Here is a 72,089-nt window from a genome sequence, read left to right on the forward strand (position 1 = left end):
ACCTTCTTTCCAAAAGCAGGTAGGATTCATGTCAAACATCTCTCTTACAGACCACACAACGGTCTACACTCGCTGTGACCAGCTCTTGCTGTAGGACTTCACCCCATGACCTCAAAGCAAAAGTTGGACTAAATCAAACATAATGACAGGGCAAAGATTCTGTTACACAAACTAAGGGTATAAAGAGAACTGACGAGGGCTTGAAAACAAATTCTGTTTGTTTGAATGTTCACATGTTTAACATAGATATGTAAATAAATAAAAACACTGCACATGATTTGTTTGGCAAAAACCAGTATAGCAAATATGTATATTACTGGCAAAACGAAGGCTGAAGTATACTTTCTACATTTCTAACCATGTGGGTATGAAATAAACATTAAAACGGTTTCCTAGTATGTATGTATGTCTTTATTTATATGGCGCCATCCAAATACATAGCGCTTTACAATACACGTGACATAATATTGTAACTCAATGGCTAGAAGCGCTCCAGACTTAAAACAGTAGGAAAAGAAGTCCCTGCCCCGAAGAGCTTGCAATCTAAGAGGTAAGTGGGGAGAATTTACAGAGAAATTCTTTGCGCCCTGCGGGCTTACATCACCAATTCATCCTCTGAACCTAAAATTGCTACAATATACAGAGTATATTAACTATGTTTCTCTATCAATTTCCACTCAGTTGATGTGTGGAAGGATGTGTTGGAAGGAAGGATGAAAAGGCTATTTTTTTGGAGTATTTTTTAATTTTATTATTATTATTTTCAATAATAAACCTGGAGTTTCACTGTTTTATTTACAAACGTAAATGTTGCATTCTGTTTATGTTTAGCTTCTGAGAATTCTTTGGTCTTTTTGGAGCATTTCCTAGTATTAGGTAAACGTTATAAAATAAGGCCATATGTTTAGCTGATTTAGGATTACGTGACACCGGGCAGAGCGCCACTACTTCTAAGGCAGCAAAAAGGTCACCCTGCTGAATGTCAGTAACCAAACCAGTGTCAGGACTGACTTATATTTATTTCATGCACTGTACATCTACACATCGATACCCAGCAATAGAATCATTCTTCACAAATTGGATGTAAGGTTTAGGTGGATGGTAGAGGCAATTAGTGTAGAATCTGCAATTAGTGAAGCTCTCCGATGTTCTCTTCTGTTTGGAGGTCGTTACCATGTAACACATCTGTGTCCCTTTGTTTGTTGCATGCCGTTTCTCCTCACCACCCGCGGGCCCCGTTCTCTCTCCCCTCCCCTCTGCGGGGACGCCGGGAGCACCCATAGGAGAGCACGCCGCTTCTCCTCACCATCCGCGGGCCCCGTTCTCTCTCCCCTCCCCTCTGCGGGCACGCCGGGAGCGCCCATAGGAGCGCACGCCGCTTCTCCTCACCATCTGCGGGCCCCGTTCTCTCTCCCCTCAGCGGGGACCGCCGGGGAGGGGTGGAGAGGGGGGAGGGGTGGAGAGGGGGGACGGGTGGAGAGGGGGGGAACACGCGCAGGGGATCACGTCCTCTGGCGTTGTTTACATGCCGCCTCTATGGTGCACGTGGTGACGTCATGAGGACAGCGCAGGCGCAGGAGTGTTCAGGCCGCAGCCCCAGGACGCGACGGAACCGAATCAGTCAACAAGAGGGGTGGAGATCCAGGGGCCACAGGCCAGCAGCTATCCAGGGGCCACAGGCCAGGGTGCATCAGGTATCCAGGGGCCACAGCCCAGCAGGTATCCAGGGGCCACAGGCGAGGGTGCATCAGATCCAGGGGCCACAAGGCAGGGTGCATCAGGTATTCAGTCCGCGGGGGGGGGGGAGGGAGCCAGGAGAGAGGGGGGGCAAGCCCACACATACACACACTGACTGACACACACACACACACACTTCCCCCCTCAGTCAGCTCAGCTGCCAAACACACGGGGGGAACGGAGCTGTGAACAGGGGGGGGGGGAAAGAAGCGTTGAAGGGGGGGGGGAATCGGATTCACACACCCCCACCCAAGATTCACACACAACCCCACCCATCATTCACACACCCACATATACCCACCCACCCAAGATTCACACACCCTCACCACCCAAGATTCACACCCACCCACCCAAGATTCCCACACACCCACCCAAGATTCCCACACACCCAAGATTCCCACACACCCACCCAAGATTCCCACACACCCACACACCCAAGATTCCCACACACAAGATTCCCACACACAAAGATTCACACACCCCCACCCACCCAACATTCACACACCACCATAAACAAAAACCCACCCAAACAAAAAATTTTACTACTGTATCAACAACAATAAACCACAACTCCCGTCAATGTACTGCACTGCTATTAATTTACAATCTGCCCCTTTCTTCAACGCACCCTTATATGTGCTGTCTTATACACTATTATCAACAATTTACCTGCACATCTTTCATGTAACTGGAAAACTAAAGCCAATTTTTTTATAAACAACAACACTTACAAGTTACATACAATTTGCTCATTTTTGCTATGGTACATGTTCTTTGAACTGTTTGTTTACAAACAACCATTTTATAACTATTACATCATATTGACATTTCATTCAACACTTATGTTACACATTATTTTAGCCCATTTACACACAATTGTTAGGTATTCACATCCCGGGCAACGAATCAAATCAATAAAGGGGATGGACAATCTAACTCATGAGGAGAGGCTAGCTAAATTAGATTTATTTACATTAGAAAAGAGGCGAGTAAGAAGGGATATGATAACTATGTACATATATATTTGGGGACAGGACAAGGAGCTTTCAAAAGAACTATTCATCCCACGGGCAGTACAAAGGACTCGGGCCATCCCTTAAGGTTGGAGGAAAGGAAATTTCACCAGCATCAAAGGAAAGGGTTCTTTATAGTAAGGGCAGTTAAAATGTGGAATTCATTACCCATGGAGACTGTAATGGCAGATACAATAGATTTGTTCAAAAAAAGGTTGGACATCTTTTTAGAAAGGAAAGGTATACAGGGATATACCAAATAAGTATACACGGGAAGGATGTTGATCCAGGGATTAATCCGATTGCTAATTCTTGGAGTCAGGAAGGAATTAATTTTTCCCTTAATGGGGTTTTATGTTTGCCTTCCTCTGGATCAATAAGTATAGATATAGGATAAAGTATCTGTTGTCTAAATTTAGCATAGGTTGAACTTGATGGACGGAAGTCTTTTTTCAACCTCATCTACTATGTAACTATGTAACTATGTAACCTCATCTACTATGTATCTATGTAAGTAAGCTCAAGTGTATGCTTTCTTATCTAAACGCTTAGGTGGAAAAGGGAGAAACTCCACACGGTGGACGATGAACCCCTCAAATGAAAGGAAAAAGCATGACAGAGAAAAAATAAGGAAAGATCATTAGTTAAAAGAGTGACCAGCCTGAGCATAAAGTGCCTAGCAATGGTTATCTCCATGACCTTGGAGAGAAGCTTATGGTGCAAGACCCTGCTCTGTACCCAACATTTCTCCTGCACCCTTCGACATGTAAGGAATTGGTGGCTCTACACATAGAGGCAGAGTCGTATTTAGGAGCCAAAGCTTCCGACAACTTACCAATTTAATTTTGCACCTTAAAACCCTATCCAATGTAAAAATGTGTGGTTCAAACTATTATTATTATTATTTTGATATACGTCTGGTTTTACATTAGATGTTTAAACATAGTTTGCATTCCTGAGTAGTTGACTCCTAGATCTACTAGCTTGGACTTTATTTGTTGTTCTGACTTCTCTGGTCCAAAGCATCAGGACCTCTAGACATATTCTCCTTGTACAATATGTGCAAATGGCTATCGAACAAAAGTTCATACTTGTAGTTCCAACAACATCCTATTGCAGGTGTAATACTGTGTCATTGGTGTAATGTATCTGTGCCTTGTTTTGAATAACAGAAATGTACTGTAAGATGAGCTCCGCCTGCGGGAATGGATGGATTTTTTTTCCTGACCCACTGATCCTGGAATGGTGTTTACTGTCACCAGGCAGCTGGCTTCATGACTCTGGCATTTGAGTGTTCCGGGCGTGCTCTGACAGCTTCCATCCAGCTCTCCTCTTGCTGGCAGAGTGTGTCGTCACAAACGCTGCAGCTGTCTTCGGGTTGAGGGAGGAAGACTTTTTTGGGGTGCCAGCCAGTCTGACCACTTACAATAGGAGACATTCAGGATTCCCCGTGGCCCTTAGAATAATGGAGATGATTTCTGAGACAATACGATGCCATCTAATGGTGTGATGTGAATATAGCTTCTGGTCAGTTGTTATCATTAGTATTCGTGCATGCTTTTGAACTATGCACTTGGAATGCATATTAAGCCTTTGTCTGTCACTGCTACTTTTGCAATTGCTCCTGCATATGACCAGAACAACAAACACGTAGGCTAGTAATGGTGGTAAATCTTTGATCTGAAACCAGTGTTCCTGAAAATACACTTACTGTAGGATGAGCTGGCATATAATCGCATACAGTATACCTTATGTATATAATACATTTCTAACTACAAATTAATTGTCAGAATTCTTTTTTGTTACAGCTGTTTGTTGGGTAAGAATAAACAATAACTGCCTACAGTATATTCTAAGAAATTTTGTCAGTACTAATCAATAATACCTAATGCAGTGTTTCCCAACTCCAGTTCTCAGTGAACCCCAATAGGTCAGGTCTTAGGGATATCCCTGCTCCAGCACGGGTGGCTCAGTCAAAATGACTGAGCCGCTGATTGACCCACCTGTGCTGGAGCAGGGATATCCTTAAGACCTGACCTGAGGACTGGAGTTGGGAAATACTGACCTAATGTAATACATAATATCATATTCATAATATTACTTTAAATCCATGGCGAGACGTACATCTCAGCTGACAGTACCGTATTAAGAAAAACATTTGATTTCTGCTTTAGAGACAGATTTTTGAGGCTTTGGAATGCCATTGTTTTTATTGAGAAATCTCCCATTCCCTAGGCCCTCTCTGTCATGTGTCGGCTAGGAATTTCCTGGGGTCATCTTAACCCCACTTTATTATCAAACCATCATTTTGCTCTGTTTATTTGTGAAAAAAACCTTCCATACTAGAAGTAATCTCGTTAAAAACAATGAATAGGTAGCAAGATAAACATTAATAATGTTATTATGCTTTTTATAATGTGCCAAGATGTTCTGCAGTGCCCTAGAATGTTTGTTGTAATGATGTATGTTAGAACAATATGCTAGGTTGTAACTTACTTGCAAGTAATTTTCAGAAATCACCACATTACTCACATGCAGTAGTAACTCCACCCAAACACTATTGTAGCTGGTTTCTGGCTATAGTACATGAGCATCAGGTTAATGTCACCCCACCTGTCTGAATCTAAGGCATGGGTTCTCAACTCCAATTCAATTTTCATGTCCGGTATACCCTTGCTGGTCCTGCAGGACAAGGGTGATCAGCTCCAGTCCTCAAGACCCCTCAACAGGTCAGATTTTAAGGATAGCCCAGATTTGGCTCAGGTGGTTCAATCAGTGGCTCAGTCTTTGACTGTGCAAAATATAGTCTTTGACTGAGCCACCTGTACTGAAGCTGTGATATCCTTAAAACCTGACCTGTTGGGGAGTCTTGATGACTGGAGTTGAGAACCCCTGTTCTGTGGTATTCACTGCCATAGATGAACACACATTGGTACCATAAATTGGCATTTTAAAAAGTAGACATTGCAGCTCATCATCAATTGACAGAGTAGATTTCTCATCATTGTCACAAGAAACAATCAACATATTTCTTTATAGAAAAAGAAAAAATCAAAGAAGAGGTAAAAAAAAGTTGTGTGGGCCGAGCACTCGCCTTGTAAGTGAAACTTCTTTGTGTTTTGTCACAGAAATTGTATTTGTGATGGTGATGTTTTTAATTCAATGAAAGAGATAATTTATTTTTGTGTGGAAATTTTCATACTATAATAAATATAGCATGTTCTTGTATAGCCCTGCTAGTTTTACAGAGACATTTTACAGGCACAGGTCCCTGCCCCGTGGAGCTTACAATCTATGTTTTTGGTGCCTGAGGCACAGGGAGATAAAGTGACTTGCCCAAAGTCTAAAGGAGCCGACACTGGGAATTGTACCAGGTCACCCTGCGTTACTCACTGAGCCGCTCCTTCTCCTACTATCTACTGCTATCACTTGGAATACTTTATATAATTGACTTTTGATAACTAAAGTAAGATACATATATGTTGGATTGTAAAGTATCTAAATGCCGTTACACTCAAAAGTCTTTAATTCAATGTAAATCATTAAAATCAAAACACAATTTCACTGAAAAAACGCAAAGAAGTTTGACTTAGAACGCACATCCTGTTTTTTTTTTTATATATAATCATTACAGTTACTGTGTTATATTAATCTATATACAATTCGTGTGTTATATGTTTGCACACCTTGCATCTTTTCCGCTATCATTATGATAAATGATAGCTTTGTAAAAAAAAATTGTATATTTATACTCCCTGGGAATTCCTCTAATAACAATGCTCTTTTTGTTTGTGTATGTGTGCACAGATCTCAGCCGCTGGTGTTTTCGGGTCCCCACCTCTGCACATGAGCCGCCGGCGTTTCCAGCCTCTGCGCATGCGAAGATAGCTGCTTCTGCGCATGCAATGGGGGTTGCCTCTGCACATGCCCAAGCGATGACGGCCACCTCTGCGCATATGTACTTGGGGACGGCCACTTCTGCGCGTGCGCACAGCCTATTTTGCGCATGCACACTCGGCAACGGCTGCTTCTGCGCATGCGCGACTAGCACCAATCAATTACGCCACTTCCGTTACGAATTTTCGTCCCCATCAAGGAGTTTTGTCCCATCACAATTCACTAGGTGCCACCAAAGAAGATTCACTTCAAAAGTAAGTAGAGCTTTGCAACAAGCAGTGGCCATGTTTGCTTTGATGAGCGGTTCAATTAGAAACTACTTTGAGAAATGTGTCAAATGTAGCCATTATTCATGTATTTACTGTTCAGAATCAATTGGCTGGCCATTTAAAGTTACCCACAAAAATACAGTACACCACTAGAATACAGTACACAACTAGAATACAGTACACAACTAAAAAGTGATGTCATTAGCTTGGAGGCTAAAGTAATCTGCCACTGCTCTTCTTGACTTGGTTGCAGACCTTTAAAATACCACAAATAATACCATGGGTGAAGCATAAGATTAATTTCCATTCCACCTGGTAGAACAGCAGCAGGCTGTGGATTAGGTTGTTAGCCTTGGTGTGGGTCTAATATTCTGAAAGCAAAATACACATGTGCCCAAACAATTGTCCCATTGTTTAAGTTATGAACGCAGTGGTCTTGTTAGCCAACGGTCCTAAATGTTATTTTTTCTTTTCTGGTATGTAGCCTGCGTGCCACGCAGAGAAATGTTGCAGAAGAGAAAGACCGTAAACCTGTTCAATTAATGCAAATTATCAGAGACAGCTGTTGGACCGCTTGAATACCAGTGTCTCCACAAAAACGAAATATCTTAAGCAAAAGAAGACAGGCACGCTCTAACCTTGGAACGGATACAGGACTCTACCCTTTATTTTACAAAGCAAAGTCTTTGTGTCCTATTAATCATTAGAAAAACATTGGATAAAGCCACACTTAGCCCATGAAGGGACACATGACACTAAGCTTTATTTTTTTTTTATATAGAAATCTCAATGGTTACATGAGCGAATTCCATAATCCTTAAGAACACCTGTTCCCATAACTGCAAATACACTTTTAGTACACTAAATCTGGCTCTTCCAGCCCTCTGAGATTACTTCAAAGACAGAACATTGGACACTGCAAAAGATAAATAGGATCCGAGTGAAACTTTGAAGAACCGTTTTGTCGTCCTTATCCCCCATCTTGGTCATGGGTCTGAAACACATTGCAGAGTAATACAGTGCCGGTCCTCTTGGCATAGAAACACCTGATAATGAGAGAGTCATATATCATTCATCATATCATTCATTTGTAAAAAATACCACTTGGGGGTACAATTGCATAATCTCAGACATATCTGCAAGGGGAACCCTGTCTTTCCCCATTATCTCTTAGCAAACAATGCTTCCACTGCCGCCAGAGAATTCTGGGTATTGACTTGCAAATGAGCACTCATTGTGTCAGTCTTTGCTTCCTTTTAGAACTTTATTTACATGTCTGCTTTTTTATAGGCTAGCTACACCCTTTTCAAAATACTGTATACAACAATAAGTTGTGCAATTACACAAAAGGAAATGCAAAAATATAAGCATTTACACCTTGGATGCACCGTGCAATTTACATGACACTGAAATTGCGTGGATAAGCAATTATAATCTTTGTCAACTCCTTATCCTAGAACCATCCAACAGTGGAAATGAGTTCTCCCCATCCAGTCTCTTTTTAACCAATATTTTGGAGAGCAGCACAGAGAAAGATGATCAACTCCAGAAGAATCAGGAGCCAGAGGGATTGATAATACACCTTCATGAGTTTCAGTCTCTTTGATACTTCCAGTGTTATAAACGACACCGCAGACCCAAAAGGAAGGCCTCCGGACTCCTATGAGTGAAATAATCAGAACTCAATCCTTTTATTTCTTGAAAAGAGCATACATTTCTCAGTCGAATTCCCATTGCTTTCCATCATAAGCCTTTTATAGTAGTGGTCCAAAAGTCACAAGATATGGGATGGGTACTTGGGACAACATTTTAAGTAGCATAAAGATTCTTCAATTTCATCTCTGGCCCTACTCTAAAGATAAGAACATAGTGAAAATAATACTGAATGATGATAAGGAGAGAATACTTTCTAAAAAAAAACAACAAACCAACATAAAATAGACCTTTTTAGAACATGTTTGTGAAAGTGGCTATACTGTACCTTTATACAATTAAATAAAGTTGTTTTTAAATTGATTAATACCCTTGTGTCATAATAATACAATTTGTAGTGAGAATGGTGACTCATTCATTTGTCCAGGTCACGGTCACCGTTCCATGAGTGTGCATATATAAGTGAAAGCTGATTGACAGTGAAGGCAGGTGCTACTCACACTGGTTTACATTCAGGCCAGAATGTCCACCTGTTTTCTGATCCAATAACTCTATGACCTGGTGACCAACTTCTTGTTCCCTTAAGGCATCCCAGTTAACTGGGGCCCAAACAAATGTGCTGTCAAACCACAAGCTTCCTAAATTGCTTACCCTCCCATTCTACAAAACCTTGATGTATTTGCAGATTGATGAATTTCCCATTCTGGCCAACTCTCCCTTTTTGTCACTAAGACTTCTTCATACTTAACTGAAAGCGTTCTTCAACCCAACGGAAGTTAATGGAACTTTAAGGGATTTCACTTTCCTTCTGCATCCCCTTAATAGGAAATGTCAACATACCGGCCATGCTTCAGATCTCACAGTATAATGCTAAGGGATTGCACTTTCCTTCTGCGTCCTGCTAATAAGACATTTCTCATGCCGGCCATGTTTCAGTTTTAGCACATTTTTCTTAAACCACATTGCTTCAGATATGTGGTTGAGACATTGAAGTTTGTAAATTAACATGACACTGGAGAAGGGAACTTAAATTAAAATGCAAATGATTCCACACATCTTTTAACCCAAGTAATCATCTTCACTAAGCATTGAAGACACCTTAAAACAGCAGTTCAAGCAATTTCCTATGTGTGTGTTTTTTTTTAAATAAATACATTCTGTACTATGAGAAAGTACTTGTAGCATTTTAAAAAAACAAACATTTGAAAGACATTAATGTAACAAGCATTTTTATTCCTATAGCAACCATTTACAAAATCACATCCCCTTCCCCTTCTGAAACAGCAACACCTTTTTGAGCCCTGCACTCTCTCTAGCAGTGAACCAATTGAATCTAGGGCCTGCCTGGTCACATGATCTTCCTCACAGAACTTTTGCTGTCAGGGCGGCAGAAGAGGACACAAGATGTATTTACTGAACCCCAAGCCGAATCTTCGCCGATCGATCACATCAGAACAGATCGATCAGCAGCTTAGCTAATCACTTGTCAGTATGTAGATTGTAGTGATGCACATATTGAATGCAAAAATATATATATTTTTTTTAAACGACAGCTTGAACTGCAGCTTTAAGATGCAAATGGGCTTCTGGTATTTTTTAATCTGTTAGGTGCATTCTCTGTGTTAAAAGGAACTTTAACATATTAAATCAACTAAATGCCTTCTAATTGCATTGCTAAATTTGACGACCGCTTTATTTAAGATTAAAAATGAATTAAAAGGTTCTAGGGTAGCTGAATATACATTTATAGAAATCAGCACAATTATTCCAAAACACAAGAAAGGCTTCTGCTACACACTATTTTCTAAAATATTAAATTTCTAAATGATTTACATACATTTAGAACTTGCCCTCATCCCAAGAAACCAGTACAGTATTGGGAGTTAATAGACCTATCAAACTGATTATACAGTTTATTGCGCCCTGCTACATTTAATGAAAGAGATTTTACTTTGAAGCAATTATCTTCCTGGCTGGTTGACATAATTCAATTAAAAAAACAAAACAATCTAACACTGAATGTACTTTGGTCCCAGCAATGATATCCTGTTCTTTAATTACAAAGTATCACGTTGCACTCCGCAATCCTCAGTCCGTTCTAATTCAAGAGTCTTCTGGAAATATGACCAGTGCAAGTGTGAAGAGCTGGATTCCATTTGCAATGTGCTCGCCTGTTTCTGTGTGATAACATCCATGTGCTGGTGCACTGCACCACATCATTCAATGCAACCTCTGCTGCAATGGGAGCCAGCCATGACTTTGAATAGGGTTGCTAGATTATTCAAGCAGCAAATAGGTTAAATACAGTCTGGAAATTATTTTGTGTCGATGCCTTCTTAGTACTCCTTGTGTTTACCATGACGGATAACTTGAAACAAATGTTTCCTTTCGATGAGCGTAGCATAAACATGGTGTGATATTCCTGGAATATGTGACACTATTACCCTCAGTCATGTATAGAAGGGCAACAGGAAAGTAAATGGCTTGTTAGCCACAATTTATAGCATATGCGTAGCTCAGTGATAAGAGCACCACATGTTAAGTGATTGAACCTGGTTTGAATCTCTGCTGGTGAACTGAAACAACTCACGTGATCTCCGCCTCCCCCCAAAACCCAATTGTAAGCTACTTGGGGTAGGGATTCATTGTACCTACATGTATTGTCAGCCCTACCGAAGACCTTTAAACATTAAGGATGGGCAAGTTCGCAAGGGCCAAACTCCCTACTTTCCAGATTTTACATTTCACTCGAACGCCAAGTCACGTTATGGTTCAAATTTTCATATTTAAGCCTCATTCGAGCCAACCCCCATAAAAGCCTCGTTCTGTTTTGTTTTGGTGGGGAGGGGGTTGTGTTTTATTTGAATAAAATTGTAGAACTTTTTTTTTTTAAATGGCAAATTTCTGAAAAAATATTCCAAGTTTGCAAACATTAAATCAAAATTATAGTTCCCCCATTATTTCTTTTAAAAACACAAATCAAATTTTGGCAAACACAAAAGCATGAATTTTTTTTAGCACCAAAACATAAAAAGTCAAAGTGCTCGCCCTAATTATACTGCATAAAAATGATGTGCTTTGTCTGTGTTTCTTACATGATGCCCTCCAATACACACCCTGTTCAGTTGTCAATTAAATCAAGTTAAGCAGGATTAGGTTTTAAAATGCATTACTGCATCTATAATAATAAGAGTCTGTATGTCCCTCTATAATGTCCCTCTGTAATGTCCCTCTATAATGTCCCTCTGTAATGTCCATCGGTCAGGGCCATAGCTCCAGGGCCATGAAACGTAGACACTGGAAGCTTTGCAGACACACTAAGGGGACCCTATGGGGGTGCAGCTCGTGTTCTTTTTTTATTTAAACAAATTAATTCTATGTGTGATTAAAATGTATCTGACAAGCAAGTCAGTCAGTGGGTGTTGTACCATGTAGGCTATGTATCTGGCATGTGACATCATAATGCACACAACCTGGTGGCAGATAAGGAGAGTCAGAAAGCTATAAAGTTTGCATAGAATGCAGACAAAGAGAGAAAAAGAGGAAGTTAGTTGACGTGAGGAGAAAGCAAGAATGCTGGAGAAGGAGAGGCAGAAAGAATTGAGGACATCATAAGGTGTTAAAGGAAAGTGATGGGAGGGAGAGATTTAGAGAGAGAGGGGAGGAGAGATGTAGGGGTGAGGTAGAGGGAGAGAAGGGGAGTCGGGGGGAGAGAGGGGAGAGGAGAGTAGGGGAATTAGGGGGGTGGAGGGAAGAGATGCAGAAGGAGGGAGACTCGTGCGATGCCGGGAACTTAAGCTAGTATTTAAATAAGATGAGAATCAATTTATATATGCACCCGCTGCTCATTGTTGTGAACTGGCCTACTGTATTTTGTCACTGTCAATGTAGGTTATCTCCTCCTTACTCCACTCTTACTGGGGAAACTGAAAGTGAGAAGGAAACAGGAAACCAGCCTCGATTGAGGGTAACAGCACAACTGGCTCATGCAAGAGAAGAGGAAGAGAGCATCTAAGCTCTGCTGAAACAATCCAGGGGCATATGTTACACACAAAGGGGCCTATTGTCGGAGCTCCGAAGTTGTAAGTGCCAAACCGTACAGTTTGGCATGTTAAGAAGTGAAATGTGAGAAAAACCCTATTCTCTATTGCAAATCACCATCTTCTAAACCGCTTCTATAAACCGTGACAAACCGCCCAGTTTAACAGCCAAACCGCCCGGATTGTGCGTGCTTTAGATGCGGAATAACCTGAGCTGGTGCTAACTCCGTCCCCAGTCTGACTTGTGGGTTTTGCTCCCTCAGCCAAACCCATATTTCAGGCTGTGGATGAAACTCGCAATACCAATATAAAAAAAAAAAAAAACATTTTTAGAAGCGGCTTGCATAACGGAGCTAATAGAATTTCAGTTTTTGTAAAGAAAAATGTTGGAGGCTTTTTTGACAAACTAATCGAATTGGCAGATCCAGAGTGAAACCGCTTCTAAAAAAAACCTTTTAGACACGGATTGGACATGCGAGAAGGGCTTACGGAATAGCAAAGCGCGCCAATCCGATTCTAAAGGTTACTTTAGAAGTGATTTGTCACACTTCGGCGCTACGAGAACAGGCCTCAAAGTACCCAATGTATTCCGAAAAATTACTTATTCATTTTTCATAGTTGAAAGTTCTAATAGCCATGTTGACCATGGAGAAGTGTAGATTGGTTTTAGTTTTAATACCTTTTAATATACCAACACAAGAGTTATTCTACTACTCTCTTCAGAGATTTCTTACACACTATTCAGAAAAGTAGAAGCCCAAGATGCAGACAGTATGGAGTTAGCTATCCAAGACCAGGCCTGGCTCAACTGTTTTTTTTTTAGTTTCTTGCAGTCTTTTGGAAACTCTATATAAAGACTGTTTTCCGTGTAACATTTTCTGAACGCATGCAAGCATTAACAAGGATTAGACTAAAACAATTACTCTGCAAACAGATCCAGCTGCATAATACAGGTACGGTTTCATGTGCTATATTAAAACAAAACCAGTTAGATATGTACTGAGGGTTGTGTCACAAATATGCGGTATATAGTCACTGTTGAGTTTTATTCACTTGATAAAATTCATTCCTACCATTGGATCTGCTGTCAAAAACATGACTCCAACATTGATGCATTAAATGGAGTGGGACCTCGGGTGCCTTATGACAGGGGTGTGCTAACTTTTCCCCCTGCAAATCCCTGCCTGATCTCCTCCCCTGCTCGCGCCCACCACCTTACTTTGTCTTCAACAAGGTAAGGGAAGTTACAGAGGCCTCACGCGATCCCCCGGCATTTCATTTAAATGCCTCGGGGTAGAGCGCAGGGCCTCTGCAACCACCACGCCCCCTCTTGAAAATCTTGCTCCCCCTCCCCCGTTTGCACACCCCTGTCTTATGGAACAGCATGGCTTAGTAAATATTGGCCTAAATAGGTGGAGAATTGGGTCCACTGTCTCTCCCTCAGATACACTGCAGCCTCTGAAGGCTATGTATGAAATTGCAATCTCTGAAATGTATGTGTATTTAGATGAATACTATGTATGAATGCATTGCAATATTTAAGTGATTACCTATTCTGTCACCAAGAACCTACATCAAAGCTTGATTTGTATCACACCTGGAGGTTTATTTGCTGCATAATCGATTGGAAAAATGACAGAAAAAAGTTTATATGACGTTTTATTATGTAGAGATTTATTAAGTTGTTCACAATAAAAAAAAATTTTATTGAGGAATAAGACTAGATTGATCCATTGTTTTTCACTTAGGTGGTGAAAATGAATAATCTATATTTTTATGATTAGCAGCTGAGGTATTTCTCTATATTAATGAAGAACAGATATTGGAACTGCAGTGTTTTTCAGGACTGAACCATTCATAAACTGATATGCAGGGCATATAAACTGATATGCAGGGCAACGTACAGTTTATACGGGGCCCCGATTGTTAACCACCCCTGGTTTGTTGATCGGGAGGAGAGGGGGCATTGTTCAGAAGGATTAGATGGGGAGGGGGGAGTTAAGGAGCCCTCATTAACTGCAGGCAAGGCCCCAGCAGAACAGGAGAGCTCAGTCGGGTGGTGGAGGAGGGCCCTGCTTGACGATAAGTGAAGATGTGCCCGACTTCCCAGACCGGCTGGGCCCAGGACAGTTGCAGTAGCTATACCCCTGTAGGCAGCCCTGATAATTTGTACCGAGAACAGGCTCCAGTTAGTTAAATTATGCCATGTGATCATTAAGTAGATTCCTGACTGCACAAGTGGATGCTAACCCCTGGACCAACCACCCTGTAGCTTCAGAGCATGGCCTCCTCTTGTTCTAGCACCTCACCTTCTCTGAAATATGCTTCCCTCCCGTACTTTGTTGAAACTCTTAATGTATTTGAAAGCTTCGATCTCCCCTCCCCCCCCCCTCTTCCAAGCTATACATATTAAGGTCCTCCAGTCTTCCCTGAAGGTGTATGATGTAGACCATGCACCATTTCAGTAGCTCTTCTTTGTACCATCTCTAATGTATTTATGTCCTTTAGAAGATATGGTCTCCAGAACTAAACACAGTACTCAAGTTGAGAACTCACCAATGATATATAAAGCAGCATCACTACCACTCACTTTTTGCTATGACTGCCTCTCCATACAGTATATCATACACACTGTTCTCCATTGCATCGTTACATTGCTTGCCTACTTTTGTCATCTGTAATATTGACTTCTAGGTCCCTTTCCTTTATAGTATTTCACATTATAGTGCCAATAATCCTGTATGCTGCCTTAGCATTTTTGTGACCCAAGTACATTATTTGTAAAATCTGGTTGCCACACACGTGACCATTTCACTAATATAGCTAAATCATGAATCATTGTGTTTACCCTCCTGGAGTGTTCACTCATATCTTTGTGTCCCTGACCTGCGAAAGGCATCCTTTCCTTACCCGACCATTTGTAATGTCACTAATAAAGATATAAAGAGAACTGGTCCCAGTACAGGCCCCTGTGGTACATCACTGGTCACCTTCTCCTACTTAGAATATACAGTACTCCATTTACGAGAACTCTCTGTGCCAAATCCTTCAACCAATGTCTTATCTATTCAGCCGTGACCATTCAGCAAACAGCTGGGTACTCTGAAAAAACATTTATCCAATGCATTATAAAATCGCCATAGGAATCCAGGGTTTCGGTCCTACAATAAGACCTTCATCAAGACATATTTTGTGTCGTATCCATTCAGCCACTTTAGAATCCAATCCCAAGCATTGCAACTTCTTTCAGTCGTCAATGTGGGACAGTGTCAGGGGTCTTACTAAAATGTAGATACAGTAAGCAACATCTACCGCTCCACCCTGATTTATTACCCAAGTAACCCTGTCCAAAAAATAAAAAAAGTTTATTTGACATGATCTTTCCCCAGGAAATCTATGCTGCGTGGGATCTTTTAGGGAAGTTGCTGTACTTTAAATATTCAACAATTCTTCATTCAACAGCATTTCCATTCATTTCCCCATCACTAACATTGGACTCACTGCCCTGTAGTTACCTGCCTCTTCTGTACTTCCGCGAGACACCAGACTATTGAATCTCGTAAAGCCGCATTAACTTAAACAGTGGAAGAGTTAGTCCTGTGAGTGCGGAAGAGGCCTGGAATACACTCTCAGTAACTAACTGTTGTGTTGCTGTCTCAGTCATTTATTTATTAAAAGTCAAAAGATTTGACACTTTGCTTCCAATATTGATGGCAGCTGGAACTCATTGTAATGCTCTGCACTAAGGTGCTGGCTCCTTTGGCGCTGGAGTTATTTAAAAACTGGAAATTATGTTTTTAGTCTGACAAAGAGCACGTCCAAGCAATAAAACATTCATACGTAATTTTAATGTAGCTTTTGGTTTTACTGGTGTGTCTAAAAGTGCCAGGTGGTAATTGTCCTGGGTTAACGCTAGTAAGCAGAACATACTGCAGATCCATGTCTGGGGGGGTGAAATGGAACCTAAGTTTGGTATATAGATGTGAATAATCAAAAGTAATAATTTTCAACAAGGGCTCCTAGGAACCCTTGGTTTCCCCGGGCATCCCTAAAGGGTTCCCTGTAATTTTCAGGTCATTTTAGAATTGTTCCAAATGGAGAGGAATTTACAATGCATCTGATCTCAGACGCACTATTAGAGAGGCTTAGGGGTTCCTCACAATGCATCTTATCTAAGATGCACTATTAAAGGGGGTTCGGGTTCCTTACAATGCATCTGATCCCAGACGTGCTATTAGGGAGGGTTGGGGTTCCTTAAAATGCATCTGATCCCAGACGTGCTATTAGAGAGGGTTGGGGTTCCTTACAATGCGTCTGATCTCAGATGCGCTGTTAGAGAGGGTTGGGGTTTCTCAGAATTTTACATATGGTTCCTTAACCAAAAAAGGTTGGAAACCACTGGTGTAGACACAAAGGGCCTCATGCAGTAAGCTTTCATAAGTCACTTATCGACCACTTATCGCCCAAAATGCCTACTCCGATTCAGTAAGTGTTGATAAGTGGGTGATAAATGCCTGAATTGCCAAAAAAACTTTTGAACTAAATCAAATAGCCGACTGAGCGACGATAAGCCACTTATCAACGTTTTTCGGAATGTCATCAACACGCAAGATTCTAGTAGCCGCGAGTAGGTTATCGCCGAATGGCGATTTTTTCCCCCAAATCTAAACGCCAGAAAAAGTTGACGGATGGGGAGAAGTGTCGATGAGGCAGCGATACGGCACTTAGAATTTTTGGGGGCATTTTTCTGGCTTCAGATTGATGCCAGGGGTCTCCGGAGCTGATACCCACTAATACCAGCACCGGAGACCCCCGGCATGAATGCGATAAAGGAAAAATGCATTTACAGCCCACTTCATTAACTTAGCGGCTAACCGCTAAGGCAATGAAGGGGTTAACCACCCGTGTCAGGCTTATTGTGGGTAGCGGGGTGGGTGAAGGAGGTATTTGGCCCTTGGTGGGTGTTTAGGCCTTGCGGGTGGACTTAACCCCTTCATTATCTTAGCGGTTAATACCGCTACCGTAATGAAGAGGTTAACCCTCCCGCTACCCACCCGCAAGTCTTAAACACCCATCCTTGGGGCTAATACACCCTTCACCCACCCCGCTACCAACAATACACACACAGCCCCAATACCCACATCCTAGGCCACAATAAACATAGCATATTTAATAAACACCAATACACCACCCACCCCCGTGTAAATACCCCCGCCCCCCATAATGTAAAATCATGATTTATTTTTTTAACATGCAGGATTCATAACCAGACCCAACAGGTGTCCGCAGGCCCCACAGTGCACCAGAGGAGGGTGCCCGCAGGTGTCTGGGTGCCTCTGGGTGGTCCCTGCTAAGCACCATGGGCCTCCAGGTGGTCCCTGCGGGTCACTGTGGGCCACAATAGGATCCACAGGTGGGCCAATGGGTGTCTGGGGGTCCCCGGGTCATCCCCACAGGTGTCTGAGGCCCTTGGTTGGTTCCCATGGGGGTCTGGGGGCCCTCGGGTGGTCCCTGTGGGTCTACAGGGCCCCCACAGCTGTGGGGCCCCCGGTTCTTCCCCACAGGTGTCCCTTGTGGGTCTGCAGGTGGTACCCGTGGGTGTCCAGGGGTCATCAGGTGGTCTCCAAATAAAACATGGCCTTCATTTCAATCAATTCCCCCCTCCCCCCCATACCAAACACATACGGTACAGTAATGGGCAAAATAACTATTATCCAGATATGTATAATAGATTATTTACCCATTATTAAACACAACATTAACCAGCATAAATAAAGTAACTAAATACAGTTTTACTTACCACAGCAATATGATGGGCGTCCTCGTCAGGATACAGCAGGTCCCTGTCCTCCGTTGCCAGAAAGCATACAAACATAATAAATACAATCTAATGGCCCCTAAAGCAAATTAGATTGGGGAATTGGTTCCCACGATCTGATTGGCTTAAATACCATGGGACGCCAGCCATCTTGGATTTAGTGACATCATCTTAAAGGAAAATGAAGCACAGCCATTATGATTGGCTGGCATCATTCCCTTTAAATGATGTCATACATTTTTTTTAAGTTGGCACATGGGGGGGGGGATTGATTGAAATGTTTTATTTGGTGACACACAGGGTTGGTACCTTAGGTCTGCGGGGACCTATGGAGACTACCTGAGGACCCCCGGATGCCACGGGTACCACCTGCGGACCCACGAGGGAAACCAGCAAATCCCAGCAGAATCCAATCCTCTGGATCTCAATCACTACAGATGCCTGCAGAACATGTGCTAAAGGCAAACAAGTAAAAGTAAAACGCCTAGTAAAAATAGAAAGGCTTTACTGTAACAGATATAACAGATATCACACTATACTCCATAATGACTAGAGATACAATTACCACCCGCCTCGCACGGCTGTAACCCCATACTATGTCCCAGCACCCAAAAGTCCCACAACCAACCCCCATGGTTTGTGAGACAGTGCTGTTCACTAATTTGAGATGTCAGATGGTGCACTTATGAGGGTGAAGGTGCCTGCCGGGTGTGTCCACACCCGGGCGCACAGATGATCTTTATTTGGGATACCTTTTCTGGAGGACGATCCCATGTCGCGTACGCCTCTGTAAGGGATGACTCCCACACGGAGTGATCCACCACTGAACAGTCTCTGGCTCTCGTACTACAGAGGATGATTCACCTTTAAACAACAGTAGCCAGGATTTCACCCTTCCTGGCTGGACCCTCACTTTAGCTGCTCTACAGGACCCTGTCCCTATCCTAGGGGGCGTCCCTGTAGCAGCCAGAAGCTGAGTGTGAATAGGGTCTAGCTGGGGCCTAAGTGGAAACTTCTGGCCTAGTACAGAGGCTACTTGCCTGTCTGCACATATACACCCTCCCCTCTCTGTGTCCCAGCTCATACTGACTAGCATGATCCCTGTCTGCAGTATCTATATCCTGTCAGCAGGGGTCTAGCAACTCTATTGGCTGCTGTGAGTCACCTGTGCTCCAGCCCCTGGGACTGCTGGGAGTTGTAGTTCCCCATGTCCCTCTTTAGCATTGGGGCCGCGTGCGTGATCTACACTGTGCATGTGCAAACTTGTAATGGCTGTCGCTACTCTCAACTAAGCGTGCACAACTGTGGGCAGTCCCTGCACTATGGAGCGCCTCTTCTGCCAGTTCTCCAACACTGTAATGGCCGTCGCATCGCATCTGCGCATGCGCGAGTATGACCTAGATGGTGGCGCCCTGCAACTGATGCCGCTGGGAGGTCCCGGCGATGCGTTTGCCCCCGTTACTCCCCAGCACAGCACGGGGCTCCACACAACAAACTGCAAGTAAGGGGGACCACGGGGTACCCTGCTACAGTTATAAACAATATATTCCAGCCTTCTAACCATCAACAACCAAGTAATATCACTAAGGGGTATATTACTCTGACAAACCCCACTGACATTGCAAATGCATTCAATGATTATTTTATGGGGTGTGCCACTAACTTATTAGCGAAATGCAGCCCAAACCCCAAACATGAATCTCATCCTGGGAGTACCCATATAGCCCCACCCCCTCCCAACACTGCCCACAATTTTCAATTTGGCCCAGTATCCGAAGAGGAGATTACACAAGCGCTTCTCAAATTAAAACTAAGCAGCCAATGTGCACCTGACATACTACAATCTAAGTTCTTAAGATGTGGTGCCCCAGCCACCACCAAACCAATTGCTTCCATAGTCAACTCTATCCTGTCTGCAGGCCATATCCCTAAGACCTGGAAAGCTGCCAGAGTTGTCCCAATCTTCAAAAGTGGGGACAAAAACACTGTCTCAAACTACAGGCCAATCTCTCTTCTCCCAATTCTATCCAAAGTCATGGAACAATGTGTCCACTCCCAATTAAGCGATTACTACACCAAGACAAATTTCCCTAGCCAATTCCAATCTGGCTTCCGCCCCAAACACTCTACCGTAACTACCCTGCTAAAAGTTTGCACTGAAAACCAGTGTGGAATTGAACGGGGTCAACTCACTGGTTCAATATTCCTAGATTTTGCAAAGACTTTTGATACCGTTGATCATGCTATCCTGCTTAACAAACTCCAGAGCTCTGGAATAGGGAAGCATGCTTTAAACTGGTTTCAGTCCTACCTATCAGGTAGATCCCAACGTGTCCAGCTCAGGCTCTAACTCCAACCCCCTCGATATCACCTGTGGTGTCCCGCAAGGCTCTGTTCTGGGGCCTCTACTCTTCTCAGTGGTCTTCAAAGAACTTCAATACACATGTATGCAGATGACACAATCCTGTATGCACACAGCCATAGCCTCTCTGACCTTGAACACATACTTCAGTCTGACTTTTTGAGACTCAAATCTGGATTTCCCAAAACAAACTGTTTTTAAACACTGACAAGATAGTAACAATGGTATTTGGGACCAAGACTAAATTTTCAAAGCTTCCAGTGACTGAGCTCCAGATCAGAACCAATGCTAACACCCCCTAACTCCTGTTACTAGTTTAAAATACGTGGGCATATGGTTTGACTTCCACTTAACATTCGGGATGCACATTGATACCCTGACATCCAAAACCTTTGCCAAACTACGTGTACTTTACAGGAACAAATCCTCCCTAAGTCTGCTGGTCAGAAAGCGTATCGCACAGCAGATGCTAATGCCAATTATCGACTATGGAGACATAGTACAGACGAGACAACGAGTATTCTAAGGCTTGCCTTAAACTAGCCCGGTTACATGCTGGGTACATGCTGGGTGTAACCTGGCTAGTTTAAGGCAAGTTTAAAGCATTTCTGCATTTACTAATGACCCATCGGATTAACACAGCAGGGGTCCCTGGCAGTCCCATTCAGTTTGAATGGGACTGCCAGGGACCCCCGCTGTTAATCTGATGGGCCATTAGTCAATGCAGAAATGCCTTAAACTTGCCTTAAACACGATCCTGCATGTACCCAGCATGTACCTGGGTCTTTTAGCGATTGCCACTGGTTTGTGTTAGAATAACCGTCTGCACTACAGTATATGGCTCGGCACCCCAAACCCACTTTAGCAAACTTGACACACTCTACAATTCAATAAGCCATTTTGTTCTGCAATGCAACTACAACACATCACTGCGAAATGCTCAAAGAACTAGATTGGTCATCACGAGTCTAGGTGCAAAGTTCACCTTTCCTGTCTTGCCTTCAAATACTTTCTGGGCAAACTTCCCATCTATCTGAACAAGCTTCTCACCCCTAATACATGCAGCACTTATCATCTGAGATCAGACTCCAAAAGACTGTTCATGGTCCCAAGGTTCAATAAAGTATCCGGCCGCTCCTCCTTCTCTTACCGTGCACCCCAAAACTGGAACAACCTACCGGAGACTCTCACAGCCGCCACCAGTCTAAGTTATTTCAAATCTAAGGCTGTCTCACATTTTAATCTGGTCTGTAACTGTTACATACGCCTATAATATACATCTTCTCTAACTGTGCACGCAATGTCTTGTATATAATGTATACCCTGTTCACTTATGTAACTGTATTTGTAACCATGTATTATTTGTCTTAGCTCTATGCTCAGGACATACTTGAAAACGAGAGGTAACACTCAATGTATTACTTCCTGGTAAAACATTTTATAAATAAATAAATTGTTTTCTAAGGATGGCCAATGTTTTCTGATATGGAGTGCAAGTTTCTACTTGTTCTATCAGGTGCAATTTCTTATTCCTTCAGTCTAGGAGACCATCACACTGTTTCATGGATTCATAGCGGGAACTATGGAACAAAACGTAATGCCCTAAATTTTTGTACTTATGTAATAATAAAGATGATCGCGCTTTACTCTACTTTATCCATTCATATATTTATATTGATATTAACGGAAGGATGCAAATTGGATAGCAAAAATGATCTTAATAAATGTGCATTAAAGTTACTTATTCTTAAATATATATTCATTAAAAGTTATATTTTAATATTCGGAATTTTCTGTAGAGTGCAATTGAAGGATACTGCTCTTTTTTTAAATAGTTTTTTTAATTGGGTTCATAAACATTAAACAACAACATTACAACATTACAATACAGAAAAAAACAATAAGAAACACCGAAAAATATACTTTTACATAAAATAGTTTTTAGTATTGCTCATCATACTTATGATTTCAAAATTCAACACATTAACACAAATAATAATAAAAAGAAAAAGCAGATCATAGCATTTTCAAAGATTAACATCAAAGCTCTCACCACACATCTCCTAACAGAATCTGGCATAAGATTCCCCATCAACAATATACAATCATATTTCCTCAAGGGCGAAATTATCTGTGTCCCATCGCAGCAATCAGTCTGAGGAGACCCCAAGAGGTATGCTCAAATGTCTGTATGATTGAATCTCTATCTTGTTGTGACATAGTATCAATAAACTTTCCCCATTTTTTAAAACAATTCTCAGTTCTTAATTCTTTATTTGTCTCAGCTTCTAATTTGTCCATCAATTTATTCAGATAATCGTTTAAAATATCTAAAGTGCCCTAGACAGTGCGGAGGATCGGCAGACCTGTTACATATGCTGTGGTCCTGCCCGCGGATCTCCCCAATATGGGAAGAAATCAGAAATTGGATCCAGACGATTTTTGACCTCACAATACCCCCAGATCCATGGCTGTTCCTCTTGAATAGACCATTAACGGGCCTAACCAAAGCAAATAATAAATTAATTGCACATTTTGCAATAGCAACACAGTGCAAGATTGCAGCATTATAGAAACGCCCTGATATCCCAAGCATCCCAAAGATTTGGAATCGCATGTGTTTTATATGCCAGATGGAAAAGTTGACGTGTTTAGTTAACGACACTGGCACCAATGTTATAAAAGTCTGGGCGCCTTGGTTGGCACAGACAGACATCCCCGGGGTTGAGAGAAACACAATCTGGCTATAATAGTTATAGGTGCGTTCTCTTTTGGAGATGATAGCTCAATTTCTATCATATGAACAGACCCATAGTCCACAGTGCTTCAGAATCGACCGGTTCGGGATGTAGGGGGATCAGAGGAGATCGTTCTCTACAGGCATCCCCCCCACCCCTTCCCTACCTTTCCTCCCCCTCAGCCCCTTCCCTACCTTTCCTCCCCCCCCTTTTTTTTTCATTATTATTTTTTATTATTGTTATTATTACTATATTATGGATTGCATTGTTGTCCACTCCGTTCACCCTGATTCGCCCGGCCGAGTAGAGCTCGAAAAGCCGCGCGATTTCATTATGACTGTTTCATTTGCTAAAAGTTATTATCATTTTCACGATAGTTTATATTTTATGTTGTATCATATACTTGTAACACTCAATAAAATGTAAGTTATGAAAAAAAAATATATATATCTAAAGTGGGGGGGGGGTTTCAGGCTTTATTCATTTCACCATCACCATCACAGACATTCTCTGCCAGCCTTGGGACATTGTTCCTCACATTGACCTCTTTCCAAGTTTCCATATTTCCAGACAGCAAGGCTAAGGGCTCTTTTATTGTAGCTACCCCAAATAACTTCTTGTATATACTGCAGAACTTTATCCCAAAAATCAGAAATAACCAGACAATCCCACAAACAGTGTTTTAAATCTGCTCTTTCCTGGGAGCACTTCTGGCACTTATTTTTATATTTCTCTGTCCCTTTATAATTGATATCGAAAGCATAATAAGCCCTATACAATATCTTATATCGCATCTCTCTCCACTCCTCAGAAAGTATAATTTTCCTAACCTGTTAACCCTTTGAGTAACAGATCAACTCCTTCAATTCCAGGGAAATCTTTTTCTCACCTAGTGAACATTTTTCTTAGATCCTTCCCATTGTCCTTGTCCCTAATCCAATCATATAAATCTGAGATACAATATTTGGTACTATAATCACCTTTAAAAAAAAACATCAAAAATATCTATTCCCAATAGATCTGATTGATAGCTTTCCATACTCTTGCAATAATGCCTTACTTGTATATAATGGAAGTGATGTGTCTGGGGCAGTCACATTTGTTCTTTCAGTTCCTGGAACGTCAAGAACCTACCATTGCTCACATCTAGCAACTGGCCCAGAGTTCTAATCCTCTCGTCTCTCCATATCTGAAAAGAAGCCTGCATCTTTCCCGGGGGAAACCTTACATTCCTTTGATACTGCTCATTTAACACACATTTATTAACTTAAATATTTGTAAAAAAGAAAATATTTTATTAAATCAATTAGCTCAGATACTATCTTATTGTTATATATACTCTATACTGTATATGGCTTTTTATTTCCAAATGGGTATAGCCCATTTGAGTAATTTTTTTATATTCTCCTCCCCTCCTCTATAAAGTAATCTTAACATTACACTCACTTTGTACCATGTTATATTTTGGAGAAAATGAAAAATTATATCTGGCAGAAAAACATTTAACAGTTCACGGGTTTTAAAGGTTGGAATTACACAGATCCTTCTCACAGGAAGGATTCCCAGGAAAAGGCATTGTTGCATATGCGCTTGGGCACAAATTCAAACACAGTTTGGAACTAGAATTTATTCATAAAATATAGCTGAGTTTATAAAATCTTCTATGAACAATCCATTTTGCCATTTCTGAACCTAGATTTGTGCTTGGTATATTTGTACAAGTTGCCAAACAGAGATCTCTGGGAATCACATACATAAAATAAGATATCTTTTAAATTCAGATTCAATGTATTTTATTTTTCTAAATGAGGTAGATCCTTTCCTGGAATATCCTCTTTGCCCTTCATCAATCTTGCACTCTCTTACAGATGGAAAATATTAGCTCTGGTTTACAAAACACAGCCCAGTTTCCTGTAACACAGCACAGGTTGGACAAATCTGTCATTTAAGCAGTGTGTCTATTCTGTTGCCAATTTTGTAATCTACAAGCAATGTGATCCAAAACAAGGAATGTCATGTTAGCAGCCAAGCTTGGAAAATCCCTGTTTAGTACAATTGCTGCCAAAATGTTCTTACTTGTGGCAGACAAACTAATGTGTAAGGTTACATTCTACTTAATCTCTTCTCACTTTATTTTACAGCAAATTAATAGCTATGGCCATTGGATATATATATATATATATATATATATATATATATATATATATATATATATATATATATATATATGTAGCCCTGTTTCCTAGCGAACACAGGCCACGACCATATGCTGTATTACCTGTAGGCTCACAGGGTCTGAGCCTCTGCCACGGAGAGCCTGGGGTACACCCAATACCTATAACTTGGTGCAGCGCCTCCACCTGCGACAGCTTCCGCCCGAGGGGAAGTGGGTCTTCGCAGGACTTATGTACATAACACACACACACAGCGATATCCCTTATCCAATTAACTTTACTTGCAGTAACCGTATGTTATACCAACAGGTGTCCCTCCCTAGAGGAGACACTATACTCGCGTCTCGCCAAACGCTCACCCTCCCGTTTCCCTTCACCGGGTGATCCCACCCCGTGTCCAGTACCCCTTGGGAATAGTTCTCCCACCCTCAAGTGAGTCAATGAATGTGTATGAGTGTGACTGCGCAGCCACTGTGTCCTGAGTGAAGGATGGTACCGTTGGTGCACTTTAGAATTACCTGCCGGGCACTCCAGTACCCGGTGCGGCTACAATCTTCACAAAGGATCAACGAGGTGTAGATGACGTCACCCGTAGGTGTCTAGGGTGATCCCACCCAGACACGCAGCGGCACGATAGCGGGGTCTGCGCCCAGACCTCCCGCCAACTTAGAACTGTCCCAGTGGTGATAATGTGGCAATAAGGGAACCGGAACCTAACTATGGCCAGTCCCTAGCTCCGTTTGTCTCTACGGGGACTCAGGGCCTACCTGGGCCTGGGGCATGCGGCCTAGGTAGGGGGCAGCCTGCCTCCCCACACCGAAGCTCCTTCTCCTCTCCAACCAACTCTGCCCTCACGTGCGCGCAACCACTTCCTTTTCCTCCTGGCCTCGCACCTCATTGGTCCAGGTGCATCACGGGGACCCGCGGGGGCTGCTGGGACCCATCGTGCTCTACCTCCTTTGCGGGCTTTTCCTCACCCTCTCTCAGCGCATACGCAACCTCTGCTAGGCTAAGTCTGCGCTGACGCCAACCACAACATGGCGGCTCCCTTATGCGGAACCTCCGTTATCGGAGTGTTCCCTAACTGCAGCATACCCACCCATAACAACCAAAAGGGTGGAAAAGGGGTATAGGCTACATATATATATATATATATATATATATGGCCAAAAAAGGAATACAGTAGCGCCACTTATAAACTAGTGAACAATATAAAACCTTATACAATTTACCAATATTCAAAAATAAAACAATCCTATAGTATATAATGACTAACTGAAAACACTCTATCACAAATATATGCAATGAATAAAAATAATAAAATAAAAATACAAATGAATGTCCAATTTGTAATAGTCCAAACCCCAAATACAGTCCTGATTCGGTTCTGCAGGAACTAATTGCTGGATCCAGGGGTCCCCGGCTGCTCTCACAAGGAAGAACCACTTCCAAGATGATTTCTATAGAGACAAAAACAAAACAGAGAGCGCACGCCCCATAGTGTGATCCTGTACAAATTTAATAGGGAAGGGGTTGGTAGGGGGGGATTAAAAACACTTACAAAGTATAAGTGTTAAACAAGCAATTTGTGACAACAATATCACCACCGATGCAGGCCGTCCTGTGATGTGTTGGAATCCAGCTGGAACCTTTAGGCAGTGCATCCGACAGTGTCCGTTCTTTTCTGCGATCAAACGAAGTCCTCCACGTGTCATCAGAGTAGGCCTCAATGCTGCTCCTGCACGCTCCGGCCGTAAAGCGCGCAGACAACGTGATGACGTAATGTCGTAATTTTACGTCCCTGACGCGTTTCGTCACAATAATGTAACTTCATCAAAGGGATTTGTACATGAACAGTGGTGGCCAGATCTATATACCAGCGTGTGTGCAATCCCATTGGTTCTTCAATTTATGATGCTTATGCCCCTATAAACGAGCTTGAATATAATTAATTATATCTAAATTATGAACATATGGATTGCTAAACACCCTAATATATATATATAAAAATATGTGATATGTGGCAAGGCACTTTAAGCTTAAACAGCACAGCTTAGCCACCTTTCGTTGTATGCCCGTTGTACAAGCCCATACTCCAACCAGGGGAGGAAATAGACACAGGCTTTTGCTCCAGCTTGAGGCGAGGATGATTCACAGACTGGATTCTATGGCCCCCAAAGGCCTGAATGAGGACATGAACTTGGGTTGTTTTTTGTAATTTTTTGTAATTATTACTGTTCAACATCAACTGTATGTATACATGGATCAGCGTAGTTCAAAATGATTAGTTTAAAAGGCATTTATTATACAGTATATTTTACTACAGCTTGTATATTCTTGTCGTTCAGCTTCTTCCATTGATTTTATTTTCCCCTCCCGGTTCTCTTCACTTTACCCTCACTGTGTATTGGGTGTTCTTTATTCCACATTTTTGCAGGTCCGTATATTGTATATTTATGTAGTTCTACAGACAGCATGTTCCTTTATTTGATCGCACTTTGTGCCTTTAGCAGTACTGGTATACTAGGGGTTAACTAGCAACCTATGTATATCCATGCAGCATGTGACGCCGACAGGTTTATTATGGGTTACCCGACTGGGATTACAGCGGGTTCTATCTGTCATAGGATTCTACTGATATACGCATGCCAGTATCTGTTATTCTTAGGTGCTGTTTAGAAGTAAATTCATCACTGCTACAGCACATACACATTTGCAGTGGTGTATCTATACACGTGCAGTACACATGACAACCACTGGTGTCTGCTGCCTTTAAAGAGTTGAGCACACATGTTGTTGCCTTGAAAACCGGGCCTGCTGATGCAGCATCAGTTTGTTTACATGCAATGACACTGACAGCTTGGGTTTGATCATGTGACTTGGATTCCCCAATAGGAGTACAGACATGGAGTTGGAGCATGATCTAATTAAATTGTATTATGCACAGCTGTTTTGTCGCCCGATGATGATGCTTTCTGATGATGTGGAGATGTTTATGTCACTTGGGTGTTGGGGTATATAAGTCACTCACTGTCCTGTGTCTGTTGCACCACCCTGAGGAAGATCTCCCTGTGGGATCGAAACGTTGGAGTTATGTGCTGTATTTAATACATTTATTTTCATTCACCTGAGTGCTGTCTCCCTTTTTGCTGCTATGCGGTAATGTATACTTCTATATATAAAAATATATATGAACACTAGAAAAAGTAGTTTATACTAATATTAATATCATTTTAAAATTATCATTAAACATATGCCACTAGATAAAAATTCGCATACCCACCCATATTATATAGTATATGCAAGTGATCCAATGCTTGGTAAAATCCATATTTGAATGCTGTTTTCTGTCTACCCCTAATCAAATTAAGTGTTGCCACCTAGGCAGGGAACACCCTGTGTAGAAAACCATTTGTTTGAATGTGCCTCAGATGTGCTAATTAAGCAGACAGAAAAACATTGTCAGGTGACTTTTTAGGCCTATATAAACCCAGTCAGAACAGCTAGTCTGCTTGCAGCCCATATCCAAGTGGCCCATTATAAGTGGCATGACTATTGAACAACTGAAGTTTAAAAGGAAGTTGGCCCATTATAAGTGGCATGACTATTGAACAACTGAAGTTTAAAAGGAAGTTGGCCCATTATAAGTGGCATGACTATTGAACAACTGAAGTTTAAAAGGAAGTTCAAAAGAAGTGAGGAAGAAGTGGACACCCCATCTGGCCCTGATTCCTGCATTTGAACTACGCTGGAAAGGAAGATATCATCAATACCAGACTGCATCATTACTGCTGTGATGCTGCCTTTACCATTTATATTTGCTGTGACTTCACTTCTTCTCAAATTATGCACTTCTTTTTACCAGCCTCAGTATGTCTCTAACTCTATTCATATATCTCCATCTCTCCTTTCTTCACCACTTCTCAGTACACATGAACTCCTTTCTTACCTGCGTCCTCTGACACCACACAGCTATATCCCCTGCACTAAAAAACACCCCTACAAATCCTCCTCACACATCCTCTTTCTATCCATGCTTCTCCTCCATGCTTCTGGGGATATCTCTCCCAATCCTGGTCCCTGTCTTATTTCAACTTGCTCTCGTCCTCGCCTCCCACATGCAACTTCTACTCCTTCTAGTGTCAACCCCTCCAACCTCATACCCATCCCCTGCCACCCTCCCTCCTCTCTCCCTTTCTCCTGTGCCCTTTGGAACGCACGCTCTCTTTCTAACAAGTTCCTCTCTGTACATGACTTCTTTCTCTCTCACTCCCTGCTTCTCTTTGCTATAACTGAGTCCTGGCTCACTCAGTCTGACTCTGCTCTGGAAGATGCCCTCTCCTATGGTGGCCTTTCCTTCTCCCACACTCCGCGCCCTGATGGCAGGGGTGGAGGCGTGGGGCTCCTGCTCTCCTCTGTCTGCCGTTACCGAACCCTTCCTATTCCCCCCTCTCTTGCTATTCCCTCCTTTGAGGCTCACACTGTCCAGATCTTCTCTCCTCTCCCTGTTCATGTGGCGGTCATCTATCGCCCACCTACCTCTACTCATCCCCCTTCTGCCTTTCTCTCTCACTTTGAATCCTGGCTCTCTTTCTTTCTCTCCTCAGACTCCCCTGTTCTTCTCATTGGGGACTTCAATTGCCACATTGATGACCCCTTTCTCTCTTGGGCTTCCCGCTTTCTTTCTCTTACCTCTTCTTTTGGCCTTCAACAGTGGACTGCAGCCAGCACCCACAAGGATGGCCACTACTTAGACCTGGTTTTCACTAAAATCTTCTCTCTCTCTGATTTCTCCATTTCCCCTTTTCCTCTCTCTGACCATCATCTCATTGCATTCTCTCTATCTCGCTTCTCCCCTTCTCCACCTCCATCTACCCCCTGGTTCTGATGAAACCTGCGCTCTTTTCACTTACCTGACTTTGAGTCCACTTTACACTCCTCCCTCTCCTCTCTCAGCTCTGTTACAGACCCTTACAACCTGGTCAGAAAGTACAACTCTGTCTTGTCCTCGTCTCTTGATCTACATGCCTCGCTTTCTCTCTGCCGCCCTCGCCCTTCTAACCCTAGACCCTGGTTAAATTCCCACACGCGCATGCTGCGTTCCTCCACTCGTTCCTCTGAACGCCTCTGGAGGAAGTCTCACACTCTAGCAGACTTCCTTCACTACAAATTTATGCTATCCTGTTTCAACTCTGCCCTCTCGCAAGCTAAACAAGCCTACTTTTCTGCACTAATCAACATGCACAAGTCTAACCCACGCCGACTGTTCTCTGTCTTTGATACTCTACTCAAACCACCCTCAGCTGCCTCTCCTTCCTCGATCTCCGCTCAGGACTTTGCTGACTATTTTAAGGAAAAGGTGGAATCCATACGGCAGAACATCCCCTCTGTTTCTTCCCCCCATCCTACACCTCTTCCTAACTCTCCTCCTGCCTTCCTTGAGTCTTTTTCCACTGTCTCAGAGGAGGATGTGTCGCTGTTGATCTCCTCTTCTCCCTCTACCACTTGCCCTCTTGACCCCATTCCCTCCCATCTCCTAAAACCTCTAGCTCCTACTATAATCCCAACGCTTACACACATTTTTAACTCCTCCCTCTGCTCTGGAACCTTTCCATCCTCCTTCAAACATGCAACAGTCATACCATTACTCAAAAACAGCAAGCTTGACCCTACCTGTCTTTCTAACTATCGACCTGTCTCCCTCCTGCCTTTTGCCTCTAAACTACTTGAACGTCTTGTATTCTCTCGCTTGCTCCATTTTCTCAACACCTATTCTCTCCTAGACCCTCTACAATCTGGCTTCCGCACTGCTCACTCCACCGAAACAGCCTTCACTAAAATAACTGACGACCTCCATGCTGCCAAAGACAGAGGTCATTACACTCTGCTCATATTACTCGACCTCTCTGCAGCATTTGACACCATGGACCACCCTCTTCTCCTCCACATTCTCCATACTCTAGGTATTCGGAACAAAGCTCTATCCTGGATCTCATCCTACCTCTCCCATCGTACTTTTAGTGTCTCTTCTGCTAACACCTCCTCCTCCTCTATTGATCTCTCTGTGGGGGTACCCCAGGGCTCTGTCCTGGGACCTCTTCTCTTTTCTCTGTACACACTCTCTCTAGGTGACCTAATAACATCTTTTGGGTTTAATTATCACCTCTATGCCGATGACACACAAATATACTTTTCAACACCTGACCTTACACCTGCTGTACAAACCAAAGTTTCTGAATGTCTCTCTGCTATATCATCCTGGATGGCCCTCCGACGCCTTAAACTCAACATGGCTAAAACAGAGCTCCTCATACTTCCTCCCAAACCTGGCCCTACTACCTCCTTCCACATTACTGTTGGAACTACAATCATTCACCCAGTAGCCCAAGCACGCTGCCTAGGGGTCACGTTCGACTCCTCTCTCACATTCGCCCCTCACATTCAAAACATTTCTAAAACTTGTCGCTTTTTCCTCCGCAATATAACTAAGATACGCCCTTTCCTCTGTTGTTCGACTGCTAAAACTCTGACTCAGGCCCTCATTCTCTCCCGTCTTGATTACTGTAACCTCCTGCGTCCGGCCTTCCTGCCTCTCACCTGTCTCCCCTACAATCTATCCTAAATGCTGCTGCCAGAATCACTCTACTCTTTCCTAGATCTGTCTCAGCATCTCCCCTCATGAAATCCCTCTCCTGGCTTCCGATCAAATCCCGCATCTCACACTCCATTCTTCACCTCACTTTTAAAGCTTTACATTCTTCTGCCCCTCCTTACATCTCATCCCTAATTTCTCGGTATGCACCATCCAGACTCTTACGTTCTTCTCAAGGATGTCTTCTTTCTACCCCCTTTGTATCTAAAGCCCTCTCCCGCCTTAAACCTTTTTCACTGACTGCCCCACACCTCTGGAATGCCCTTCCCCTCAGTACCCGACTAGCACCCTCTCTATCCACCTTTAAGACCCACCTTAAGACACACTTGCTTAAAGAAGCATATGAATAGCACTGTGGATATTCTAAACACGATACATAATGCTTGGCCCCCTGCAGACGCACTTACCAGAACTCCCTCCTACTGTCTCTGTACGTTCTCCCTACCTACCAATTAGACTGTAAGCTCCTCGGGGCAGGGACTCCTCTTCCGAAATGTTACTTTTATGTCTAAAGCACTCATTCCCATGATCTGTTATTTATATTATCTGTTATTTATTTGATTACCACATGTATTACTACTGTGAAGCGCTATGTACACTAATGGCGCTATATAAATAAAGACATACAATACAATACAATACAATAACAACCAAAAGGGTGGAAAAGGGGTCCCGGCTACATATATACATATATATATATATATATACATATATATATATATATACACATATATATATATATATACATATATATATATACATATATATATATACATATAATATATATACATACATATACATATATATACAATATATAATACTGAGTTAAGTTATGGTGAGTAAAAAAAGTGACAAAAACCCTCCACAGGAAAGCATATAGCAAATGCAAATATTACTGTATGCGTTAATTTCAGCTCCAGCGTCCTGGTGCTTCCCGATGTTAACCTCCAAATGGAAATGTTATTGTGTGCTCATTTGCATGTCTTTAGACAGGTCTGCAACCCCGCCTTTCCCCATTATCACCAAGCATACAGCACTTCCAATGCAGCAAGGGATTCTGGGAAATGACATGCAAATGAGCACACAGTGTCACTTTTTGCCTCAATAACCATTTTTAACATGGTTCCCTATAGGCTTAAGCTTGCAAAAGATTCCCCCTTGAATGCACTCAAATGGTCAGTAGGTGTGATATGATTAGTACATTAAAAAACCTTTAATCACATATAAAATGATGTTGTAAAGAGGGACATGGTAAACACAGTCCAAGACCAGTCCCTAATCATTTGCATGTCATTTCCCAGAATCCCTTGCTGCAGTGGAAGTGCTGTATGCTGGGGGATAATGGGGAAAGGCGGGGTTGCAGACCTGCCTAAGACATGCAGATGAGCATACAGTTATATTTGCATATATATATATATATATATATATTATATATATATATATATTTATATATATATCGAAGAAGAAAAAAGGTACATCAGGACATGGAAAGGAAGTAGAGACACCAAATAGTGCAATATTGTCAACCCCAACAAATGAAATCAATGTTGATAGCTCTATAAAATTTGCACTCATGTGTACAACGTGATAATAAGGCGTTGCGGTTATTAGAAGTTACCAACTTTTGTTGCCAGATAGGTACTCCAGATCCATCTGGTGAACCGCACATAAAAACGCCATGACATCAACAGCACATGTGACCCTACGCGTTTCCTCAGATATACTGATTTCTTCAGGGGATGGCTCAAGTATATCTGATAAAACGTGTAGGGTCACGTGCTGTTGATGTCAACGTGTTTTTATGTGCGGTTCACCTACGTTGAAGTACCAGGGATATCCGCTGTATCATTGAATTCGCTCCCATCCCTGAACTAAAGACATCAGAAGTTTGTTCCCGGAGGAAGGATCTGTCGGCTGTCATTTCACGTTTCTGCTGGACAGAGGTTCGTGATGGACAGTCAGTTGCCCGGAGGAGTGGAGCAGAGGAGCGCAGTTCCAATGATCGGATTGGGACATGAGTTTTTATCTCATAAAACGCCTATATATTATTTCTGTTTGTGAGTTTTAATTTGTGAGCTTTGGAATTGATTAAATTCATTTTATTATTTTTATGTACACACTTTTTGAGAAATATTGATTTTTGAGTTTTTTCAAGTTTTTTCATTTTTTCAAAATTTTCTATTATTTCATAATACTTTTAAATATATGGTTTATAATATCTAGATTATTATTTAATATTCCTTTTATCACAAGCATTGTTTTATTGATATCAGCTACACATGGTTATACTTACTATTGGTTAACTTTACATCTTAAATAATCAGTAGATATTAGATCCATTTATTATTCTCAGAATTGCATATTAGATATCAGCCCAGGTGTTACTGTTGGGATATTTAATAGTACAAAAAATAAAAAAAGGTCTCTTGGACTTGCACTCACAATACAGGTGGTAATAGGATGCAGACAGTCCAGGTATCAGCAAGGCAGTACATATAATATAAGAAAACAGGATAGGCACTCCAAGATCCGAGGTTGAAGTTTATTCCTTGGGGGACCTTGATAAAGGCTCAGTTGGGAGCCGAAATGTTGAGGAATAAAATTGACCTTTAGATCTTGGAGTGCCTATCCTGTTTTCTTATATTATATGTACTGCCTTGCTGATACCTGGACTGTCTGCATCCTATTACCACCTGTATTGTGAGTGCAAGTCCAAGAGACCTTTTTTATTTTTTGTACTATTAAATATCCCAACAGTATTATGCTATGGAGCTGTGCTTCTTTTTCTTTCACACACACACACACACACACACACACACACACACACACACACACACACACACACACACACACATATATATATATTGTGATGCCCACACCATGTTGCAGTCTCTTTTGTCCAAATTTAAGGCCGGAAACACTATAAAGTTTAACTGCAGGTGTTTTATTTACAGGGATTAAATCATATACCAGGCCCATCGCCCCTTTACATCAAAATAACACATAAAAATAACCCCTATTCCCTTTATATATACATACACACACTGTAAGAACTTTTATATTTCTGTTAACTCCCCTCAATAAAGTTGAAGAAAATAGAAGGACTTTGTGTGCCTTAAAAGAGGACGAGTTAAGCTACATGGACTTAGTCACATGCTACATATGAGCCGGGGTCCAGAATAGATACATTGTCCTTTAATTTGTATACAGTATGTAGCCCGGTGCCCCATGCTACTTATTTCTCTGGCCCAACACTGTAAATCCTGGTAAGGAGTAGACAGTATTAGGGTTAAATCCCTCATAACATGAGTCATCATGCGTGCTGACCATGAGATTGATCATTTGTTGCGGTCTCCTGGTGCTAGCTGGGACCGTTGGAGCATGAGCATCTTACCTGACCTGTGGTATAAAACATGGCATCCATCTAAATGTCTCTGTTCCAGATAGCCTCTCTCTCCTTAAGGAGGTGGCTGGATTCCCTTTACCCATTGAAGGGGATAGGTTCTTGGGGCCTCAAACTCCTTGGGCTGATTCCAGGGAAGGGTCCTGCGAGCTATGCTCTGACCCAGGAAAGATGCGGCAGGCTGCGAGGTATAGGTGAAAGAAGTGCCTATGATCTGTACTTCTCTTGCATGGGAGAAGAGCTATGAACACCTGAGTTCATACTCCCAAACACAACCAGCGGAGGCTCAGCCTTATGTAAACCTACAGGTGACCACCATCACCCCGGTAACACAAGGACTTTATCTAGGAATACCAGATCTCCGGGGGGGGGGGGAGGGTAGGATAAGGGTGTTACAGTATAAGTATATACAGTACCGTGACCCATGTCAAGCTTTCTACCTTGCCCCCTGACAATTATGTCAATGAGTCTGTACAATTACAAGTGTTTTATTTAACAAAATGTTTTTACTTTTAGTGTTTCTAAGTACACACCGTATTGCTGTGGATACGTGTAAGCAGAATGAGTGCCTGTATCTATCTATATCCCACAGGGAGGAACCATCCTTTGAATTGCAGTATGTAATGAGAATCTACAACCCTGTTATAGTTTGAGAATTTGAACTACATTACAATTATGGAAACCTTTCACAGTTGTATAGTGTGACATAAGGACGAATAAAAGCAGGCCTTACTTATGTATGAGATAAACAAAATTGTCACGTACAGTGTACCATGCAGGGGGAGCCAAGCGCACAAAAAATGGAGTAAAAGGTTGCCTTAATGCAAAAAGGTAATTGACCAATGACAGACCACCCTTAAATAGTGTCCATGCACCACCACCCACCTCCTGTTTGTTTTGGGAGTCACTATGTAAGGGTGGTCTGTAATTTGTTCTGTACCCCTGATGAATGAGCACCGCACCAAAACGCTGGATACCTGTGACTTGTGTAGTCATTAAAATGACAGTTTTGCCTTACTTCTCCCTGTGACTCCCTTTTTGGTGTGCTTGGCTCCCACTGCTTGCTATGCTGCTCCTTGACTAGGATTTTTTCCCTTTAGCACCCACCCCCTTCAGCTTGTTTTCTCCCCCAGTTCCAGGCTTTAGGGGCATCCCAAGTTGTTTTTTCCGTATTCCTTTTTCCATTTCATGTACAGTGTACAACATTGTACATTTCTACTGTAAATATACCTCCTGTATCTTGGCATAATGTGTACAGTAGTTCTAAACAACATTAATGGATTCCCTTGAAATTTCCAAGTTTGACGATGATCGTACATTACACTTGAAAAAGAGACTTCTGAGCTTTGGAAAGCTCTGCACAACGTAACTTCAGCTATGAAGAATTCTCATGTGGGTGACGGTCCATTTTGTGGTATTACAAATGACCACAGATCTATACTTTAAAAGTGTCACAATTGTTTGTTTTGACAGTGATCGCTGTTTCATATGTTGGTTGTTGATCTTTAGTTAGTTCAGCATGACCAGTGATGTAACAACCCTTATAAATATATTCTTTGCCCATCATGCATATTCTGCAGGACTAGCTTCCCATTCATGAAATCCACACTAAGTTTCTATTTGTGTCTTTCTCTTCTCTAGTTGCAGCCTCAGGTTCCAGACAGAGGGCAACAACCATCCAAATAACAATTTTGAAGGGTAGAAAAGGAGACAATACCCTTCGTTTTACCTAAATGTAAGGAACCCCAAACTTCTCTAATAGCGCGTCCGAGATCAGATACATTGTAAGGAACCCCAACCTTCTCTAATAGCGCGTCTGAGATCAGATGCATTGTAAGGAACCCCAACCCTCTCTAATAGTGCGTCTGAGATCAGATGCATTGTAAGGAACACCAACCCTCTCTAATAGCGCGTCTGAGATCAGATACATTTTATGGAACCCCAACCCTCTCTAATAGCGCGTCTGAGATCAGATGCAATGTAAGGAACCCCGACCCTCTCTAATTGCACATCTGAGATCAGATGCATTGTAAGGAACCCCACCCCCTCTCTAATAGCACATCTGAGATCAGATACATTGTAAGGAACCCCAACCCTCTCTAATAGCGCGTCTGAGATCAGATGCATTGTAAGGAACCCCAACCCTCTCTAATAGCGTTGCTGAGATCAGATGCATTGTAAGGAACCCCAACCCTCTCTAATAGTGTGCCTGAGATCAGATGCAATGTAAGGAACCCCAACCCTCTCTATTAGCACATCTGAGATCAGAAGCATTGTGAGGAACCCCAACCCTCTCTAATTGCACATCTGAGATCAGATGCATTGTAAATAATTGTATGTTTGGTACAATTTTCAATTGACCTGAAAATGGCAGGGAACCCTTTAAGGATGCCCAGAGAACCCAAGGGTCCTTAGGAACCTGTGTTGCAGAACACTGCAGCTTGCTTTTGAGCTTTGCTAATCAGGGAGTTGTGCACCATGCAATAAGAAGTGGGAGTGCAGCCTTTTCATCTTTTGGCTAAAATATGTACTATAACTGTGGAATAGATTCATGAAATGGCAACGATTGGGCAATAGAACAGTAATCCAAGTCCATGTTCTTGTTTGTTCATGCACATAGCGCTATCGTGAATATACCCTTAAAACCCCCATTGATCTTATTAAATAAGGAAATGGGAAGATAAGTTGAAAAAGATGGTTTGGTGCAGCATAAAATGTCCCACTACGCATTGGTAATTTCTGATTTGTTCTTGTATACTCCTAACTAGAGATGTGCATATTTTTCCAGCCCTGAGAGGACTTGGCTTATTTTACCCTATTTAGTTCGCTAAAAAGTTAACTTCAATTCGCAACAAGGTCGCTTTACGCTTAAAAGTCAATGGGCATTGTATTTTTGCTTAATTTCGCTTTCTTAACGAAGCATATGAGTAGCACCGTGGCTAATACTACACTCCTGATACATAAAGCTTGGTCCCTTACAGACGCACTTACCAGAACGCCCTCCTTCTGTCTCTGTACGTTCTCCCTACCTATCACACAATTAGATTGTAAGCTCTTTGGAGCAGGGATTCTTTTTCCTAAAGGTTACTTTTATGTCTGAAGCACTTCTTCCCATTATGTGTTATTTATATGATTGTCGTGTGTATTATTACTGTCAAGCGCTATGTACATTAATGGCGCTATATAAATAAAGACATACGTTCACTTTAGAAATGTGCTCACACTTTAAAAAAAAATATTTAAAAAAAAGTCGCAGGGCTGCTGATTCGCCCCTTTAAAGAAGTAAAATGGCGAACTTTGAACAATGTGGCGTGTTTTTTGCTCCAAAAGTTCTAGCAAAATAACGCGTTTTGCAAACTTTTTGAAAATCCCTCAAGCGGACAAGCGAATCTCGACAGACCCGTACATCTCTACTCCTAATTGTTTTAATTAAAGAAAGTATGAGCTGTACTCTAGTGAAGTCAAAATGTACAACATTATAATAGGCAATGAATAAAGGGAGCATTGTGCATTATGGCAATATTCCCCATATTCCCCATATTCCCCATATTCATACGCCTATCTGGTGGTCATTTGGGACAGCAGCATTATATTTGGTGAGTTATGGTGCTGCTCGTGCTAAGATCCTTCAAAAGAGATAGAAAAATCATTTAAAAAAAACAGTTGGACTGTTTCTTTAAAGTAATGTATCAGTAAAGGTACAGTATATATATATATATATATATATATATATATATATATATACATATATACAGTGGTCGACAAATCACCAAAAAATCTACTCGCCAGACAAAAAAATCTACTCGCCACCTAGTACCACACGTGTGCTGCTTGGGCCAATATTTACTCGCCCGGGGGTTAAATCCACTCGCCCGGGGCGACCAAATGTATAGGTTTGTCGAACACTGCATATATATATATATATATATATACATACATACATATATATATATATATATATATATATATATATATATATAAAGTTACCCTATTGTCATAGAATATCTGGAGTGTTAATGTCTGCAAGTAATCATGTCTGAAACCTCCAGGTGGTCAGGATTTTGTAAATCGCCTAATCGAATTTCCATGCAAACGTCTGCGTTTTTACCACTTAAATGTACATACAAAGTGATATTTCCTTGTTAGCATATACCAAGGCATGCACAAATAAAAATGTGTAAGGAACATGATATGGGCATATACATTTTTACTGCAATGCAGTGTGTGGTGCAAAGTATTTAAAATAATAATATTTTTGTAGCTTGTAAGTTGCAGTTGTAACAGTAATCATGAACTTTTTAAGCCCTGTAACGTGCTTGATAGAAAATATAAAAATTTACATTTTAGGAGACAAAACAAAGTGTTTTGAGTGGCTGTTTTTTTTAATGGGCGTACCTGACTCTGCACACAAAATGATATTCCACAGCTTTCTCCCTACCCAAAAGTTACATAATTACACATTAACATAGTAGATGAGGTTCAAAAAAGATGTACGTCCATCAAGTTCAACCTATGCTAAATTTAGACGACAGACACTTTATCCTTTATCCGTACTTACAGTATATTGATTCAGAGGAAGTCAAACAAACAGCCACAGTGACATATCATTCAATATCTCATAAGGGAAAATAAATTCCTTCCTGACTCCAAATATTAGCAATCAGATTATTCCCTTGATCAACGTCCTTCCCATGTTTACTTATTAGGTATATCCCTGTATATCTTTCCTTTCTAAGAAGACGCCCAATCATTTTTTTTGAAGATACATGGGGCTATGCACAAAGCAGTGATAACTGATTTTAAGTGAGATAAATGGCTTTTAAGACCGATACTGCCTGATGCGTGATTCACTAAGAAGTGATAGCAGTGCATTATCGGCCTTAAAAGGCATTTTTTCACCCCAAAAAAAATTGCAAAAAAAACTCGTTCGATCAGGCAAAAAACGGCAAACACGCCGTTTTTTGCCAGTCAACGGGATTCACTAACCAGTGATGAGTGAATCGTACTTTAAAAAAGCTCACCATTTCTTTTCACCAGCTAAAGGCTGGCGCAAAACAGATAGAGCTATGAATAAAATCATTGTTTACGTTTTTTTCACCACAGGATTAATACAAGAGGCCAGCGGGTGTCCCCGGGTGTCCCGGGTGGTTCCTATGGGTGGTCCCCATGGGTGTCCGGGGGTCTCCACTGACCTGCGGTACCAATCGTGTGCCCAAAAAAACATAACAGCCAATACTTTGAAATAAATATACCGCTCCCCGCCTTGCCCTCTAACACATACAGTACATTAATGGTCAACATTACTATTATCCAGATATGGATAATAGTGAATTTGTCCATTAAAAATAAAACATTAACAAGCAGAAAGAAAATAAATAAAACTTGCACTCACCCCTGCCAACTACCACCACCCTCCACCCATTCATCGGTACACTGGGTACATCATGCCCATATAATATGGGCCTGATTTACCACTATAGCAATAAATGGTGAATTAAACAAAAAACAGGCCCAAAATAAAACATATTACATATCCAACAATTGGGATTGTATATACCCAATCTGATTGGTTGTAGTAGACCATGTGACAGAGTAATTTTTGGGAAAGGATGTGACGTCATCCAAAGGGAGTCACATGGTCTACTACAACCAATCAGATTGGGGATATACATCTTCCAATCGGATTGGCTGAAGTAACAAGTGACGGCTGCCCTGTTGCTTTTGGTGACGTCATGTTAAAGGGAAAAGAAACACAGCCATTCTGATTGGCTGGCTTCACTCCCTTTACATGACATCACCAGAAATCAGATGGTGTGTGAACCATTTGCACTCAAAAGTGACATCACATGCCTATAAAAGCCTGTGTAGCCTCATTTGATGGCAAGAAGCTGAGGAGGGAGGACCTCCTCCTCTAATAGGATTACAAGGGCATTACAGAAGAAGACGAAGAAGGATGAAGAAGAAGATACAGATGAAGAAGATACAGAAGAAAAAGCTAGAAGACACCCAAATGGATTACAGTTAACAGATGAAGATAAAGAAAGGAGAAAAGGACTTTGGACTTTACCTGTGGCCCGTTGTTATTTGGGATCATGGATTGGTTCGAGAGCTTCCAGAGACCCTTGGAATCGGAGGGTGAAGACATCTAAAGGTAAGGAAATAAATTGAATGAATGTTATTTATATTTTACAGTTTTTTTCATTGTATTTTTATTCTGATGTCATTTTTTTGAATTGTCCATTGATTGCAAATGTATATATGTATGAGCCTTTAAGGCTATACATACATAGACAAGTAATGGTTATTTTGGCAAATGCTTGCTTTTATGTATTTTAAATTTATTTTGGTGCTTTGTTTTTTCTTTTTAATGCAATTTATTTTGTGTTTGGATTTGTATGCTGGCATTTTTTGTGGTGTTTTCTATGGATTATTTCAGAGGTGTCTTTGGTGTTTGATTTTTAATAGTGGATTATTTTGGCTAATTTTAATTTGACTGGGGGTGTTTATTTGGAGCTTTCTTTTATTTATTGATGGTTTAGTTTTGGTGTTTTTAATTGTTAATTCTGGTGTTTAATTGGTATTTGGTTAATTGAATGGTGGTAATGTTATTGTGTTTACTTGCTTATTGTTTTTTATTTGGTGATTGTTTGGATTACATTGGATATTTTTTGTAGTTTTTTTTTTTTTTTTTTAAGATTGACCATTGACTGGCATAGTGTTAAATCATGCCCATATTATATCATACCATATCATTTCCACTGTGACAATCAATTGTTTTACTGACATTTGTTATGTGTTATTATGTGTTAAAATATGTTTTATTTTGGGCCTGTTTTTTTGTTTAATTCACCATTTATTGCAATAGTGGTAAATCAAGCCCATATTATATGGGCATGATGTACCCACTGAACCAATGAATGGGTGGAGGGTGGTGGTAGTTGCCTGGGGAGGGTAGTTATTCCTCCAGGGTGGGTAATGGGGTAGGGTGGGTTAACCCCTTAATTACTTTAGCGTTTATTAACTGCTAAGGTGATAAAGGGATTAGGGGACATTAGATTGTATTTTTGATTGTATTGTTTGTGGCAACGGAGGACATGGACGGTGATGAGGATGAGGACGGCCTTCATCATGGCAGCCTGGCAGGGGTGACTGCAAGCTTTATTTACATTATTTCTGCTTGTTGATATTTTATTTTAAATGGGGAAATGCACTATTAGTCATATCTGGATAATAGTAATATTGCCCATTACTGTACTGTATCTGTTATGGGGAAGGGGGTGTATTTATTTCCAAGTTTTTATTTTTGTGTGCACAGGATTGGTACCGCAGGCCAGCGGGAACCCCCAGACTCCTATGGGGACCACCCGGGGAACCCTGTGTGGCCCTTGGACACCCACTGGGACCACCCGAGGGCCCCCGCCGGCCTATAGTAACATTCCTATACTTAGATTTTTTTCTAATGTATGTTAGGGGGGTATAGGGGTTGTTGGGGGCACAGGGGGTGGGTGGGTAGTACATATTGCAAGGTTTATTGGGGGCAGAAGCAGGGGGTCTCCTGAGCTGACCGTTTTAATTTCTGGCTCAGGAACCCCTGCTTCCCGAGTTTCAGGCCCCCCGGTATGGGGCATCGAATGCCAATGTTTTTTAAAGCGTCCACATCACATGACATGCGACATTAAAAAAATTAAGCAGATACCGGCAACCCATATCTGGGCCTGTAACTTGGGAAGCAGGGGGTCCCAGAGGCTGAAATCAGTGCGGTTCATCTCAGGGACCCTCTGCTCCCGCACACTATTAATATAAATTACATTAATGCAGCTTCATTACCATAGCGGCTATCCGCTACAGTAATCAATTACTTTTTATGGTTATGTGTGTTTTGATACTAGTGTACATGAGCAGGGGATCTCCTGAGCTGAGCCGCATTGGATTCAGCCTCGGGGACCCCCTACTTTATGAAATACAGGCCCCATTATGGGGTGCCGGTATCCCCCTGCATGATTTAAATCCCCCAGTCACGTGACACGAGAGATTGCAAAGCAGAGGGGATACCGGCACCCCATAACGTGGCCTGTATCTCATGAAGTAGGGGGTCCCCGAGGCTGAAACCAATGTGGTTCAGCTCAGGAGACCCCCTGCTCATGTACACTATTTTAAAATGTATATTTATACTGTACGATTGCCTGTAAGAGCCTTGGGTGGAGACGCAGCTATCGCGCTGTAGAATAGGAATATCAAACCCACTGTAGCCCCAGAGAATCACTCACCAGATTACTGGGGGGAAAAATCACTAAATGGTGCTGAACCAGAATTCACTTCGTTGGGACTTAATGATGGGAAGTCATAAAAACGTGATGCGGAGTATTGCGCCGACTTGGAGGTAACTGCCGTTCAAGTAAATAACAGTTACCTCCAGATGGGGCGGGATATCCTGCATCGTGTTTTTATGTCTCCGTCCTGGCCAATGAGTGCTAACGCCTGGCAACATTTGGTTAGGACGGTTCTTAGAGATGCAAGCAAGGCAGGGTCAGCAGACTAGCTTGTAACTGAGGCTAAGGGATGTGTTTAAATTAGAGATCAAAAAAGGCAACCGCAAAATTGTTAACAACATTTTTAATTAAAAAAAAATTGCTTTAATGCAAAAAGTTCAACTAATCCTAAAAGAGATTATTGAAATTCTGCAGGGGATACCGGCACCCCATAACGGGGCCTGTATCTCCAGAAGTAGGGGGTCCTCGGACCTGAAACCAATGCTGCTCAGCTCCGGAGACCCCCTGCTCATGTACACTATTATTCAAATGTATTTTGCCTTGCATGGAGATGGCAAATCTCCATGCAAATGTTACATGCGGCTTTTTTTTCTAGCAGCTAGCGTACGTAAAGTATAAGAACGCTAGCGGGGGGAAAAAAAGCAACATGTACACTGTGGGTGTTTTGAGCACGTACTTTAAAAAATGGGCTCAAGGCCTTAGTGAATCGCGTCCCCGGCCTCACTTTTTAACGGACGTGCTTTTTTTGAACATCAGAACGCAAACCCATTGAGCTTAGTGCATAGGCCCCTTAGTCTTTTCTGGCTGCTGCCACCACAGCCATGGCCATGATGAGGAATTGTTTTATTATAATTCACAGAACAGAGTATGCTCATCAGATAACCGTCTACTTTGTGTATAACACTGCCTCCCCCACCCTAACCTCTCTCCCAGTGCCTCCCCCACCCTAACCTCCCTCCCAGTGCCTCCCCCACCCTAACCTCCCTCCCAGTGCCTCCCCCACTCTAACCTCCCTCCCAGTGCCTCCCCCACCCTAACCTCCCTCCCACTGCCTCCCCCACCCTAACCTCCCTCCCAGTGCCTCCCCCACCCTAACCTCCCTCCCAGTGCCTCCCCCACCCTAACCTCCCTCCCAGTGCCTCCCCCACCCTAACCTCCCTCCCAGTGCCTCCCCCACCCTAACCTCCCTCCCACTGCCTCCCCCACCCTAACCTCCCTCCCAGTGCCTCCCCCACCCTAAACTCCCTCCAGGTGCCTCCCCCACCCTAACCTCCCTCCCAGTGCCTCCTCCACCCTAACCTCCCTCCCAGTGCCTCCCCCACCCTAACCTCCCTCCCAGTGCCTCCCCCACCCTAACCTCCCTCCCAGTGCCTCCCCCATCCTAACCTCCCTCCCAGTGCCTCCCCCACCCTAACCTTCCTCCCAGTGCCTCCCCCACCCTAATCTCCCTCCCAGTGCCTCCCCCACCCTAACCTCCCTCCCAGTGCCTCCCCCACCCTAACCTCCCTCCCAGTGCCTCCCCCACCCTAACCTCCCTCCCAGTGCCTCCCCCACCCTAACCTCCCTCCCAGTGCCTCCCCCACCCTAATCTCCCTCCCAGTGCCTCCCCCACCCTAACCTCCCTCCCAGTGCCTCCCCCACCCTAACCTCCCTCCCAGTGCCTCCCCCAACCTCCCTCCAAGTGCCTCCCCCACCCTAATCTCCCTCCCAGTGCCTCCCCCACCCTAACCTCCCTCCCAGTGCCTCCCCCACCCTAACCTCTCTCCCAGTGCCTCCCCCCACCCTAACCTCCCTCCCAGTGCCTCCCCCACCCTAACCTCCCTCCCAGTGCCTCCCCCACCCTAACCTCCCTCCCATTGCCTCCCCCACCCTAATCTCCCTCCCAGTGCCTCCCCCACCCTAACCTTCCTCCCTGTGCCTCCCCCACCCTAACCTCCCTCCCAGTGCCTCCCCCAACCTCCCTCCAAGTGCCTCCCCCACCCTAACCTCCCTCCCAGTGCCTCCCCCACCCTAACCTCTCTCCCAGTGCCTCCCCCCACCCTAACCTCCCTCCCAGTGCCTCCCCCACCCTAACCTCCCTCCCAGTGCCTCCCCCACCCTAACCTCCCTCCCATTGCCTCCCCCACCCTAATCTCCCTCCCAGTGCCTCCCCCACCCTAACCTTCCTCCCAGTGCCTCCCCCACCCTAACCTCCCTCCCAGTGCCTCCCCCAACCTCCCTCCAAGTGCCTCCCCCACCCTAACCTCCCTCCCAGTGCCTCCCCCACCCTAACCTCCCTCCCAGTGCCTCCCCCACCCTAACCTCCCTCCCAGTGCCTCCCCCACCCTAACCTCCCTCCCAGTGCCTCCCCCACCCTAACCTCCCTCCCAGTGCCTCCCCCACCCTAACCTTCCTCCCAGTGCCTCCCCACCCTAACCTCCCTCCCAGTGCCTCCCCCACCCTAATCTCCCTCCCAGTGCCTCCCCCACCCTAACCTTCCTCCCAGTGCCTCCCCCACCCTAACCTCCCTCCCAGTGCCTCCCCCAACCTCCCTCCAAGTGCCTCCCCCACCCTAACCTCCCTCCCAGTGCCTCCCCCACCCTAATCTCCCTCCCAGTGCCTCCCCCACCCTAACTTCCCTCCCAGTGCCTCCCCCACCCTAACCTCCCTCCCAGTGCCTCCCCCACCCTAACCTCCCTCCCAGTGCCTCCCCCACCCTAACCTCCCTCCCAGTGCCCCCCCCACCCTAACCTTTCTCCCAGTGCCTCCCCCACCCTAACCTCCCTCCCAGTGCCTCCCCCACCCTAACCTCCCTCCCAGTGCCTCCCCCACCCTAACCTCCCTCCCAGTGCCCCCCCCACCCTAACCTTTCTCCCAGTGCCTCCCCCACCCTAACCTCCCTCCCAGTGCCTCCCCCACCCTAACCTCCCTCCCAGTGCCTCCCCCACCCTAACCTCCCTCCCAGTGCCTCCCCCACCCTAACCTCCCTCCCAGTGCCTCCCCCACCCTAACCTCCCTCCCAGTGCCCCCCCCACCCTAACCTTTCTCCCAGTGCCTCCCCCACCCTAACCTTCCTCCCAGTGCCTCCCCCACCCTAACCTCCCTCCCAGTGCCTCCCCCAACCTCCCTCCAAGTGCCTCCCCCACCCTAACCTCCCTCCCAGTGCCTCCCCCACCCTAACCTCCCTCCCAGTGCCTCCCCCACCCTAACCTCCCTCCCAGTGCCTCCCCCACCCTAACCTCCCACCCAGTGCCTCCCCCACCCTAATCTCCCTCCCAGTGCCTCCCCCACCCTAACCTTCCTCCCAGTGCCTCCCCCACCCTAACCTCCCTCCCAGTGCCTCCCCCAACCTCCCTCCAAGTGCCTCCCCCACCCTAACTTCCCTCCCAGTGCCTCCCCCACCCTAACCTCCCTCCCAGTGCCTCCCCCACCCTAATCTCCCTCCCAGTGCCTCCCCCACCCTAACCTCCCTCCCAGTGCCTCCCCCACCCTAACCTCCCTCCCAGTGCCCCCCCCACCCTAACCTTTCTCCCAGTGCCTCCCCCACCCTAACCTTCCTCCCAGTGCCTCCCCCACCCTAACCTCCCTCCCAGTGCCTCCCCCAACCTCCCTCCCAGTGCCTCCCCCACCCTAACCTCCCTCCCAGTGCCTCCCCCACCCTAACCTCCCTCCCAGTGCTTCCCCCACCCTAACCTCCCTCCCAGTGCCTCCCCCACCCTAATCTCCCTCCCAGTGCCTCCCCCACCCTAACCTCCCTCCCAGTGCCTCCTCCACCCTAACCTTCCTCCCAGTGCCACCCCCACCCTAACCTCCATCCCAGTGCCTCCCCCACCCTAACCTCCCTCCCAGTGCCTCCCCCACCCTAACCTCCCTCCCAGTGCCCCCCCCACCCTAACCTTTCTCCCAGTGCCTCCCCCACCCTAATCTCCCTCCCAGTGCCTCCCCCACCCTAACCTCCCTCCCACTGCCTCCCCCACCCTAACCTCCCTCCCAGTGCCTCCCCCACCCTAACCTCCCTCCCAGTGCCTCCCCCACCCTAACCTCCCTCCCAGTGCCTCCCCCACCCTAACCTCCCTCCCAGTGCCCCCCCCCCCACCCTAATCTCCCTCCCAGTGCCTCCCCCACCCTAACCTCCCTCCCAGTGCCTCCCCCACCCTAACCTCCCTCCCAGTGCCTCCCCCACCCTAACCTCCCTCCCAGTGCCTCCCCCACCCTAACTTCCCTCCCAGTGCCTCCCCCACCCTAACCTCCCTCCCAGTGCCTCCCCCACCCTAACCTCCCTCCCAGTGCCTCCCCCACCCTAACCTCCCTCCAAGTGCCTCCCCCACCCTAACTTCCCTCCCAGTGCCTCCCCCACCCTAACCTCCCTCCCAGTGCCTCCCCCACCCTAACCTCCCTCCCAGTGCCTCCCCCACCCTAACCTCCCTCCCAGTGCCTCCCCCACCCTAACCTCCCTCCCAGTGCCCCCCCCACCCTAATCTCCCTCCCAGTGCCTCCCCCACCCTAACCTCCCTCCCAGTGCCCCCCCCACCCTAACCTTTCTCCCAGCGCACGTCTAGTGACATCCGTCTAAGAGAAACTTCCAGCACTTTAAACTAGGAATATTGATAACTTTTCCAACGCGAGTACTGGGGTTTATTTCTGGACTATCTGAGATAATGAAATTACTTTTACACTGAAATCTTTAGCAAAGTCCTTGATTCACAAAACATATTTGTTTTTTTTCTCATGCCATATGTCTTTTGATATTTTCTGTTCAATTGGCTATGCAGAACTAGATATTCTATGTTCTACTTGTTTGGAATTCCATATCCTATGCAGGTGTGAAAGCGAACAACAACAGGTTTTTTTCATGGTATACATTTCTTAGTAAAAATGTGACTAATTGTACAGGAAAACATTTTACCAAAAACAAAACAAACCTTGGCAGTAGTATTGTAGAGCGTTTGAATTGAAACAAGGTGCTATAACTCTTAAAGTGTCACAATATATTAAAACACAGCACAACTCAAAAATATTCTAGTACCTAATTCTGCTGGATAGTTAATGGATGTAGCGGGCACAAAAGTGCCCTTAAACCCTCCAAATGATATGCTTGATATGATTTGAAGAGAGAATAATTCACAAAACTCCATTAATACTACTGCACTTGCAATGTTTTTATTTATGCTTTTATTCAGTTATTATTCATTACTACTCCCCATGTTATCCAAAGTGCTATTATCACCCTTGGTTATTACTATAATACTTCACATCATTATAGTAAACCAAAAGTTTTCCACAATTGCAAGAATTCAAATTGTTAATTGATATAAAGTTACAATATATCTAAATTTACTTCACAGAACAATATCATCTGATGTGTTGCAGCAAATAAGCATTTGTATTCTTAGAAGCCCATAGGATTTGAACTTTATTGTGGTTAGAAACAACCTTTTTTTTTGTTCGCTTACTTTGTCACGAATGTATAGAGTATAGTTGTTTAGCTGTAGTTTGCATATTTTCTACATATTTGTTTAAAAAAAAAATCTGTTAAACAAAAACTGGCGGTCTCGTGATGGCTGACAATTTGTGAAGTTTCAACCAAATTAGAGTTATGTGCCCAGAGATATGATTAATTAAATATATAGGTTGAATGAAGAGGTGTTTGAATACTCTGCTATTCACAACGGCAGTCGCCATAAGCTTGTGCTGACAGGTTTCCATCTGCTGCTTTCTTCCCCTGAGGTTGACCTAGAGATCTTAAGAGCAATTTTCCACCTGCTCTGTGTATGAAGGGAAGGATACAAAGGAGACGTACTGCCTGAGAAGTAGTGGGACAGATATACAGAGACAAACAGAGAGGTGACTATATATTAATCGGACACATGCCAAGCCATATGATGTGCCCATTATTCAAATAATTTTTTTTGTCATTAATGATATTTCATGTTTTACTCAATGCAACGTTTTGTCAGGCAAAAAACTCAGACCTGGCTAGCCCTAACGGTAATAGCAGAAGATATATGTGCGGTACCCTCCCTGCCCGGCTCCTAAGGCGTTTACATCAAATGGCTATTTAATTATTTAATTGGCTTGCTCAGTATTGGTTACCTTGTCAGGGTGCTTGATTTGTGCAAGCTGGGTGTTTGTAAGGCAATGATGGGTTCCAGGAAATGTAATTTATTCATACAAACAGCAGCTCTATTAATCATCATCACTACAGCGTCATCCACAATATACCGGTATACAGTATACATACTTCTGGTGGAGCATCATCACATCTCCTGCTTGTGCTTCCTGTATCCTCTCCCCTAGCTTTCCTCTATCTTAGGCTGCGGCCAGGCAGGGAGCGAGTGCTCTGGCGCTCGCGCACAGTGATGTCACGCGCTCTGCTGGGCCGGGCGATTTATGGCCAGATAGTTGCGCGCGTGTTGGGGGGCGCGGCCATGACGTCACAGAGCTGGTTCGCTCACGTGATGCGCCAGCGAGTGACACAATCAAATTTGCTTGTCTCTGCAAGCAGCTACTGTAAGTGCCGTGCATGCGCAGGCGCTCACTCACACTGATATACAAGAAAACTGGGGCGCTCACTCACACTGATATACAAGAAAACTGGGGCGCTCACTCACACTGATATACAAGAAAACTGGGGCGCTCACTCACACTGATATACAAGAAAACTGGGGCGCTCACTCACACTGATATACAAGAAAACCGGGGCGCTCACTCACACTGATATACAAGAAAACTGGGGCGCTCACTCACACTGATATACAAGAAAACCGGGGCGCTCACTCACACTGATATACAAGAAAACCGGGGCGCTCACTCACACTGATATACAAGGAAACTGGGGTGCTCACTCACACTGATATACAAGAAAACTGGGGCGCTCACTCACACTGATATACAAGAAAACTGGGGCGCTCACTCACACTGATATACAAGAAAACTGGGGCGCTCACTCACACTGATATACGAGAAAACTGGGGCGCTCACTCACACTGATATACAAGAAAACTGGGGCGCTCACTCACACTGATATACAAGAAAACTGGGGCGCTCACTCACACTGATATACAAGAAAACTGGGGCGCTCACTCACACTGATATACGAGAAAACTGGGGCGCTCACTCACACTGATATACAAGAAAACTGGGGCGCTCACTCACACTGATATACAAGAAAACTGGGGCGCTCACTCACACTGATATACGAGAAAACTGGGGTGCTCACTCACACTGATATACAAGAAAACTGGGGCGCTCACTCACACTGATATACAAGAAAACTGGGGCGCTCCTCACAATTATACACATTGATACCCAAAATCTAGTTGGAGTTCAAAGTGGATGTAGATAGGCGGCAATGATGCACATTAATAATAAAATCATGCAATACTAGCCGCTGGTCTTTGCTGCTGCTCAGCTGGTAACGGATCTCCCACGATCCTCACACAGTATGAAGACACAATAAGGCGAGCGCAAGCCAGAAAAAACAGAAACAGCAAAATGTAAGTCACACAATAGCCTAAAATGCTAAAAATTGAATGGGTGATGGGACGGGAAATAGGATGGAAGGAAGTAATACAAAATCACTCACACGGCCATGTGTGAGTGTATACACATCACAACAAAGGTGGCTTTAGCCTACGGCTTGCTTCATTGATCACTGGTCCAGTCGGAAATCTCAGGAGAGAAGGAGGGGAGAACAGCAATAGGTGTATGACACTGTCAAGTGACAATAAATGGTGGGGTGGATAAAATAGATAAATAAATTTGGCCACACACATTGCAGCAATGTGTTTCATCGCGGTGAGCGCGAACACCCACTCAGTGTCACCCTGGACAAGGCCATATCCCGCTAGGGAGTTGCTGAATCTTGACTAATCTATGTTACCTAAGTGACGCAATGGGTAGCGTCACTAGTCCTCCATCTCCTTTGCACCCCTGTTGGGCCTTGTACTACTCTCTCTTTGTCTGTGGTCAGCATCCCCCTCTCGGATACTGAATGCCATCATGAGGCCTTCTGGGCGAGAGTCATCTGTGGACCCTCCGATTGGGCTGATCCAGCTATGCCTCAGGACTTTGACTTAGGGAATCCCTCTAAGGCCTAGACTTCCTCTATATGAATCTTGAGCGTAGTGTGGAGCCATCCCTGGGGATGGTGTCTATGTACGAAACTATAAAACAGTAAATGGGATTCTTACCCTATACCCTATTCTGAAGTTGCTCCTCCTATAACTGTTCACATTGCTCGTAGCTCCATCATACTGTACATTGCATTTACAGCATGCATATTCCCAATAATGTTTTAACATCTGTTCAGCAACAGTATATTCTGTTTTTGGAGCTTTGCACACACCGTCAGTCACTGGACCTAATCACATCATGTAGCTGGATTTATCCAGGGTTACACAAGCAAAAACAAACAGAACAGACAAAACAAAAACAACAGTCTGAGCAGATTTGAACCCCTGGTTCAGAGCAGGATCTCTGTATTACCCAAGGGAACTCCTTAATCACGGAGCTGAGAACACCTGCATAAAGTTCACCACACTTCAGCTCACCACCTGGTAACCGGCAGCGCATATGTATCCTCACTAACTAGAACAGAAGTACACATGGAATCCTGACAGGCAATTTTGTTTTGTTCTGTCAGCGACCTTTTAATTTTCCTTTCAGTTCCGGCACATTTCTCAATTTATTTCCTTTTCTAATCTCTCTGAATCCCCATCATTGGTCACCCTAAGATGTTGTGGTCGCTGGGGCAAACACAACCACCTTGGTTATACGACAGATTACACAAGCGAGGCCTGAGTCATTTTCTGTGGGTAACCTGTCAGAGAGATATGCAAAGGGAGAGGTGGAGAATGTGGGTAACTCAGAGAAGAAAGAGGAAGGTTGTAAAGTAGAGGTGCACAGACAAAGGGAGAGGTGGAGAATGTGGGTGACTCAGAGAAGAAAGAGGAAGGTTGTAAAGTAGAGGTGCACAGACAAAGGGAGAGGTGGAGAATGTGGGTGACTCGGAGAAGAAAGAGGAAGGTTGTAAAGTAGAGGTGCACAGACAAAGGGAGAGGTGGAGAAAAGAAGCAGGACTATCAGGAGCCAGTATCACGGCCAGGAGGCCAAACCGAAAATTACCAACTAAAGCAAAGCCATCCTGTTATACAAACAGGACCACGGTCTCTTTCTGTCACATCAAACTCCGTGCTTAGAACTCCAGGTTACAGTATCGTTCCTTTTGCATAAAGCCGTGTTCTTTTGTGAGACATTTTTATTATTCTGGCCAGCACATTGTAATGCCACCTGTAGGTCTCTAGTTTTGAACTTGGAATGAGGCAAAACATTTATAGGAGATCGGAGTTAAGGACTCTTCTATTGTGTTAATTCCACTAAAGAAAACAAACTAAATGACAGTTGTTAAAAAGCTATATTTATATGTGCATCTCTTGCAGGGGGTGGTGAATAACACTGTCAACCATCAGAATCCAGCCCACAGAACGACCGTTAAGGGCCATATTTACTAAGGGATGCTAAGCCATAAGGTGTCTTATGACCTAAGTGAATGGACCACAAAGGTAAACCATATGGTTTAGCCCCACTTAGTAGATATGGCCCTATATATGCTTTACGGATAGAAAATATCATTTTCTTCAATGTTAAAAAGACCTGAACACAACAGAGTTTTACTTTAATGTACATTGGGTGTCACTGAATGGTTGTATGGTCTCCCTCTTAGTCTTTTGAAACGTGTGCCTCACCGTAGCTCAACTCAAGTTAGATTTATGAAGGATAGATCATGCCAAACTAGCCTTATTTGTTTCATTGAGGAGGTAAATAGAAATTTAGACCGGGGTAATGCAGTTGATGTGATCTACTGAGATTTTGCAAAGGCTTTTGATACGGTTCCACACACGAGGTTGGTGTACAAAATAAAGGAAATATCGGTCTTGGTAAAAATATTTGCCCCCGGATTGAAACTGATTGAAGGATAAACAACAGCGGGCTGTCATAAATAGAACCTTTTCAGATTGGGCTAAAGTTGTAAGTGGAGTTCCTCAAGGATCGGTACTGGGACCCCTGGGTTTTATTTTTTACTTGTTTATGAATTACTTTTAGGTTAAAAAGTGAAATTCATTACCCATGGAGACTGTGATGGCAGATACAATAGATAACTTCACAAAAAGCTTGGACACCTTTTTTAAAAGGAAAGGTATGCAGGGATATATCAAATAAGTAAACATGGGAAGAATGTTGATCAAGGGAGTAATCTGATTGCCACTATCGATCAGGAAGGAATTATTGTTTGCCTTCCTCTGGATCAAAATACTGCAAATGCAAATATAGGATTAAGTATCTGTCGTCCAAATTTAGTATATTTAATACACATTTTCTTCTAAAGCACTCCTCACCAAGGAACTCAGCCTAGGTTGAACTTGATATATGTATTTTTTCAACCTCATCTACTATTTAACTGTGTAACCGCAGGTCAGATGTGGTGACCTTCAGTAAATATACCATCCAAATGATGTTGAAGTGATAACTATTATCATAATTATGGAAAAGAAAATGCATAGAGCCTGTTCTCCTCCCTCTATGGAGTCTACATCTGGTAAAAAGATGGGCCTTACGTTTATGAAGAAAACATACATATACAGTACAATTCTAGCGCTCCTCCCAAATTGGCTCGCAATTTATTCGTGCGATGTCTACATTTTGAGCTTAAGTCTAATAACAAAGGAACCATTTTGTTGCATCTTTTGATCAAGAAATGATTGAGCCTCCAGGTATACTCAAAATATAGCAGGTACCTATGAGTACAATTTCTTCTTCTCCTATGGAGTAAACTTAGTGAAATATATGAAAGGGCCCAAAGGGTTAAATTAATGAAGCATAATGCGCTCTGTGATTTAGTGTAATTAAAATCTGGCATGAGTCAGTAACATTATTATAATTTTTTAAGATACTCAGATGAGTTTGGTACGGTTAGTTTTTGATCGCACCAGTTGGAGTGGTACAGTCTTGTGGTGAGGCGACGTAGAGATGCACCTGGCACTTTTCTCTAAAGGTGAAATTTACCTTTTTGGTTTACACCAAAAATGTTGTGTGTATTTAAATACATTTTAGGGTCATGTGAGGTGAGTTCACAAGACCCTACATACTGTACTGCCGTTTTAGTGCATTTTTGCATATTGCAGAGCAAGTGTGAATGTTGACGAACTTTGCGCGGAAAACAAATTAGCAATGCAAATTGGAAGACCTTTGGACATCTGTGATGGCAAGGTTCCAAAGGTTGTGGGTTGTGGGTGATGGAGTGATTGGTATTGTAGGGTGAAACATGACCGTTGGAGTTCTGGTTCATTACTAAAATTGTGGAACACATCTCCTAATGCGAAGTGATTGGTCACTTTTATATTGGGGATCATAGCTTTGTGTACAGATTTGTGTTATTGGCATGCAGGAAACTAATGCAATGGTAGTAACTGTTGCATTTGGGATGAAAAGAAGGAGCATTATTTATAGTGGGCTCTTGGGGCCTTCATGCCAGGGTTTTTGCATGGCTGCCACTATAGAGAAACAAAAGTGTGATGACACACTTCTAATTAAGGAAACTATGGACAAGCTGTTGGTATCAGTATGATCATGGATAACAAGCAGATTTTACATGCTCTTACAGCTAATGTACACATCATGCACTATTTTACTTCACTTGTCAGCAGTGAATGTTCTCGCATTAATCTCCTGAGAATTTTATCCCTTGGATGGATTAAGATGCTTCCTATTTTTCCTTCGTGGAAGGGTTAAGGTCATGTAGTCCAAGGAAGTCACTCTCTCTCTCTCTCTTTTTTTTTTTTAAACAAGCAAAGGGATTTCATTAAACCTTTTTGGATAATTAAGTTCCCTATTCCTCTCAAGCTGTGTATTGGTAATGGACATAAAAGGAAATCATTTTTCGAGGGATCTTCTAGGTCTCACATTTGCAGTTATCTTCCGGACAACAAAATTAGGAATAACAGTAAAATATACTGAACACTGGAGACCACTGACTGTATAACTAATGTTCCTAATCCTTATGAAGTGCAATAGATTTTTATTTTGAACAAATACTAATTTAAAAGATTTTTGAGGGACTTTCAACATAAATGTAAATGTTCTTTAAAGGTCTTTCTAGCTTAGACATCCACTGATACCTTGACATTTCTGCAATATCAGAGCACAAGAAGCAGAAGAGAGTTTAATAAATTACAGGGCGTTTAATTTAACGAAACACCGCCTTAACCTTTACCATGACTTTTTCAATCTCCCATCCCTGTGTAAAACCCTTATTGTGTTAATGTTTGTGTTTCCAGGATCTGAGTTATTATTTCATTGACATTATTGAATTATTCATGTTAATAAACTGCAGTGTATGTCTGGATAACATATTGTATAGGAATCTGAGAACCCTGACTGCTCTAGAAGACTTATTTGCTTTTGTATTTATTGGGAATGTCGCATACTGTTTACTCTTAGGTGAGAGATAACCAGTACACCGACTCCATTCTTCTGTATCCTTGCAATTTGGTTGGAATAATAGCTCTGTTCTTAAGCCTTAGATAATTAGATCATCTTACAACAGGTGAATAACACCCTTTTTAAGTGGAACAGTTGTGCTTCTCTTTGAAAGCCTCACCACGTTGCCATCGGTTAGTGCAGGAGCGGCCAACTCCAGTACTCGAGCTAGCAACAGGTCAGGTTTTTAGGATATCCCTGCTTCAGCCCAGGTGGCTCAATCCGTGACTCAGTGTTCGATTGAGTCACCTGTGCTGAAGCAGGGATATCCTGAAATCCTGACCTGTTGCTAGCTCTTGGCTACCCCTGGGCTAGAGAGATGTGCATGTGCTGAGCCTGTTTGTTGTATTTGTCAAAATTGAGTGTTCTTAAGCAACTTATCCCATGGTGAAACATATAATGACTCTAATGTTATATAGCCCCTATTTCCCCCTCTATACGCAGATCAGGTCCCCTAAGGTGTTCTGGGGTCTGGCTATATGTCTCTGTGTGGTGCATAACCGCTGGCAACAGGAGGGCCTGAGTCTCCCGCGATGACATGGGGGACAACAGGAACAGGTTACTGGGGTGGATGCCTTCGTCTTTATTCAATGGTGCAGCGCCTCCATCTATAGTAAGCCCCAGGAATGCGGGGTGGAATTCTTACCACAGAGATTCCCCACAGGGATGAGAGATTCCAGTCTCACACAAGGATTATCTTTAAAAGCAGCAGTCTCTTTATTCTCTTGGGCAGCAGCAGCAGCCGACAGGTACAGTTAATGCACAGTCCACTAACTGTTCTCCCTTGTGATGTCCCTGCTGCCACTAAGGACCAAAGGCATCAAGAGTGGGGCTATCTCTTCCCTCACCCCCTACGCAGGGTGAGAGGCATTTGGTCCACCTCACTAACTACAGCTAGATCAGCTCTACTCATGAGCTATTCACTCCTCTCCTCCTAACTCACTATCACTACTGTCAGACTGACAGAACAGACACACAGACTAAATAGGAAGTGCACTGCTCTTTTATGATCTCAGCAGGCACCACCCCTGTGTCTCTTGCTTTGACACAGGGTCAGGTGACCTACCTCCACCACTCAGGGCAAGTGCTTGAAGTGGGGGAAACCCATGATTACTCCTGGCAACATGCCCTTACCAGGGATTATACCAGGAGGAGGATAGAACTATAGCCCCATTTCTTACCAGGGCTACAGTTAGTTAGCGTAACAATGTATAGTGTTAAAGAGTTGCAAGCGTTGAGTTCGTTTTTTTGGTTTGTCGTCTATGCATGCACTCTTACATTGCACCCCCTACATAAAACACATAGGGGGTTTATTCTACATATTTCCGCTGTCAATGGAGAATTTCACCCTATATACTCTCCAGTATGATCCTTTTCCATTCCCCAAAAGCTATTAATTGGTAGCCATGGTAGCCATGCTGACGCACCCCTCTTTGAAGCACATTGGGGGGGGGGGGAATGTACATTATACCTTGTTATCAAATATATGACCTACTGTAGAAATAGATGTTCAAAAAGCCAACGCTTTACTGATGATAGCTACTTTTGCGTGAGCATTGCCACCTGCCACTGCAAGCCATGTAAACATTTCTGCATAGCTACAGTAATGGCTCAAAGCATCACTGGTTGCAAAATACAGCCTAGCGTGTACAGTATCTTACATAATATGTGTCACCCTGTTTTACATTCTTCCTAAAGCATTTTCCTTTAACTTTTGAACCTAGGACAGTACAATTAGCCCTTCATGTTTAAGCTGGAACAGAATATATAAAGCCAGAGGATATAAACAAAGTGCTACAAATATTTGAAAATGCACTGGTTACTCCTAAAACAAACAGTAGTTACAAATAGGTCTGAGAACCACTCTAACTTCAAGTCGTGGACTGTAGTTGAGTTCTGGTTCTCCTTTTTCAATAGAATTGCATGACTATTGTAGCCCTGGTTCCTATCAAACACAGGCCACTACCATATGCTGTATAACCTGTAGGCTCACAGGGCCTAAGCCTCTGCCACGGAGAGCCTGGGGTGCTCACAATACTGATAACTTGGTGCAGCGCCTCCACCTGCGACAGCTTCCACCCTAGGGGAAGTGGGTCTTCGCAGGAACTTATGTACATGAACACACACACAGCGATATACCTTAACCAATATGCTTTACTTGCAGCAACCATCAGTTTAGTCAACAGGTGTCCCTCCCTAGAGGAGACACTACTACCAGCGTCCTGCTGAACGCTCGCTCTCCCTCTCCCTTCACAGGGTGATCCCACCCCGTGTCCAGTTCCCTCTTGGAATATGTTCCCCCACCCTTTGTGAGTCAGTGGATGTATAAGTGTGTGACTGCGCAGCCACTGTGTCCCGGAGTGAATAATGGTACCGTTGGTGCACTTGGAGTTTACCTGCCGGGCACTCCTGTACCCGGTTCTGCAACTATCTTCACAAAGGATCAGCGTGGGTGTAGATGACGTCACCCGTAGGTGTCCAGAGCGATCCCACCCTGACACGCTGCGACTTAGAACTGTCCCGGTAGTGATTGTGTACAGTAAGGGAATCCGGAACCTGACTATGGCCTGTCCCTAGCTCCGCTGCACACTACTGGGGCTCAGGGCCTAACTGGGCCTGGGGCATGCGGCCTAGGTAGGGGCGGACTGCCTCCCTACACAGGAGCTCCTTCTACTTCCCCCGACAGCTAGCTCTGACTCTTCGTGCGCCCCACCACTTCCTTTTCCTCCCTATACGCGTACCTGATTGGTTCTGGCGTGTCACGGGGGACCGCAGGGGCTGCTGGGACCCGTAGTCCCCTAGCTCCCCTCCTCCCCGAGCTCTCCTCCTTCGCGTGCTTTGTTACCCTGCTCTGCGCATGCGCAACCTCCTGCCGGACCAAGTCTGCGCCGGCGCTAACCTTACATGGCGGATCCCTCTACACGGAACCTCCGTTATCGAAGCGTTCCCTAGATGCAACACCTCCCCTCCCCCCCCCCCCCCCCAAAACAACAATTGAGGAAGAAAACGGGGTCCCGGCTACATCATTGAGAAACAGAATGCACTGGGACCGCAGTTAGACAATGATTAGAAAGGAAATCTCATGAAGACATACTGTGTAATACTGGCAATAGTCAACACTGGAGTTTTAAAAGCTCCCAACTTAAAACTTTGTGTTAGCTGATCCTACCCATGTTCTGCCGTCTGCAGAGCAAGTTATCAAACCTGACCTTGAAACGTCCTTGACCTGACTTTGCACAACACAATGGAAGAGTTTTGCACACATAAAACAAACAATGGTTATCTAATATTCAATTGCAGTGCTTATTACAACTGTGGCAGACAGTGCACGATTCTGTTCAAGATTGGTAGGATGTTCAAACATTGCCATAAAAGTCAATATAGGGATCTATGTGTTTACTTAGATATTCCTTTTGTTTTTACACAAGACGTAGAGAGAGGTATATTTATTTCTATGCATCTCTCAGAAATGCTTTGATGTGAATTGCTTCTTCATTCTTTTGCAGCTGGAGAGAAATTATATACCTTGTTGCACTAAACGTTCTAAGAAAGTTATCAGAAACCCTGGAGATTCTAACTGCAAGTGACTGAAGCCCAATTATTTCCAATTTAGTTACAGTTGGATCTCAATTACTCCCCAAATTGAAGACTCTGGGAGTAATCAGTCTAGATTGAGAGGTTATCAGATAAACAAGGAAGAGCCAACACAGATAAGAAATCCCAAATAAATCGTAGATCTAAACTTCTAATTTATGTTTTTATTAAACATAAAATCCATTTTTTTAAAAATGGGAAATGTACAGTATATAATACATTTATTTCCATATGTTTTTTTTTAAAAGTTGTTTTAGTTTAGGTTCTTCCTGCCGATGTTCAATGACTTCTTACATTTTTTTGAATTGTTATAATAATTTTATATTTCACACTACAGTATATACATATTACTCTAGGTTTAACTTTCCGTTTCAATATAATGGAGTCGTGGAACAGGGAAAGTTCATTGTAGGTTGTAATACCTTTTAGACCAACATGAGTTATTCACAGAGATAATTACAGTATAGTATAGAGAAATTTGAAAGCCTCACACGTCTTTTCTTCAAATGTACAGTACACTTGAATCAATAAAATGGACAAAACATTTAATATTATAAACTGGCATAAAAGTGAACTACAATCACACAATAGAGGTATGTAATGTGATCATCATTTCATACGATATATTAATCTGGTTGATAAATATCTATCAATAATTATGGTACTGTACAACCATTTTAATTGCACTGTTATTACATGAAAAAGTATGTTCAACATTGTAGCCAACTGTGTAATCGTTTAGGGTTTTTTTTTTTGGAAATATTACAATGTACAACTCAGTGGAGTTTTATCATGTTATCTTTTTTTAAAAATGGAAAGAAAGAAGAGAAATATAAAGTTTGATAAGCAAATTCAGAGTGAAATGTACTTGATAAGTACAGAAAAGTAAGGATGAATGCATAGGAAGTAATGGTGGAAAGTAATGGCGATCTTGTGATTAATAACTATTTCTCCTACCCTAACCCTGTAGTTGTGATGAGATATAAACAACCAGTTTGATGTAGAGGAGAATTGATCAGCCTTTGTTAATTGGAATTTGTACAAGACCAGGGGAAAGCAGGATGGTCTCAAGCTGCCAACCATCATGAGCTGTCAACAACCTCAACAAATCTCATAGACATCTGTGTCTTATCAAATAAGCAGCATTTTTCCTACATTAATCTCCTGTAGGCTTGCCTGAGCTTTCATTTCAAAAGGCTTGGCATTATATCTTGCAAAGAAAAAAAATGCTTGATTTTTTCAGATGCAGCTGGTTCTTAGGGCCGGCTTTGAAATCCGAGCATGTCGCTGAGATGTTGACATGCTTGTTGCAAGCAGCCTGTGAAGAGAGGAACAGGGCTAATTAATGAAAAAAAGCTTTCTTCTGGTTTCCTTACACTAGCTTGGGACAGGGGTTGGTGTGTGTTGAGGGTTAGGGCAGAGGCTTCTTCTTCCTTCGCTTGGGTAAACCATTTTAGTGGGTTCTTTTAAGTGACAAATAATTGGTCATTAAAAGGGGTTTCATGTGAATGCCGCACACACGTGGCAAACACCCTCCAGCCACTCCACTTTTGTAAAAAAAAAAACGATGACATTATCCTGTAAGCAAACTTTGTTTTGTCTCCAAGGATGGCGTCTCACTTTGCACAATAAAGTAGCACATTCTGAAAATATGCAGGGTATGAAGAATTTCCTTTGGAATACAATCGACACTGGTTCCAAGAACAGGCAGCGCTATCAATAAAATTTGGATTCTTTGAGCTTATACATATGTTAGTTTTACCAGAACTAAAGACTTACTGTAGATACTTGTTGAGGCTGTTTTCCATCTCTGTTTTACGACTAGAAGAAGACACCAGAGCAGAAAAAAATGTTGGATACGGAAAAAAATAAAAATTTGAATGGAATACTATTAGATGGCATTTTTTGTGTGTGTGTATTTGTTGTTGTAATTGGGAATTTATAAATATTAAGCATTTATTTCCATGTGTTAGTTTGGAAAGCTGTTGTAGTTTAAGATTTTTTATCTTTTGTGGATGCTCAAGAATGTCTTAATTTTTATGATGTAATATTTCTATATTTTGTAACATGAGAAATTTAGATATACATTTCCCTTTTTTGATATTATAGAGTCATGGAGAAGTATTGATGCATTTCAGGTTGTGATAATTTTGAGGGAACTATTAGATATGATGAAATTGTTGTGCATTTAAAGGCTATAAACATATACTTTTCAATTACAGTTTTGACTCTGCAGTGCTTCAGGTAGGTGACTGCATTCAATGCATAAACCATTGAGTTGTTGGTTGACTGTAATGGTGCTGGTCATAAAAAATTTAAACACATATACATAAAGTATATACATGTTACCCTATTACTTCCCCTCCCCCCTCCCACCCCCCATCCCAGGAAGATTTGCTGGTGTTAGTGGTGCTGTGGTGCTCACCTGTTGGTTACCAGGAGGACTGAGTCCCCACGATGGTATAGGGAGTAGGACACAAGACATTCTCTTCTGGATGGTGCAGCGCCTCCATCCTGCAGGGCTCTGCCAGGGGCGATGGGTACGCATTTTCCCCCCAATTACGCAGGTCTGTTTATGGGGCTATGGGAAGAGGAATATGTATGGAAAAACAATAGATTTCATCAATATATAGTTTATTATGGCAGGTATATTGACGATATTCTGATTATCTGGTCCAAGTCCTCGATAGACCTGGAGGAGTTCATTCAATTTTGAAACCACAATGATCAGAATATCGTCTTTAGTGGGGAGATTAACCCTATAGAAGTTAATTTCTTGGATCTCCATTTAAAAGCAGTAGAATATCGCATTGTAACCAGAACACATTTTAAAAATGTAGATGTAAATTCCTATCATGATTACCGAAGTAATCATTCTCTGCAGTGGCTCAATAATATACTGTACGGCCAATTCCTAAGGGTACGCAGGAATTGTTCTGAGCCTGAGGACTGTGAGGAACAATCTGAGGTCCTTAGACAGAGATTTTTGGGAAAAGGGGTTACAATGCTGATGTGATACAGGCCTCTATAAGAAAAAGTAAACTCAGACCCAGGAATACACCATTAATTCCAAAAGATAAGAATCAAGCCTCTAACATCAATAAAACACCAATGTTTATTGCAGATTACTGCAAACAGGAGACTAATTTAAGAAAGATTATCTATAAGCATTGGGACATTCTAAAAATGGATCCGATTGTATAATTGACATTACCAGCCAACCCCAAGGTAGTTTTTAGAAAAGCTAGGAATCTTAAAAGTATTTTAGCACCTAGCGCTTTAAAACAGCCTATTATAACTATTATAACTATTCCCAATAATCATGACTGCCCATGTAACAAGCATTATGTGGGAAAAACCATAAGACCCTTGAAGATACGAATAGGTGAGCATGTCAGTGGCATAAAAAATGCAAAGCGCTTGTTGAAAAAAGGAAAGAAGATACACAATTTAGCACAACATTTCCTTGACCAGCACAATGGTTCAGTGGAGGGATTACATTTTAGGGGGCTAGAGGTAGTTATGTGAGATATTAGAAAGGGAGATAGGGGCCGTAAACTTCTACAGAGGGAACAATTTTGTATATATTAATTGCACAGTAGAACACCGGGGGGGAGGGGGGTTTAAATGAACAGATAACGTTTAACCCCTTTCTTAAGTAGAATGAGGGGTGCATGGGTTAAATCCATGCGGTTTCCCTTGGGTTTCTACTTAGATGCATCAAATTAGAATCCCATGGTCACATTCTAAGAGTCATTTTAAAATTTGTATAATAGGTGACGGTCATTTTATCTATTTTATCATTTTTAGAATTTAACGAAAGTTCTAGCTTACTCATTTTAGTTAAGGTCTTTCTATCCCAAATCACAGCTTTTCCCTCTTCCTTTTCCCTATCCGGTAACCCCTTCCCTCCTCCTCTTTTGCTCTCCTTCTCCTCACTTCTTTCCTCCCCCCATCCTAATTCTAGCCCACCACCCTTACCTCTCCCATTCCCCCCTATGGTCACTGTTTCTTTCCCTTCCCCTTTTTCCCAGTTTCCCAGTTCACACTGTGATATCCTTTTTTCCTCATATCCTCCCTATTCCCTTTATTCTTTTGAATCCATCCCTTGTAACATCTCCCTTATCTCGGTTCTTATACCTTTCCCCTCTTCCCCCCTCCCTATTTCCTACCCCTCTCCCCCGCCTCTCCCTCCCTTCCCTCTTCTTGACTTGAAGGAAGGTCTGATGAATGTTAATTCACCTAATTAATTTTAATGTTTGAAATTTGAAGTCTCATGCCCTAGTTTATGATTAGCGTATGTGGTTGGTAGTGATTAGGGGATTTTATGGATCACGGAAAATAGATTATCCTTGAGTATGCAGTTTTTTCATGTGAGGCTATTTGTAATTTTTAGTAATTTTTAAGAGTTTGTATTTTTAATAATTTTTAGGAGTTTTAATGTGGTTTATGAATTGTCAATCTTAAATGTTGTCATTTTATTCCAACCTTTTTTTTATTTTCAAGGCTGTAAAGTTGTATATTGTATTGTAGTTGTCCTTTTTGGATAACATTATCCACCTGTGTGTATTAGAGTAATTGTCCAATCATGGCTTCCAAGCCAAAATGTCTGAGCCAATAGAATCATTTTTGTCTGTATAAAGGGGACACATCCAAGCATGTAAGACAAACCTCCTGAAGAAGCGTTAATAATGCGAAACGCGTAGAGGGTTTTTGGAGTGTCCACAACTTAGAACGTTATGTGACAGCACGTTTAGGACAAGGCATTGATACCTCCCCCTGGTGATGCAAGAAAGCGCTGTTCTAGCTAGGCAGTAGCTCTTGCGGGATTTGCAGGGTACTCTGGGAAGTCTGCCCTGGTCTGCTTCCGGTTTGATGGTGGTGGTCCGGGTCAGACAGACTAGAGGATACTAGAGGATGATTGTTTCGTGATCATCGGTGGTGTGAGGGGAATAAGCCGTCCACGTGATTGAACTCATTGTAAGTTTTTATTGATATTGTTTGTCAAATAAATTTGAAATATTTCTCTAACGAAGCTGTTTCCCCCCCGCTCCTCCTTTTGTACTTTGTCTGTTTTGCCCCGGTGGATCGTGGGTATAGTTTTGGAGCAGCGGGAACAGCTTGACCCAGAAAGAAGCGGAGGATCCCTAATCAACGCAGTCTCAACCTCTTTTGGAGCTCTGTCAGGGGCAGGGATTCTTCCCCACAGGAACAAATTAGAATAACTGTAGTCCCAGGCCAGGAACAGTATAACATCCTTTATTGGTAGACCAGCTCATACATCAGCCTTCTCATGCAAGAGAGGTGCAGTCACATAGATCATAAAAGAACATACCCCTCGCAGCTTGCTTCTCTTTCAATGGTTAGAGCTATGCTCACAGGACTATTTCCCTGGACCAGGCCCCCCAGGAGCTTGAGGCCCCTGGGATAGTCTTTACTCCCTCACCCCCTGATGGGGCAAGGTAGAACAATGCCTACTCCCTAAGGAACAGGCTACACTGGGGAACTCCAGAACCACTTCAGACTAAATTTGATAGGGAGCCATCTTTTATCCCACTCCTAAGCTCCAGTAACTGGGCAGCACTACTGAAGTGAGCCCACCCCCTTCCCCCCCCCCCCCCTCCCGGCACATGCTCCAACAGTTTCCAGACTAGCACCTGGAAACCGCAACAAAATAACTTCCTAGTGGGGAGACACCTGCTGGCCCATGTGAGAGGAATTTAACCCTAACACTGCCTGCTCCTTACCAGGACTTATAATGTTAGGGCCGGGAATATATATAACCAGGAGCACTGGGCTATACATATATGACATGCTAATGTTTATGTGGGGGGGGGGAATGTGTACTGTCTTTATCATTGGTTGTCCGCCTGGTGTCCGGGCATCCCTGGAGGGACACAGACAGACAAAAGTGTCTGCAAAAGACTGCGATAAACTGGGGAAATCCCTGGTCGCCCCCGCATCTGGCAGACTAGGAGTGCCACCCTCCAACTTTGCTCTCCGAATTAGTGCGGTCCCTTGCCCCTCTCTGAAGCAGGTGTGTGGGTGTGGACAATAGATTTCCAAAGGGGTGTGTAACTCCATTGGAAATATTTTAGGGCTCTGCATATGAGAAAAGGTTTAAGATGACTGGCCGTGTGAATGAGACTTCTGCACACAGTATTGAGAGCCCAGTGATTGGAGAATCTGGAAAAATACCATATTGCCCTTAGGGTGGAAAATTCAGCATTTATAATTCTGTGCAAGAGTCTGATAGATGGTTCTGCATTGTTCTGGCGTTCTGGCTTTGTTTGAACATGCCAATGGACACAGGGTGAATCTCTTTGAAAGCAGCTGTGCCAATGACTCTACCATTTTGTGATAACTGACATGTAGACGCTATTACATCTGCGGGGGTCTAAACCCCAATAGTTTCCACCAGAAATAAACATTATTAAAATTACCACATCACTGCACTTGTAATTGTGTTGTCTGTTGATAGAGATTAGGAGATATAGATTCTATCTCCTAATCTCTATCTCTCAATCTGTATATATTTCAGAGATTGAGAGAGATTAGAAATATAACTACATTTCTATGCCTTTCGTTTCTAGCTTGTGCACATAAATGTATGGTCCCTTTTCATCATGCTGTAAAGATATCTTCACCGTGCTGATTCCGGGTTCAGCTTCATTCAAATTAATGGGAATAAAGTGTTCTCAGGCAAGCTGCATCACTGCATATTGAATATGGCAGTAGGCTTTTATCATACCAAAACAAAAAGGGATGTCCCCAGCACTCAAGTGAAAATAAATCAACAAATACAGGATAAGCCCAAAAAGAAGACATTTTTACTAGTGCACAAAAAAAAGATGCAAGAGAGTCTAAACATCAAATGTATATACAACACATCAGACAAGATGCAATATGGGCACAGGCAGCACTTATCGGGATACTAGCTGAAAACATATTGGAAACAGTGTAATGTTTATAACAAAGCTACCATCCTGCATCTGTATATGAGTATACAGTCCTGAGTAGACAATAGTCCAAATTTATAAGAAACACAATCTACTATACAGGTATACATATATACAAAAATACTGGATACTTATATCTCACCCGGAGGCAGTAAAATCAGCAGAAGTCCCAGTTGCAGGAACTTAAACCAAAAGTATCCACTTGGCTGAAAAATGTGGCAAAACTAGGGGAACAAAAAGGTAGGAGATAAATAAAGAAGCACAAAAGGGGGGGCAACGTTTCGCTCCCTTCTTCAGGACCATTCCCGTGTGTTCCCTTTTTCTCCCTGAAAAAAAGTTCCCAGAAATTAGTTCAAAACGCAGTAAATTGAAAACATCCACCGTGGATCTTTGAAAAGTCAATAGTAATCAGCTCTGGTGCTTTTATTGTGTTCTCCTGTATTTGTAATGTTTGTAAATTCTGAAAAAAGAAACATTTATAATATAAAAAAACACAAAATTATAAAGTATTAAACACTGTATGTGCAATGAAATACTTGGATAATGTGCATGTGATATTGTTTAATGATCATCATGTTGCTCTGCGGTGTACGCTAGAGGGTTCCTGATATCATGCAGCTCACTCAACTGGCTCTCTGCTTGCCCTGCTATTTCCCGACTCTTTGCACTATGATCTATGCAACTTGTTTAAACCTCATTCTGACACTGACAGTAACGGCACATGATCTTTAATGCTAAAGGTGAATTAGATCAGTGGCTTCCAACCTCTTTTTGGTTAAGGAATCCCCAAATGAAATTGTGAGGGACCCCAAGCGTCTCTAATAGCAACTCTGATCAGAAGCATTGTAAATTCTTCTGTATTTTATACAATTTTCAAATGACCAGAAAATTGTAAGGAACCCTTTAGGGACACCCGGGGAACCCTGGTTGAAAAACACTGACTTACATAGTCTAAGTTAGGTTGAAGGAAGTCTATTTGGATTCTTACACCACACATTCATCTTAAAGAGGAAATCCAAGCAATATCCTACATATGATTTTTTTAATACATTATTTCTGTAGTATTACATAACTGAATGCCATTTTTAAAATTATTATTCAAGTCTTAATGACACAGCCGTGTTAATCCAGTTGCGATCATTTCTCACAACCAGATCATTCCATAAATGTTTTAAAAATCAAAGTCCTCAATGGAATGTTTAAACGCACCCAAGAACGGAAAACATTTGAATTCAGAATGATAAGACTCTTTAACACCAAAACAAGAGGACTTAATGTGGATATGGGGTTTCTCACACACTATCATAAATTTTTGTAATGGTCTGCCTGCCTCCCTGCCAATGTTCCATCCAAAACCTTCCCTCTCCCAACCCCCAGCATTCCCTTCCCCCTCCGTGCTGCTGTTGATGTATAGCCCCCCTATCCCTTATTCTCACCTTCCTTGTCACCTTTTTATTACAGTACCATTCCAGTGTCTTCAAACATCCCTTTCTCACCTCACCTCATCTATCCTTTTAATAAATCAATATTGCTTAACCTGAGGAAGAGAGGAAAACTCTCGAAAGCTTGTCTTACTACTGTACAACAATTGTTAGTCCAAATAAAACAGGTATCACCTAATACTGAAGTACTCATTTATTCTGCACTATAGTTACATAGTAGAAGAGGTTGAAAAAAGACATACGTCCATAAAGTTCAACCTATGCTACATTTAGACAACAAACTTTATCCTATATTTGTACTTAAAGTATTATTTATCCAGAGGAAGGCAAACCAAAAAAAAACCAGTGAAATATCATCTAATGATATCTCATAAGAGGGGAAATAAATTTGTTCCTGACTCCAAATAATGGCGACTACTCCATGGATCAACATCCTTCCCATGTTTACTTATTTGGTATATCCATGTATACTGTAGTGCCTCCGAGTATTTTAAAACAAATCTGGGGCAATCACCAACAAGACCCAGGTACATGCTGGGTACATGCTGGGTACATGCTGGGTATATGCTGGGTACATGCTGGGTACATGCTGGGTACATGCTGCAACATTTCAGTGACATTTCTGCAGACAGACTAATGGTCCATCGGATTAACAGCGGGGATCCCTGGCAGTCCCATTCAAACTGAATGGGACTGCCAGGGACCCCTGCTGTGTTAATCCGATGGGCCATTAGTCTCTGCAGAAATGTCACTGAAATGTTGCAGCATGTACCCAGCATGTACCCAGCATGTACCCAGGATGTACCCAGCATGCACCCGGCATGTACCCAGCATGTACCCAGCATGTACCCACATGTACCCAGCATGTACCTGGGTCTTGTTGGTGATAGCCCCAGATTTTCCAAGGCAAGTTTAAGGTAAGTTTTAGAATACGCGTCGGCGCACCTGTACCTTTCCTTTCTAAAAAGATGTCCAAGCTTCTTTTTTTTAACATATCTATTGTATCTGCCATCACAGTCTCCATAGGTAATGAATTCCAAATGTTAACTGCCCTTACTGTAAAAAACCCTTTCCTTTGTTGCTGGTGAAATCCGTTTTCCTCCAACCCTAAGGGATGACCCTGTGTCCTTTGTACTGCCCATGGGATGAGTAGTTCTTTTGAAAGATCTTTTTTATTGTCCCCGAATATATTTGTATATAGTTATCATATCCCCTCTTACACGCCTTTTTTCTAATGTAAACAAATCTAATTTAGCTAGCCTCTGCTCAAATCAGATTATCCATCATCTTTATTAATTTGGTGGCTCTTCTTTGCACTCTCTAGTTCCGTAATGTATTTTCTATGGAGTAGTGCCCAAAATTGTACTCCATATTCAAGGTGTGGTCTTACTAATACTTTATAAAGAGGCATAATTATGTTTACTTCCCTTCCATCCATTGGATCTTGTTTGCCTTTGCAGCTATTGCATGACATTGGGCACTATTGCTAAGCCTACTGCCTACAAGAACTCCTAAATCCTTCTCCATCAAGGATTCTCCTAATTTACCCCCATTTAATTTGTAAATCGCCTGTTTATTCTTGTGTCCCAAATGCATAACCTTACAAGTATCTGTATTAAACCTCATCTGCAATTTACCTGCCCACGTTTCCAGTCTCTCCAAGTCCTTCTGGAGAGAAATTACATCCTGCTCTGATTCTATTACCTTACACAATTTAGTATCATCAGCAAAGATGGAGACTTTGCTCTCAATGCCAAACTCAAGGTCATTAAAAAACAAGTTAAAAAGCAGGGGTCCCAGTACCGATCCTTGAGGTACTCCACTCACAACTTTAGCCAAACTTTAAAAAGTTCCATTTATCACAACCCTCTGTTGTCTGTCCTTCAACCAGTTTTCAATTCAGGTGCAAATATTTTTACCGAGTCCAACTTTCTTTATTTTGAACACCAACCTCGTGTGGAACCGTATCAAAAGCCTTTGCAAAATCCAAGTAGACCACATTAACTGCATTACCCTGGTCTAAATTCCTACTTACCTCCTCAAAGAAACTAATAAGGTTAGTTTGGCATGATCGATCCTTCATAAATCCATGCTGACTATTACTAATAATTTTGTTTTCAATTAGGTATTCCTGAATATTATCCCGTATTAAACCTTCAAGTAGCTTCCCCACTATTCACACGGAAAGGGCACTATATATATTTTTCTATTTTTTGTTATTAACGTACTTAAATAACTTTTTAGAGTTAATCTTACTTTCTATTGCAATCCTTTTTTTCATTACCCATTCTTGCTCATTTGATTGCCCTTTTCCAACTTCTGTTACATTCCTTATAATTCAGTTATAATGCCTCCATCCCTTCTGACTTTAAGAATGTAAATGCCTGCCACTTGTCCATTTCCTCCCCTACCTGTTTATTTAGCCACATTGGTTTGGACTTATTTCTTTTATACTTATTACCCAGGGGTATACACTGATGAGTGTGCTTTTCTAACAATGTTTTAAAGACTGCCCATTTATCTTCTACATTTTTCCCTGCAAAAACATCACCCCAATATACAATATTCCTTGTAGATTAGTCCTCAGTTTATTAAAATCTGCCTTTCTAAAGTTTAAAATCGTTGTTGAACCAAAGTAATCTGTTTTTTGATAATTTATTTGAAATGAGACCATGTTATGATCACTGTTACCCAAATGTTCCCGGGACTTGAATATTTGTTATTTCTTCTACATTGTTTGATATTACCAAATTCAGTATTGCCCCTCTCCTGGTTTGTTCCTCAAAATGCTGAGCATCTTTTGATTTCTATAGCAGGTTTTAGCACACCTCCCCAGCAGTGCAAGATATTAGTCAGACTTGCCTGCTTTTGATAATTTGTTGCCAATATTCCCGGCAGTTTGAGCTGCAAACTGTAACAATAGATAATGTTACCATAGTAATATAAGAATACATTGTAGCTGCTGTGTTACAATGACTGAAAGATTGATTGATACTGAAAGACAGCATTTAATGAACCCTGGGAATTGTATTGTATGTCTTTATTTATATAGCGCCATTAATGTACATAGCGCTTCACAGCAGTAATACATGTGATAATCAAATAAATAACAGATAATATAAATAACAGATCATGGGAATAAGTGCTTTAGACATAAAAGTCTAAAAGAATCCAAATCTTTGCTGATCAATCATGGGATAATCAAAGCCTGCCTATATTATATATTTTTCAAAGCGCCGCTTGGATTGCCTCTTTAAGGCACTTACAACATACTCATAATATGGCAGAACAAGATACTGTTAACAATCAGAACATAGGAACACTTTTCACAGTAGGGGCTAGAATTGTTATTTTCAGAGAAGGTACAGTATGTTTATAAGAAAGATGATAGAGGAGTCGGGGAGTTAAAATAAACTCACGTTCACCACAACACCATGTGATAAATTGTATGACCATAAAATATTGTGTTATAGGCAAATGGACTTCCGTTCTACACTGTTTCACTTAAAGGGAAACAGACAGTGATAAGTGGAGTATTTCCAGCAGTGTATT

The sequence above is a fragment of the Ascaphus truei genome, chromosome 12 (assembly GCF_040206685.1).
Source record: "Ascaphus truei isolate aAscTru1 chromosome 12, aAscTru1.hap1, whole genome shotgun sequence".
Lineage (NCBI taxonomy): Eukaryota > Metazoa > Chordata > Amphibia > Anura > Ascaphidae > Ascaphus > Ascaphus truei.